Consider the following 72,089-nt stretch of genomic DNA (forward strand, 5'->3'; position numbering starts at 1 on the left):
AATTTGAATGAAAGGTCAGCTATAAAATGTGATCTTTTAGATTATTCAAACTGTTTCCTTCCTGCACCATTTTCCTCTTCATTTCTTTCACAGAAATCAATGTTAAATAAGTGGGTTTTTTCTTATTTCAAATAAATTTCTAATGTCAATAATTACACTGTCTCAGGTTTTGACTATCGACAGATATTAGAATTTGCGATCAAATGCGGCATTGCACGATACAAGTACAAGTAAAAATATCGGGTAAAAATGCTCCATGAGGGTAAGTACGTGTCCAATCAACATTGGGCATTTCTTTTCGGCATTTGTATTTATTCAGTGTGATGGAAATTTTGCCCATTCTAAAGTAATTGCTGCTTATTTTTTAAACCTTATTGGACAATATGCTTCCCGCACTGGGTAAAATACTGCCCCACATTGGATGGACACATAATTACCCTCGTGCTGGTTAAAATTTTACTCAATATTTTTTACAGCGTAGAATCATTTATAAACTTCGATAATTTTGCTGATTGATTAGCTTTCTGAAGCCGTGTTGTATTAAATGTATAGTAAAAATTCAATTTCACTTTGCCTTAGGATTTCTTTTCCGCTTTAAAACTATACCGTATTTTATATACGAGCAAAGACAGCTAACGAGAAAAAAATAAACTCTTTTTGTGGTAATAGACATGTATTCAATTTCTTCGTACATCATGGCTCTGAGAAAAATCGGTAAATTGCCAATTCGTCTACTGCAAACTCGTCCCCTCACCACATGGTCTACTTTTATTTCGTCTAATGCCATTCCGTCTATCAACATTTCTTCTAACAACCATTTGGTCCAATAACCATTTGGTCCAATCATCAGTTCGTCTAATCACCCTTTCGTCTCATAACCAGTTGGTCCAATATCCATTTAATTTTCATTCATTTTGCACAATTAACACTTAGTCCAATTAGACCAAATTATGGACTAAATGGCTATTGGACCAACTGGTTATCAGACGAAGTGGTGGGTGGACGAATTCGCAATTAGACCAGGTGGATAGTGGACGAACTGATGGTAGACCAAATTATAGTAGACGAGTTGGCAATTGGACGAAGTGGCATTAGACGAATTGAAAATAAAGCGAACCATAATATGTCATTTGGCTTATCAAATCTAACACATTTCTTGACCACCCTGTATCCATATAGAATACGAGCAAGCGCAGCGAGCGAGGAAAACACATGAAGCACCCTAAAATGAAAAAAAAAAATAAAACTTAGTCGACTTCAACTGGGCATGATACTGATCACCTCGCTCAACATGTTTAATGAAGCCATTTTGTAACATCCTGTAGCTCATTACATATGAGCGAGCGCAGCGAGGAAAAAGTATGAAATGTTTAGCTGAGTATATTGATCTAATACTTTTTACTTGGAATTATTTGATTTACAACCGTTTAGAATATTGCAGTGCGTACAAATTCCAATATTCGATTTGCGATAGACCGTTGTTCTACTTCTTTTTTTTTTTCTTTTTTTTTTTGGGGGGGGGGTACTTGAAATACCGAAGCAGTAGATTGGGGGTAGAGTAGTAGGGACCCCGAGTAGTACGCCATAGTCACCTCTGACCAGTCAGTGTTTTTTTTTTCATTCTCATCTGCTCTTTATTATTTCTGAAGTGTCAGTTCATTATAGATAAGCGGCCTCTGATTTTTCTCTTTAATTTGTCGACATAACGTTTGCTCACAATATTATATCAAAAGAAGGACCAATCTCTGAAATTATGAAAGTATGTTTGTACATCATTTTGATTAGATATTGTTTCATTCACTAAATAGGCAACTGGATCGTTGAGCGTTGGCGTAGATCACTGTGGCCAAGTGGATTTAGTCTCCGGACTTTGAAACAGAGGGTCGTGGGTTCGATTCCCAACCCAGCCTTGAAATACTCGTGGGCTGAAAAAAAGCTTCCCTGGCTGTTTAAAAGTGACTGAGTGGTTTGCATTTGAATTTTACTCACTTCATTCACTTGACATAAACATTTTGTTTTACAATATGTACAATGATAAAATAAAAAATATTTATAGCAGTATATCGCATAAATACAGTTCGCTTCCTCCATCTTCAGCGCATTGATTTCTTTGAAAGGTGAGTTTCACAATCCGTATTCCCATGAACAGACGTGTTTTTCACGACTGTTTCAGAAACGGATTTTGACTTCTCTCTTTTTTGTCACACCATGGGCACTGACGAAGAGTGTGACTTTACCTTTAATCTTTGTATTGAGAGCCATTCTCCTTTTAAAATCTACGATTCTATTTCTACGGCATTTACTAAACTATTTGTGATCATTTTATTCCATATGCCGAAGCAGACTATTTGAAATTCACATAGTAAAAGTACAGCATAATGCAATATAATGAAACATATACATGTTTATCTACTTATAAAATACAGATCAGAAATTAACTTGAATATATATAATTTATGATAGAGATATATCTTTCGTATACATCGGATTTTAAATAGCCTGAATGAAAGAAAGTATTTTAAAAAATGTGGTTGATGTTAGAAATCCCCTCTCATATTTATAATGGATTTGATGATCGTACAGAAATTATCAACTGTGTTTTCATTTTAAGGTTTCATTATGTATTTAAATTTATCTTCATCGCTAAGATCTTTAAACTGCTCAAATATTTCAGATTTCTATTTAAAAAATAGACCCCTTTCAATTACATGTACATTACATTCCATTATCGTGTGATATTCATCCTCAACTCCCCCCCCCCCCCCGAACTACACCATTGCACGTTTTTAAATAAAATTGTATTTTTTGGACGTCTATGTCTTCCAGTTTCGATGGGTAAATTATGGGAACTTTATCTAAATCGACAGATGTTTTTCGTATTTTTTTTTCAATTTTTAACAGTTGATAGATATTCTCTGTTTGTATAATTATGCTTAAAAAGTTTATATGTTCTCAATTTATTTTGTTCAACATCATTTGCTCGATCGTTACGTATGTCCAATAAGAACTGGCGATGGAAATTTGTGTTATCAATGGATACATTCAAACTTCTGCAAGCATTGCTAAGTGGTTGCTTATTTTGTTAATAGAGTACCGAAGTGATGACGTTTTAGATAACATATTGAGCTAGACCCCACTGGAAATAAGCTTTCGAGCTTTCGTGGGTCAAAATATGCAAGCCTGATGTTTTTAATGCTACTGTATATATGTTAAGGTGACTTGCCAAATAAAATCAATCAATCAATATTCTGGTAAAGCATGATACCCCCCCCCCCCCCCACTTTAAAATTGTGTAAGAATCTGTCCATAGGGGCCTGAGATATGACCTCATGAATACCTAATTAGCCACATAGAAGTCAATGTATTATTGGCCTGGTTCCTAACATTTAGAACCAGGACAATAATTCATTGACTTCAATGGGACTATTCCAACTAATTATGTATTCATGATGTCATGTCTTGGGGCCCCATAGACCAATTCCCACCATATTTTGGTTGTGGGGAGGGGGTCATCATGCTCTACCAAAATATGGTATAAAAAACGCTGAAATGCAAAAAGTGAAAATTGATGACGTCACACTTCGGTACTTTTTTTTCCTAAGACCATGGACCTAAAAAGTCAGAGTAGTATGTCATTGCTAAGACATTTCTCAACCATTGGGCACTCTGAATTTCATTTCTGAAATATAACTTTGAATTACCATAAACAAGATTGAACAGGTGTGAAAGTTAGGATGGTGAGGGGCCGGGTAAGGGATTTAATTTTTTTTTAAGCTGAGTGGCATAATGACAGGTGGCACGTGCCGCATGAACAATTGATTATCTTTCAATTGAAATAACGCGTATGGAAATGTACAAGTCTTTTTTTAATTAAGGCATACTTGCATGCGTAAATGCAAAATAATGTCGTTTCTGAAATAACTCTCTTGTTAATTCATAAAGTGATTGACAGCTATTTACATTAAAGAATGTGAGCTCTCGGGATCTGGCGAGAGAAAGGAGAGAGAGAGAAAGAGCGAGTGAAAAAAGGAAGTGGGTGATTTGACATGTCTTCCTCATGTTTTGGATTGAGCACAAATATTTCATTATTTCATCATTACAAAAACAGATCACCAATTCACGGTTTTTTAATGTAGGTAGGGGTTAACGATATGGCCATCAAGGCTATTTCTCACGTTTGTATTTGGCTACTGACAGGATGAAGAGACCCCCCCCCCCACCCGCAGTTCCATTGATGCTAATTTGAAAATTCAAGTATTTATTGTTTTGCCAGATGGCCCAACCCGAAAACGGTCAATATATAGTTAGAAATTTAATTTCACTCATTGTACGACATTTTAAACGATTATTTATATTTACCAAAATCATAAAACATAACATTCACCAGGTCCTTCCTAAAATTATATTGAAAAAATCCCCAATTTCAATAAACATGGCCCCTATTTTACTTAATTTTATATTTTCAATACCAGATTCACCTAGATGTGTTCAAATGAAACAAATTGATAAAGTGCTATATGATAGCACATTACATTTCATTAAAGTTCATTCCAGTTTCATTATGGAGAATAGTAAAATAAATTCTGGGGTAAAAATTAGAGAATTTCGACAATTAAATATAATACGTTAAAAAAATAGTAAAAAGGGTGGTGTTGTTGTTTTAATTTTCGAACAGATGAAAAGAAATGCAATAATAAAAAAAGATAAAACAAGTAGTGAAACATAATACATAATACATAGATCTAGATATCAAATCGGAGGATACCCATAATTTCGCAATGCTGATTTAACGTGATTGACTTTAAACATTTCAACAATATTTTATAATAATTATTTAACCTTTTTCATGTTTCAGAGTCAATCGGAAAGAATGAGTATTTTCTAATTTTTCAGAGACTCGAATTACACAAATATTATTTTTCACGAGGGCGCTTGTTAAATCCCATATACATTACAGGAATACGACAACGGGCATTTTAAACCGTAGCCCCGGGTCATCGCCACGAAGTGGAGAACACTTCGTATTCGGGCTGCCGCAGAAATAAGGCGTAACCCAGGTGGGCCCCGCCGCCTAGCATCGCGGCAGAGCCCACAGGTCTGGGTTAGCTGTACCGTAGCTGCGCACAAAATAAAAAGAAAATCTCTTAAACATAATTTTTAAAACAAAGAAATCTCTAGAAATTATGAAAGAATCATGTTGTTATACCAGGAGAAGCATTAAATTAAAATTATGACAAAATTAGTCTCGTGATCAAGCATAATCCATGCGAATATTTTAAGATCTACCTTGGATATCACTTTGCACATGAATAATTCAGAATTCAATTGCATAGGCCTAGTACATTGTCATTTCATTAGATCTATAACTTCTAACTATTCGTGGAGCCCGTTTCACTGTCTTATTTTTCTTCTAAGGAAAAAAAAACATTTTGAAAAATTTAAATCTAGAATTAAGGAAGTAGTCTAGATCTAGTTACAAGTAATTATCATAAAATCATTTGGACGATATTTGTCCATGTAACATATAAAACATCCCCTCCCCCCCAAAAAAAAAGACTCGCCAGACGTTTCGCTACATCTAGTCATAAAACAGAAAGGGTGTCCCGAATCACGAGGACCATTAATCATGAGGTTCGTTGTTCATAATTAAAGAAAAAAGAACGTCTTATACATAATCCGCCATCAGGAGTAATTCTACGGTACGGGTAAAAACTCACTTAGGATGTAGTTATACTGGAATATTTCTGGAGTGTCGGCATTCTCATAATTTCTCTCTTTGCAACATCATCTTCATGCTTCCATGATCGAAGCAACACGAATTCAGCACCAACACAAATGTCCATCGAAGATCCAGTAAAAAATATACTTCCAATAGCTCAACAAATATGTCTCTTGTCCGCTGATATCACAAAGATCAAGTGTAAAACGACCGTCCAGAGACCCCATCTACAAACCTCCCGTGAGGTTCGGATAACGTCTCGGCGAAGCTCTGCCGTGAGAGTGGTGTCTATAGCTCGCACAGAAAAGTGAAGAGCTTTGTGTCAAAGAAACCTCCAAGATAAATCCAAGAAAACTCAAAGAAAACTGTTCTAAACACATCTCCGTATTCCTTCCTGTTAAAATCCAAAAATATGATGATTTGCCAACTGCCTTGAGAATAATTTCTGAGGTATAACTATAAATTGCGGAGCAACGATTTTGTTGGACGTGCTAGATCTCTCCTCATCTCGGGGAAAAATTATTCCGATTGATTGATCACGTGATAGAAATATGACGTATGAATTTTGTAAACATTGATCACTCGGCGCCAATCTGCATGACAATTCCCCGATCGGCCGCTCAAAGTTGATTTTTGTTTCTTTCTTTGAAGGGGTAATCCTACGAGTCACTTCTTAGCTTTATTTTTATAGGCAACCACAGGCGGTGGAAGCGGGGGGCGGGAGGGGTAATTTCCCCCCCCCCCCCTAAAAATAGAAAGAGAGGAAAAAAGGAAAGGAAGCAAGAAAGAAAGAAAAAAAAAGGGGGGGAAAGAAATGAATAAAGAAAGAAAAGAGGAAACGAAAAGGATAAACGCTAACAAGTGTAGGCCTACTGAACAGCTGAAACAAAAAAAAACCTATATAGAATAGCGAAAAAATACAATTTTTACTAAGGAAAATAGTAAACAACGTTCAAACTTTTTTCTTGTACGATTTTGTTCAGAAAAAAAAACAATTGACAAGAAAAACAATTTTTTCGCACCAAAATGAAGAAGGTTTAGATTAAATCTCTCCATTATATAATTCAATAATTCATTACCCTTCATAATGCACTATTATAAGAAATATAACGAATAGCAGTGGAAATACTGGAAACACACAAATATTGAGGAAAAAATAGATAAGCATCTGAAAATGCGTGCAACAATAACTTTCGAAACTCGCTCTGCGCTAGACTAAGCTCGCATTTCCTCACTTTTCCTTAAAAACGCACATTTCCCACATTCAAATACAATTCGGTTTATTGCATACAAATTTCACAGAATATAAGAAAAAACACATGAAATGAATAAATAGACCTACTTGCGAATTAATGAAATATAATCGAATAAGAAATATCGAAATTATTATAGAGCACGATTAATATTATTGCATTTTATGTTTATATTGTACATCATCAGTGATAAATATTTTTTTCAAATTTTAATATATAGGGCCTATATCTAAAAGAAAAAAAACATCGTTATTGGTTGTTGCCTGGTCCTATTTCTTTAAACAAAAAAAATAGTGAGATCAACTTGGCAATTTTAGAATGTTGATTTCAGATAAATAAGTTTTTCTACAAAATACCCTCTGGAAACATCAGAATTCTGAAGCTGCCAGGGGCTTTGCTCCCCGGACCCCACCCGCCGCGGGCTTCGCGCTACGCGAAGATTTGGAATAAAAATGGAAAAAGGGAAGAAGAGAAAAATTAGAGCAAGATTTTAAAAAATGTGAATAAAATAAGGGGAGGAAAATCATAGAAAAATAAAAATCGGGTCCATAAAAATCAAAATTTTGCTCGCGCTTCGCGCTCGAATTCCCTGTACAAGAAGATAATATGCTCACGAGGATTACATGGAGCTTTGAATATCCCAAGTTTTAGGACATAATATCAAAGTTTTTTCAGCTCGCGCTTCGTGCTTGCATGAATTGTTTAAATAGATACCCATCCTAGCTGGTCAGGGTCACAAAAAGTGCTTAGAATCACATGTTTGGGGTCGGAATATCAATTTTTTTCAGCTCGCGCTTCGCAACCGCCTAAAATATTTTATAGTTAGATACCGTTCTTGTTCATGATTACTAAAGTGCTTAGAATGTCCAAATTTTGAGTCAAAATATCAAAAAATTTCATTTATTGTTTATATACATGTAGATACCCATCCTGTTCATGGTTTTAAAAAGATAGCTAGCATGTCCAATTTCGTGTCGGAATATCAAAAATTTTCAGCTAGCGCTACGCGCTCGCATAAAATGTTTATTTAGATACCCATCGTGTTCATGGTTCATGTTAATGGGGGGTGCCATTTTTCGAAAAGTACACAGGGGCACCAAAGTCAGGTCGGGCCCCCGGACGCAGAATCCTGGACACACGCCTGCCTTATCAGATATCTAATCTTATTTTAAGAAAAAAAACTAAGATGTACTTAAAACTTCATACTTAAGTGGGGGCTACCCCCTGAACAAAATATAAAAAAGGTCAGGTTTTAGCAGCCGACTGGGGAAAATATTTTTTCCGCCCCCCCCCCTAAATTTTGATGCCTCAGCCGCCAATGTAAACAACATGGATATATAATGATCCCATATATTAGTGCGAGCGTCAAGCGCGAGCAAAAATTTTCGGAAATTTCATGTATTTTATCCTGAAAATTGAACATTCTGGGCAATGTTTGTGATCCTGAACAAGATGCGTAAGTAATAAACAATTACTGCGAGCGGGAAGCACAAGCGGAAATTTTTAATAAACGTTCCGGCCTGATCGAAATGGGACCTATTAAGGAATGTTTGCAGTTAGCCATGAAGACGATACAACAATCAAATAATGCGAGCGCGAAGCGCGAGCAGAATATCTTTTATATTTTGATCTGAAACTGGATAATTTAAACAACTTTTAAATAAAGAACAAGCTGTGTATCTCAATAAGCATGCGTGTGCGTGTTTTAGATTTAGACCTAGAATCTGGGCCTTCTAAATAGATTTTTTAATCATGAAAATCAATAATGCGAGTGCGAGCTAAAAAAATGATATTCCGATCTGAAAAGAGGTCAATTTAAGCACTATTTCAAGCACTGTAGGAAACTTGTGAAGAGGATATTAAACGCACTTACTAAATGATGCGAGCACGAAGCGTGAGCTGATATCTTTTTTATTATAATTATTTTGACCTAGGACCGGGATTTTCTATGGACATTTGTCATCACATGAAAATGATGACTATTTTCCTATTCCTCTTCCTAGTGCGAGATGAAACTTGTCTTTATTCCATCCTGAAAAGGGACAATTTAATTATTAGGAATTCATGAAAATAATATCATCTTATTATCTAATAAGCCTAATGAGAGCACGAAATTTTAAGGCCTGAAAACTGGACATTTTAAGCACTTTTGTAATTATGAATAGGATACATGGGTTAATATATTTTCTATAAACTGCCATGAAAAGTGGATTTTATGTAGTTTATTATAGAATTAATATAGGAGTATACATAGCTCACCAATCAAAATGCGAGCGCACAGCGCTAGCTGATACGTTTTGACAATAAACATGAAAAGGGATATTTTGAGGACCTTTATGGAATACACAAAGAGAATAGGTATTTGACAAATCAAATAATGCTAGCGCGCAGTACAAGCTGAAAATGTTGATATTCAGACTATAAAACTGATATTTTACAAAGCACTGTTTAAAAATAAATTTGTAAATTAAACAAAATAATGAAAGATCGATTTCCGAGCTGAAATATGTTTTGTATATTGACTTCAAAACTTGATATTTTAAGCTCCATATCAGCCTATTGAGCAAGATATTTATCTTATCGAACAGGCAATGCGAGCGCGAAGATTTTTTTTCCCCCAAGTCTTCCCTCATTTTATCTTATTTACTCGTCTTCCTTTTATTTTTCCTCTTTTTTTAATCTTTTTTTTCTCTGACCCTTTTTCTTTTTCTTTTTTTTCGCTCCGCCGGTGGGGGAGGGGGCTGGGGCCCCCTTGATCCGCCTATGCATATGTCAGAAGGTTGTTACCAGGTTGTTCAGGATAAAAGATGAGGGTCGTTTTTCATAATCCACAAAGATGGTCATCAATTCTTAGGTTGGTTAGTCCTAATCCACAGAGATGATAACTCAAACGGGTCGCTTTTCATAAAAAGGAAAAGGGTTTATTAATCTTAAGGGTCGCCAATCATAATCAAATTAGATTGTCATTATTCAGAATGGAATGAGAGGGCCTTTCGTCAAAATAGGTGAAGTAAGGCATTAATCATAATGGGTGAAGAGGGTCGCTTGTCATAATGAGAGAAGTGGATCGCTAATCATATTTGGCGTTGAGACTCGCTAGTCATAATCAAATACGACAAGCGACCCTCCTACATGCCAGTTTATGACTAACGACCCTGCTAGAAAGTCCCCGTCGATAGTCGGCTCCCAAGAACGTGACTAATAAGTCTGCAGCAAAACCAAATAAAAAATCAAAGGTTTCGGCAACTCAAGAAACCCAACACCCTTATTATGACCATTGAAATTAAGGGTAAAGCATAAACGTTAGTCACAACATTGGCTAACAGATTGGGGGCTTGGGGCCACTTCACCAAAAAAGGGGAGAAAAATGGCAAAATGATTACGATATCAATTTCTGAACATCGTGTAAACATTGTCACATTAACTTTTCATTTTAAAAAGGAAAAAAAAATTATGCCAGCTTTCTCTCGATCCCCTAATTTGGTTAAAACAGCAACAACAATAGTGATAAATATTATAAAGTGATAATAATCATTATGATACATAATAAAAAATTATTATTAATAATGATTAAAAAAAATATATTCATGTATGATAATAACCAATAACTGCATGATAACAGGGGGAATGCCTAATAGGGGTCTACTAAAAAGAACATTTTAATATCGATCGAATACCATGACAAAATAGTTGATAAACTGTATGTAACTTGTTGTGATCTATAAAGTCATCATGCTACGTCACATTCAAAATTGGAATACACTTTCATTAGCTTTAGGAAGACACATGCAGTGTTCGCTAAAAAGTGTTGCTGCCCTCTACGGGATGTGGCAAGACAATTTACTAAAAGTTACTTTCGTCGCAGCTCTGTCATCGGGTGGTAAAAAAAATGTTAAAGAGGGGAGGGTGGAAATTTGGCGATCCCACGCGGAATAAGAGTGTCCTCCTTGAAAATCCAGTAGAAGTGCTTTTTTTTTTAATATTAATTTCAATGAATATGTAAGATTTTTTTTTAGAGAGCTATAATTTAAGTTTGAGTTTGAAAAGTATCACCTCACCGCCCCAAAAGGAAGGAAAGAGAGAGAGAAAGCCGAAAAGGCTTACCATAGAACATGTTTATCAACAACTGATGATCATTATTAGTTACATTTTACTAATTCAACTATTGTTTGTATCGGACTACTGTTATGTGTCAAAGACTTTTTAAGATCACTTTGTAAAACATGAAGAAAAAAACTGGGGGCGGAACCGGAGGCAGAGGGGCACCCCAAACAAAAATCCCGAAGGAAAATACCCCACTTTTCAATGAAAATTCCCCCTTTTTAAGAAATGTGCCTTATTTTCAAATTACTCTTTATGAGGGGAAAGCAAATAAAGAAAGAAGGAAGGAAGGAAGGAAGGAAGGAAGGAAGGAAGGAAGGAAGGAAGGAAGGAAGGAAGGAAGGAAGGAAGGAAGGAAGGAAGGAAGGAAGGAAGGAAGGAAGGAAGGAAGGAAGGAAGGAAGGAAGGAAGGAAGGAAGGAAGGAAGGAAGGAAGGAAGGAAGGAAGGAAGGAAGGAAGGAAGGAAGGAAGGAAGGAAGGAAGGAAAGAAGGAAGGAAGGACGGACGGAAAGAAAGAAAGAAAGGAGGGGAAAGTAAAGAAAAGGAAAGGAAAGAAAAGGAAAGAGAAAAAGAGAAAGAAAAGAAAGGAAGTGAGCAGGGAAAGGAAAGGAAAGCGGAAAAGGAGAAAAAACGAGAAGGAAAGAAAGGGAGGGAGAAAAAAGAAGAAAAGGAAAGGAAAGAGAAAAATAAAGAAAAATAAACTAAAGGAAGGGAAAGGGGGATATGGAAGAGGAAAAGGAAGAAAATGAAAATGAAAAAAATGGAAAGTAGAGGTGAAACCGGAAAGTGGAGAAGGAAGAAAAGGAGAAAAAAGGGGAAAAAAAGGGAAAACGAAGAGGAAAAGGAGAAGAGAAAGAGAGAGCAAGGGGAAAATAGAGAAGAGGAGAAAAAAGAAGGGAGAGGAGTTAGAAAATAAAAGGAAAAGGAAAAAAAGAAAGGAGGGAAAGGAAGGAAAGTCGAGAAGAGAAAAAAATGATAATGATAATGAATAAATAAATACATGTATATGAATAAATGCATGGGTGAATAAGAAATATAAATAAATAAATAAATATTTACATTCACACATAAATAAACAAATAAATACATAAACAAATAAATAAATTAACAAAATCAAGAATAGTTAATATCTTCCTCTCTTTGAACATTTCGTATTCATTTTATTTATTCTATATGTTGTATTGAAGATTTTCTGTCATGGAAGGCTTGAATACCTCTTTGTCGATTAATTTTTGGGGCCTACCTCTTCCATACATCCATCTACTTCTCATAGCTATCTTCGTTGGAACACAGCCCACTCCGGTTTTCCCTCTATGTAGTCTACATTGTAAGTTGTAACTATGACAATGTGTGAGAGACTAACAGGGGTCAAACGCCTCCCTTACTGTAAAGGGGTCCTTTTAAAGCCATAAATTTATGACACTTATGTTTGAATTTTTTTGTAGGCAACTTAGTACCCTTTTCATGCTTTTCGGTGAGAATCGTTTAACCTTTTTTATACAGAATTGGCACCCATGTTTGGTTAACAGTCAGAGAAATCAATGACAGTATGCCCATCTGTAGCTTTGGGGTTTTCAACTTTTAAAGGTCAAGTCCACCTCAGAAAAATGTTTATTTGGACCAATAGAGAAAAATCAGACAAGCATAATGCTGAAAATTTCATCAAAATCGGATGTAAAATAAGAAAGTTATGACTTTTAAAGTTTCGCTAATTTTGCACAAAATAGTTATTTGCACAATTTAGTCACATGCAAACGAGAGAATCGATGATGTACCTCACTCACTATTTCTTTTATTTTTTATTGTTCGAATTATACATTATTTCAATTTTTGCAGATTTGACAATGAGGACCAACTTGACTGAACCATAAAATGTTAAGCAATGGTAATTCAACATATTCAGGGAGAAATAAAACTTTGTTTCACAGGACAATGAGAAAATCAGAATATTTCATATCACGAAATACAAATGAAATAGTGAGTGAGTGATGTCCCTCATTAGCATACCGACCAGGATGTGCATATAACTGTTTTGCGAAATTAAGCGAAACTTTAAAATGTCATAACTTTCTTATTTTACATCCGATTTTGATGATATTTTCAGTGTTATGTTGGTTGGATTTTTCTCCTTTTATTCAAATCAACTTTATGTTGGGGTGGACTTGTCCTTTAAACAATCACATCTTAACTTTTAATTGGTCAAGTAATGCCTAATGATATTGAAAACAAAACAACATGAGATCAATTTGTCCCTAAAATGCCAGATATGATCAATTTTGAGAAGTAAGAGGATGTAATGTATTTCAATAATTTTGTTTTCTCTTACATGCAGATGTCCCGTTGAGCTCTAATAGTGCACTACAGCTTGTCACCACACACATTACTTTTTATGATGCACATTGTTTTTTAAATGATATACCTTGATAGTACAACAACCCTCCACTGTCACTGTTTTTTTGTTATCTTGTTGGAGCCAATACATTAAGTTATAAGATATTTGCATATGAGGTATACAGGTAACTCTACTTAAGTCGAATGTTTTGGGATCACAGATATCTCATCTCTGCAAGTTGGAGAAATTTGGTGTAGAAGAGAAATATAATACAAGTTTTTGAATAGTCTGGTATACAATAATTGTTTTGTTTAAGGCAAATATTTGACTTTAATATGGAAGTTTGACTTAGGCAGAGTTACCTGTAGATACATGTATCTCCCTATCCCACTCTATTCTCTTCTCTCCTTTTCTGTCAATTTCTCAAATTCACCTCGCTGGTACACAATTCCTATTGTTTTTCTTTCTGAATATTCATTAAAAAAAAAAATTGTATGTCTTACAATGATACGTTATGAGAAAATAATAATGAAATTAATGACATAATATATTCAACATATAAACAATGGAAACAGAACAAAAAAAGGTAATTACTTCATAATTCTTATGTATGTTTTGAATTTAGATGACTTTAATATTAATTATTCTTTTGCGATAGGCAGATTTTTGTTTATATTTCGTGGGTTATTTTATTCTTATTTTCTTACAAAGTATTCATTTATGTTACCATATACCATGAACACCCAGAACAGGAATATCCTGTGTCTATAGGCTTATGTTCTTCACAAGACAAAAAATCAGTCTATTTCAGTCAGGACATGCTCAGCGGAGACTTCCTCTGGCTTTGCGGCATGCCCTACCACCAGGAGGACTGAGAAAAATCATAAAATGTTGAAAAACTCCTCTGAAACAGCGGATTTTTCAGTCTAATCTACACCCACTCTGTATACTTTCCATTTTTTTCTCATACCACATGGTCTAATACTATTTCATCTTCAACCAATTTGTCTACTAACCACTTGGTGAAATAGCAATTTAGCCTATTCAACCCATTATTTGTCTTATATCCAGGAATAATAATAATGATAGCTGGATTTATAAAGCGCTTTTGCCTGAGGATACAAAGTGCTGCTATTATAACCCGGCTTTAGCTCGAGCTACCATCACCGACGCTCAGAGCATTCAAGGAAATAATCCTGCCGGGTACCCATTCACCTCACCTTGGTCAAGTGCAGCAGTGTGGATAAATTTCTTGCTGAAGGAAAACACGCCATGGCTAGGATTCGAACCCACGACCCTCTGTTGAAAGGCGAGAGTCAGAACCACTAGACCACGATGCGCCCAGAAAGGCTAGACCCATTTGGTCTAATATCCACTTGGTCTAATACCGCTTAGTCTATGTGATTAGATGAACTGGTATGAACAAAATTTCTGTTGGACAATATGAAAAACAATATACAGATGAAGTGGAAATTAGACCATCTGCGCTGGACAGACTAAGTGAACATTACACTGTTGGTGATGGTGTAAGAAGATCCAAGAATTAGACCATCTGCTAGTAGGCCATGTGGTCTATCTTTGTTCATGAGCTTATCAATGAAAATGCAGTATAGCAGCAGTATTGACTTTGTATTGACTTTCTTCAAATTTACCTTCTGAATATATACAATTTAATAATCAAGGTCACTAGGGCTAACCTGTGGTACCGAATGGCTGGAAACTGTTGGTGCTTCTTTCAATTTTTCAGAATTTTTTCAATTGAAAAAAAAAATGAAAGGGCTCTAAGGTAAAGTGGCCATACCATAAAAAATGACATTTAAGGCATGAACTGGGGATTGGCTATGTTTCTTTTGGTCATCTTGTCCAGACATCATACAATATGATTTTATGTAGTAAGTCAGTAGGAGCTCCTTTTGCCCGGAAACATGCCAATGCTTCTAAAATTTTATCTGATATTTACGAGAGAACACAAACTTGAAACAAAATATTCTTCGCATACAAGCACCAAGGAATGTACTTGATCCGATGACCTGAAATTTCATTCACATAATTGCATAAAAAAATTAAATTGAAAACTTGATGACAACGAATGAATCATTTGAATAGCTTTAAAGACTTATAGTGAGTACATACATTTGATTTCATTTACTGGATAATGTTTCATAAAGCTGTAGGTAAGTCATTAGCGGACTTTATAAATGACTGCTGATCCATTCTGAGGAGCAAAATTAACACCATTGCAAATTTGGTGCATATTATACAAATTATGCATGCAGCCGAGTACGTTAGTGGAAATGCAGAGCACGCGAGGTTTCTTTAGATAGGTGCCGCACTGTGCATGAGCCGCTGGCGGCGAGTGCCCAGTGTGCACCATCTGAAGAAACCGAGCTTTCTCTGCATTTACTTTTATGCACAGCAGAGCAAGTGCATTATTTGTTTGATAAAAAAACATAACAGAAACAAATTCTTAAGAAGTTACAGTACAGTTTTGTTGGACTTCTCCCGGGACTTCTACCGCACTGGTCTGCTTGAGCGTGCAATGTCAATTTTCGTTGCGCACCTTTTGCACTGCCGTACATGCACAAAGAAGTTGGATGTCATGTGATGCGTATTGGCCAATCGCGATGCTTGAAATAAAATACACCTATTTTATAAAATATATTCGTACCACAGGAAAGGATCACTAGTCATTCGTAAACTCATTTGTAACTTATGAACAGTTTTATGAAACATTATTCATAGCATTTACTACAAGAAAGGGTTACCAGTCATTCGTAATGTCACTTGTAGAGTAACTGATGAACTGCATTATGAAACACCTACTTGGTCTGTATTGAAGCGAAATAATACATGAATCTTAAATATGCTTATCTTGGGGGCTGCAGAACGGTTTTGAAATTGGGGGGCTGACCATGCAAAAAATCACAATCGCTTTCGCAGCTCTTGTATCTGTGTTTGCGATCTTCAGTGTGCCCAGTTCACTTTCAGCTTAGATTTCATAATTTAACAAAATCACATTTACGTTAATTCACTAGATCTAAATCTACAAGTACGATGGTATGGGGACATTTGGTTGTGAATTTAAAGAATTTATCATGGAATGATTGTTTGCTGTGACTATAATTTAGTATACAAAGTTGAATATGAGTTGTAGAAGTGTACCCTAAAAATATATTCCTGAAATCCTTATTATTTTCCTCTCATTAATACAGGCAAAGGAAATTACTTTTCCTGCGGAAAAAAATGCCAAATTAAGGCAACACTACCTCATATGAATAATACTCATGACTCCATAAAATAATAATGTCAATAAGATAATAAAATCGCGAAGAAGGACTTCGTCATGAATTGGTATCAAATCTACAATAATTTACAAAGGCTAATCAGTCTATTACCTGGCAATAGAAATGAACTTCAAAGTTTGTACAGGTATTTATCGATGATTAATCCTTGCAACACAGAATGTCTTGTCATGACTTGCTGGTTTTCTTGAAGATCATTCCCAAAGTGTTCTTTGAAACTTTTCCAGACTTCCTTGGCTTGGTGTCCTCGAACTCATCTTGAGTAACTCTTTGTTTATGAGCTCGAACTCTTGCTATCCACTCCTTGCCTTTCTCTCTCGTCTTCTTCTCCTGTTTCACCAACTGATCACCGAGTTCCACGCTCTTCATGTAAAAGCCTGTCTCTCGTTTGACCTGGGAGATCTCAGTACGGATTCGCTGCTGACGCACCTGTCGTTCGTATTCCAGACGCTCCGCTAGATGTGCCCACTGGAAGCGATGAAGATACTTCAGATTCCACAGCTCCTCATAATAGATGCTCCGTTTCCTTCCTCCAATTGGAGTGTTGTTGAATGTCAGGGCAATACTCTTAGCAATCTTTTTGTCCATGAATTCGATCCAGCCTTCAGTGAAACGCTTGCTTTTACTACCGCCTTTCTTTTTACGGGTCTTGCGGTTAAATTTGTCTGAAAGGAAAATAAGAACATTTTACAAGTTTTTACATTAAAATGATTGAAAATGTGCAGTTTCTATTTCAGCCACTGTATTCACTGAAATCCTCAAAATGGCTGCAATGTTAATTTGTAATAAATTAAAGAAACGAGATCAAAGACCAAGTTGGTTAGTACAAAGAGACAAAAAGTTAAGTTTCTTTCCAATGTGAATATCGAATTGATTTGTGGGGCGTTTCAAATTAAGCAAAACTCATGTTAAACAACTTTCTGATTTTACATCTGATTTTGATGAAATTTTCAGAACTGACCCTGTTTGATTACATTTCTCTAATTAAACGAGCTTGCTGTTGGGTGCAAAAGGGGGTATGATTGGTATTTGAAAATATTACCCTCTAACATTGACAAAAGGATGCAGCTGACATCTGAAATAAATTGCACTTTTAACATGTTTACATTTTACAAATTTATTCTTTTTCCAGGCAAAATTTTCAAAGAAAACAAAGATCCTGCTGAGTAATGATGATCATGCCATTGCTCTGGCATCTTTGTAACTGACAGACATATATTGCTCTGGAAATCACACTTTTATTGCTTGCTTCCTTTTGTCAAAGTTGCAGAATAGTGATTGCTCACTGCTATAAAAATCCATTATTCACGTTTAGCTCTAAAATATTGATTTGGCTATACATTAATACCTTCAGCTTGTAAGAACACGCGTCCAATTTCACCGTATCGCGAGAAGATCTTCTTGACTCTCTGTGGCCTCATTAGAGGGGGCACTCGGCTCAGGTAGACGATCCCAGGTTTGGATGCCTCCTTTGATAAGCTATCGCCTCCAGATACTTTCAGTGGTTTATCATCTTCATTCAAGCCTTCATCGGCACCTTCTTCAGAGATGTCATCCAGCTCTGGCTCCATTCCATCTCTATCCTGCTCCATCGTTTGGGGGGTTTCACTCTTCTCTCTCTGATTGATGCTGCTGAAGAAAGAGTTAAAGAAAATTTTACAAGTGACGGAAAGAGCCAGTGACCGAAGTATAGCTTTGTTACAATAGAACTTACCGGTACCTGTTGGAAGTTTCATCATTGAAAGTAACAACATCATGCTGCCCTCTATATGCGTCTCGTAGCTTAGCCACTAACAAAGAGGACAAGATGGCGACGTAAACATTGGCAAGTTACATCCCATCTTCTAATAATAAATTTCTGGGGTTTGTTAATGCATATTTTTTTACAATTTTTTTTCCAAGTGTGGTCTGCCTCTGGAGTACACTACCATCAACAGCGGTGTCGGCCCCGTCTATCGAGGTCTTTAAGAACCTGTTATTTGGGGTGCTATTGCGACCCCATTCTACCCCATTTTGGAGAGTACCCTCTGCCTAATAATAGCACGGACAAGTCCTGGGCTCCGGCCCACGAAAAAAGGGTAAAAAATAACTTATGCACTTACCTCGATTATATGGATGAAGGTCTATCGTGACACATAATCCTGACATCGAGGCACAAACTGGACCCTCAAAAAAGGAAAAGTTAGACCTCCATGTCGCGTTGGTTCTCGGTATCGATCGGCCATTTAGTTTTCAATTTTGAAAGAAGGAGAACGAACGAGACAGAACTTTTCCATTTTTTTGAGGGTCCAGTTTGTGCCTTGATGTCATAATTGTCAGGATTTTGTGTCACGATAGACCTTCATCCATATAATCGAGGTAAGTGCATCCTGACTTATGGATCCTGCTGAGTATCGTCGTAGAAGTAGAAGTGCATAATTTATTTTTTCCCCTTTTATTTGGATTGCTATTGCAACCCCATTCTACCCCATTTTGGAGAGCATGGGCCAATTGCACGAAAGGGTCTTTCCAAGGACCGTCTTTTGTGTCGCCCATTTTTATGATGCGCTGTATGCGGGATATTTCTGAAATGTATGATAAACAAATAAAATTTGTTAGCTAGCATTTAAATTAATTTGTATACAATTTCATGATATATCATATCATTTCATAAACAAAGATTTTGTTTACTTTAACGGATGAATAAAATATGTTTGCAGGTAATTTATTTTTAAAAATTCGTTTCACATGACGCATCATAATAAATGGGCTACACGAAAGACAGTTCTTGCAAAGACCCTTTCATGCAATCGGCCCCATATGTCTGCCTAGTATTACACAGACGAGTCCTGGGGCCCGTTTCTCAACACCTGGACAAGTTAGTCATATCTTTATCCACCAACCACGGAGTTAGTTCCAATCTTACTAAACCGTTTCACGAAAGGCTTCCTAACCAGAATACCTTGATATCGATACAATCGGTAAAAAGAGCAGACGAAACATAGCCTTAGTCACAAAATAGCATAATTTTTAAAAAGCAAAAATATGATAAAACTGCAATTATTGTGATGAATTTGGAAATACATCTAATCAAAAGAATAGCAGAGGCAAAATATGTACCATGCATACATGTACTTAAACCATGAAGACTGGAGCATTCAATTGCTGAGAAAATGAAATTATGAATAATTCATTTCATGACGAAAAAATCACATGTGGACGTTGAGATGGGTACCCCCGGGATAGTAAATTTTGATAGTTTACGGAAGTAAACTGCAATGGTTTCCTTTGTAAAATACGTTTATTTATGGTTCCAAACATCATCAAAATATAGTCTAACATAAATTTAAAAAATCTTTAAATACCGAAACACACGATTCGACAAATTATTTGCATAAATTAGAGATAGAATGTATCAAAATAAGGGTTTGAAAACAACGAATACGAGTCCAGTTATGGATGACCTGACGTGGACAGAATCTTTATCAATTCAATTATTTTACTATTTCAAAATGAATGGTTTTGCTGCATTTTACCAACATATTTAATAGTTTCTGTGCATTACAATTATTAATGAATGATCTATCACACCTGTTTTGCAATGTAATTTCAACTTCTATGATTGATTACGTAAGATCATAATTTTCCAATTTCAAGGCACTTTTGCATGTCATAGTCTACCCACGCATGATGCCGCTACGTCATTAAGAAAGAAGTTATGTCTTAAACTCTTATTATGACAGGTTTGGAGGTGTCATTTAGTCAGGTTGTTGTCCGCGATCTTGGCAAAGAGGGCTTCGTGAAACGGTTAGAAGGCAAGTAGGCCTAGCTCACTATCTCCGATTTAGTCAAGAAGTTAGACTTATGACGGTGTTGAGAAACGGGCCCCTGGTCTCCGGCCCACGAGTTCTCTGGCCTGGGTTACCAAACCCCACTCACACTAATACGAGGTTCGTATATATATACGAACCTCGTACACCGGACCGTGTTTGACCATAGATTTCGAAGTAGTCGGCAAACATTGCTTCATTGCTGAAGTAATATTTGCCGAAACTCCTTCTCGCTACGCACCGGGGCTCTTTCCGGTAAGTAGCAATACATAACAAAATTATACATATTGATATTTAACTCATTTCATTTAAAAAGAGCAAATTTCGCTTACCTCGGCCTAGACAGCTGGCAGCCGTCTGTTTCGAGGAGTTTTTTAACATTTTTTATTTTTTATTTCTCCTCATACACAGACGGCTCGCTATCGTGCAGCCACCATTAGGGGACTTACAATGCAAAATCCCCCCGTCGGGGCTCTTCAATTTTTGTCTTTAATGAATCAAACTTTTGAAAATTACCGCGACCGAAATGCAAATAAATATTCCCTCTTGGCATTAATTGCCAAAAAACGGGGAAAAGCAAGTTAAAAGGAACAAAAACAGTGACTTACCTCGGCTGTCGCGCAACTTCACTGCCCTGTATTATCCGAACTTAATACACATAAACATATGGCCATTGAGTCCCCTGTACAGATCGCGCTAGAACTTCGGTCTCTGTATTTGGTGTGTGAAGCCAACGGAGTTCAGCTGAACAACCAACATAACAGAGACCGAAGCTTTTGGTCTAACCTCGGCCTAGCAAGTGACTTCGTTTGTCTCTTCTACGGAAATACAAGGAAGCCCGTTGGTGGCGCTAATAAATTTCACAACCTTGATTCAGCTCCTCTGTAATTTAACTGTGTCTAAATTCTTTGAATGCGCAATTCTTATGATTAATTTACTAATTATGGGCACCAATAAATAAAATACCTTCAAAAACATAATTCAGGATTACTATTGGCGATGATAACACTTTTGTTGCAATTAATTTAAAACGATGACTAATATAATTTTTTTTTTTTTTAATACACATGCCTGGAACGAAACCAGCAGTACAAGCAGTATTAACGAACGTCACGGTATACCAAAGTCTATACAATGAAAAGATTGGACACTTCACGGACTTCGCGTAATGCCTTGCGTCGATTTGCGTGTAAAATAGTGTAGGTTCCTAATTTTTCCCTTGTCGTGTCTTTGATATGAATATAAATCGCGCGCCCTCTTTAGGCGAAAAATGATATCTACGCTGACCAAATTTTATCTCCGTGAAATCTTCACGAAAGATCAAGAAGACAAGAAAATATATCCTACATATTTTTTTAAGAAAAAACTTCAAGGAGAAGTCACGGAAGGATCTAAATGATTCGGTAAGTGTCATAGCAGAATGTGAAATACCAGATTATTGGTGATATTTTATGTGGGCAAAAGCTAGACCAAAAGCTTCAGTCTCTGTATTTTGGTTGTTCCGCTGAACTGCGTTGGCTCACTCACCATACATAGACTGAAGCGGAGGGGGCCCCTACCTACAGCCAACGTATAGTGAACTAGCGTTTTATAGATCGCGATTTAAAACTTTTTTTAGGCAAAATTGACATTTTCATGGTTTCCATTATCAGTGTAATATAGATAACTTAAGCTAATTGCATACCTTGGGCCGGAGTTATTGAAAAAAATCCTCTGGATGATTGAGAAATCTGTCATCTAAGACATTTTCACCTGACCTGACGGTTTTTCTTGCAAGTTGCCATCTTGAATGACGTCATTATCGTTATTAACTTTTTCATGTCTCGATTTATCGCGATTATAACTAGTATCGTTTATCTTCGTGTAGTGTATCGTATCGTATTATTTTATTCGTATATTGCCATGTATAACGTTAGGTGTGCTGATTGCTGGTGGTAATTTTATTTGATTCATTAATTCATTTTAGTAATTATGGCTGACTACTGGTGTTGTAATTGTGACCGTAATTTGAATAATCATCCTAATAAAAGAAGATCTTTGAATGCAAAATTGGATCACCGTGATTACACCACTGCTGACGCTGTCGAATCATTGGGAATTAAAGTGACACCAGATCAAAAATAAAAAAAATTCATTTGCGACAGATGTTGCAGAATAATTTCAAAATTATCTGAAAGCAATTCAAATGTAATTGAAAATAAATCCAAATTAAAGAAAATTAGTAGAATCAATGTTTACCTGGGGAGGAAAGTGAAAGTGACCAGCTATGCTTCGCCATTTCTTCGGAAGAAACGAAGAAGACTGAGCCTATATTTTGGTGAAAAATTCCTGCGCTTCCACAGAGATTCCAAGTTATGACAGCCCCTCCCCCATATTCACGAAAGTGTATATTTAAAGGATGTTTGATTCGTTTAAGGTCCATAGTTATCATCATATTTAAAAGTCATTGGAATCTTATATTAAAAAATTGAATTATTATAAACATATTCCCATTACGCAGTGGATATAAATTAACCTCTGCAATAAGCTAAACGTAGTGATTGTCAAGGCCAAATTAGATTAAGCGCGGGGCAGAGCGGCCGAGTGAGAAATTTTTCATCTTTAAAATGGAAAAACTTGGCCAATTTAAGCACCTTGACTGCATTTAAAGATAAATCCACATACTAAAAGTTATTGACCATTTGATAATTAAAGAATATTTTTTTTCTGTGTTGAAAAGTGTGGGGGGAGGGGATGCATACCCCCACCCCCCTCTGGATTTACGCTCGTGTCATGAAGAGTAGACATATCTCACCAATCAGTGGAGTGACTACGGGGGACATGGGGGCACCCCCCCCCCCCTCGGCTGGCAAAAATATTTAAAAAACGGGAAAAGGAGAAAAAGAGGGAGAAGGGAAGAGAAACGTAGCTTTTGAGATATGTACATGGATATGGATTCCTAAAATAGGCCTATTGTCCTTAAAATGTCCCTGTTTGGGGTCAATAAATACAAACATTTCAGCAGTTTTGCATTGTTTAGCGAGACGGGCACGTATCATAATTACAAAAAAATGCTTGTGTCCCTTTTTAGGTCTGAATATCAAAGATTTTCAGCTCGCGCTTGGCGCTCGCATTATTTTTTATCAGTAATATACATATCCGTTTAATGGCACTGCCCTTAAAATGCCTCTATTAGTATACTCATTTTGTTTTGCTGGTCCCCCCATGCCGTGACACACGGTACGCCACTGTATGGCCAATGCACTAATGTCAACGTAAGCACGGACTGGAAATGTTTTATATTTAGACCTTAAATGCGGCAAATGTAGTAGTCATTAAAAAAAATCAATGTCACTACATACAATAATTTTGAAAAATCCGAATACAAGGAAATATATTTGGTGTATATTTATGGACTTGGAAACGGGATGATTTAGAACCATTTAATCTCCTTAAACAGGATTATTTATCTCATCAAACAGACAACGCAAGCACCAGTAGGGACTAACATTTAAGCAAATTATGTTTCATAAATAGTTCTGAAATAAAAATACACGTAATATAATTTCATATATTATAACATACTTTGTATTTTTCTCTCTGTGTTTTTCTTTCTTTCACTGCGCCTCGGGCACCCTGCCGAGTGGATTTGGCGCATTACACATCCATTATTATTATCATTATAACATAGGTCGACAATAATTCTTCTTTAACCCCACTTTCTTTCTTCCTTTCTCTTTCTCTCCTTTTTTTTCTTGCCAGCCGATTGGGTGGATCTGAATTGGCGTTCACTCTGTGTAGCATTAATTGGTCTGATTGTCTTTAAAGTTTTGCGTTTTTAGAATAGTTAGACCTAAAGGTCCTACATGAGAGTATAAAGGTCAATATGGATCTAATATTACGAGTCGTCTTAAACAAGCAGTATAGCCTCTATTGTGGTGATAATAGCGACGCAAAGGAGACACTCCCCTTTCCTTCAAATTTGAATGGTTCGATGATAAAGCCTATAATTGGAGCCCTCAAATAACACTTTGAATAGATAGCTATTGCAGAATTTTAACATCATTTCTTAGAGTTTGTTCCCCCTTTTTTTTGGGGGGGGGGGGTGTTTGAAGGTTTCTTAATCAGACATTTAAATATGATAGGTATAAAGATGTTGGAAATGTCTTTTCAAAATTGACTCATATCCCCCTGAGACGACAATCATAGCAACTCTGTACAGCGATTTGAACGTATAGGCCTATACGAGAAGATCCAGGACTTGACTGTGTGGATTGCAATAATCGACGTTATACTTAATTTCAGTCAGTGTTCACATAGAAAAGATTTAAAAACATTGAAATAAACAAATGCATTCAATGTGGCCAGTCATCAGAATAGCCCAACACAAAATAAATAGTGTAAAATGAAAGAAGAATAGAAAGAATAAGGTGTAAATAAACGTAATAAATTGTGTATTTGATTTAACTGGGACTGTATGTCTGGTCAGTTGGAGTAGTGGTCTATGGGAACTTCTAACCTATAAAAATATTTTCTGTTAAAATCATTTTTTCACTCATTTTATGTTCAGTGTTAGACTAGTATGCAGATATAGCATCATATAAGTGTTTTAGTGCCATTTGATATTCAATTGAAACGATTATGTAGTATAAATAGGCCATATGTTTATACTGCTTGAATTTAAGTGATCCACAAACCTAGATCTGGGTCTAAACGATGAAAGCTGCATTTTGAATGTCAAAGTTAATACTACGGTAGTTATCATTTTCCCAATATTTTATAATAAAGTAGGCCTATTAAAAAATTAATAACCTTTGATTTCCATATCGGAAAGACGGTGAAAATCGCCGACTTTCCATGTCCAGTGGGGAGCTGGACCCACAGGTCTCTCCCGTCCTCCAAACACTGTAGCGCTTCCCGCTGGTCAGGCTTGAGAGTGAAGTGTTCCCCGAATATCCCCTTGGCTACAGCATCCATCATGCAGGCCTTTCGTTTATGCTGCTTGAACTAAAGTGATCGTTTGATTGTCGTCTGCTACTTGTGATCGTAGCGGTTTCGCTCGCATAAGGAGCAGATCGTATAATATCGAAAGCAATATCGATATCACATTCGTGATTGTTGACGCCCTCTCCGTTCGTTTGTAAATATTTCACAGTTTGGCTGCCATATTGACTATTTTGATCGTGTTCAACCCAATTAAACATCGGTAAAGTATAATTTTTCATGCCTTTTAATCTATATCGTTTAAAATATTGTCTTCACTAAATATCATGGTTTAAAAGTTTGATGGCTATACATCCTTAGATTGTAAATTCGATGTGTAAAATTACATCAAACTTTGGACTGTGAATTGACAAAAGGGTGGGAATGAGAAAACATGCGAGCCCACACGTATACCCTACCGTCGGTTAATGGGGATTACAGTAAAATGTCAGAAATTGTTGAATAAATCCCCAGAAACGACGGTTATTCCTGTCTAGGCAAAAGCCCACTATCTTTTTTACTTGTCGTGTGTGTCGCGTGCATATGACTGATATTCCTTCGCACGCGAGATGATATGAACCCATGGGTGACCAAACCCATAATACCGCGGGTACCTTGTTCTTGTATATTTCCTCCCTCCGGTCTTCGGAGATCGGCGGCAAGCCTCAAAGTTCAGGTCCTTTCTTGATGGTGCTGTCGACATAGGTACCGGCACCGTACCGTACACGATCTGATACGTTTGGGACTGAGCCTGAGGAGATCTCAAAAAATGTTGGAAAATTCATAAATACCGGCGTCAAGATGAGACAGAAAATGTAATTTTTTAATCAAAAATATAATTTATCAGTTATATCATATTAATTACGTACATTTACCTGAATATCAGCCCTGTATCTCGAGTAAAAATTCAAAATTCGTGGCGAAAATGTGTTCCCTCGATCCCCTCCTCTCGCTTGACTCGCTTAAATAATGTTAGCCGACTGTATTTAAGAGTTTTGGTATATTTGCCAAAATATAGCGACGATTTGTGGCGATGAAATATTTTCGTATGGTTTCCGTAAAAGAGCAGATTTGAATTGAATTGACTTGAGTGAAGTGAATATATAAATTTTGGGCAATACATTAAGAAAAAAAACCCACTGGAGTCTGGAGAAATGAAATGAGAGACGATCGATGGGGGGAGTACTGAAGTACAGATGGGGATGAGGGTGGGGGCCATTTATCTTTTTTACTAAATTTTACCTTAAACCTCATGGCCACCTCAATTTCTGGGGGGTGGGCTGGGGCGGCGGGGATGCTATAATGCACCCCTTAAGAAAAATTCTGGATCGGCGTCTGGGATTGGCCTATCTCCCCTATATCATGGCGATGAATTGGTTAATGATGAACGATGCACTTCCATTATTAAAGGACAAGTCCACCCCAACAAAAACTTGATTTGAATAAAAAGAGAAAAATTCAACAAGCATAACACTGTAAATTTCATCAAAATCGGATGTAAAATAAGAAAGTTATGACATTTTAAAGTTTCGCTTCATTTCACAAAAGAGTTATATGCACATCCCGGTCGGTATGCAAATGAGGGAACTGATGACATCACTCACTCACTATTTCTTTTGTATTTTATTATATGAATTATGAAATATTTTGATTTTCTCGTCATTGTCATGTGAAATGAAGTTTCATTCCTCCCTGAATACGTGGAATTCCATTATTTTAACATTTTGTGGTTCAGGCAAGGAGGTCCTAATCGTCAAATTCGTAAAAATTGAAATATTGTATAATTCAAACAATGAAAAACAAAAGAAATAGTGAGTGAGTGACATCATCGACTCTCTAATTTGGATGTAACTGGCTCGTTCATATAATTATTTTGTTAAAAATAAGCGAAACTTTGAAATGTCAGAACTTTCTTATTTTATATCCGATTTTGATGAAATTTTCAGCATTGTACTTGTCTGATTTTTCTCTATTGATTCAAATCAACATTTTGTAGGAGTGGACTTGACCTTTAATAACGAAATATAATAAAATAAAGCTGAAGAATTAGTTGTCCTAATCATAAAAATGGATATAACACGAAACCCCTATCCGATTTTGTTTATAGTGCAAGACATATCTAAATGTTATTTGAATTAAAAGGCCATGTACCCCTCCCCCCAATATATATATATATATCTATATATATATATATATATACATATATGTATGTATATATATATTTAAGTTTTGTATTTTGCGTTGATTTATCTACCGACAAACGTATCCGCATAATAATTTTCCAAAATGTCTAATAATGCTTATAAAATCCTTCGTTTTCTGGTCTGAAAATAGAATATTCGGCTCGCACTTCGCACTCGCGATGATAGCGAGATAATTATTCTCTTCATGAATTCCCCGAAAAAATCATTGAAATGCTCCCCCCCCCCCTCCCTTTAGGTCTGTAGGCCTATATCAAATATATATATTCATCGGTTTGGATGAGTAATTTTAATGTTAAGTTAGATACGTATGTAACGTATCATGTGATCACAAAAAGAACTGAGAATGTCCCGTTAAGGGGTCCACCTCGCATCATTATACTGTATATATTGACACCAATATCATCTTTTTAATACTCCTTTCAGTTCAGTATTAGCATAGATTCAATTGAAAATATGTTTCTTATTTAAAAACGTGATTAAAATGTCCAGTTTTCAGATGGGTTAACCAAAGATTTTCAGCTCGCCCTTTGCGTTAGCATTATCTATTATTTTATGGGTAGATACCCATCTTTTCATGGTTACAAATAGTAATTAAAATGACCAATTTGGAGGTCTAAATCTCCAAATTTCAGCTCGCGCTTCGCGCTCGTAATAATTGTTTATTGAGACACAAACATGTATCTTGTTCATTATTAAAACGTGATTAAACTGTAAAGTTCTGTTGAACTTCGAGGGGGTGTCAAATCGACCCCAAAATCGAGGGGCGCCAAATTGGTTTTAAAATTATAGGGAGAGAGCCAAATTGACATCAGACTTAGGAGCCAAAATTATCGTAAACTTAGAGAAGCTTTTATATTCTTTCATAGGCCTATCAATCCTGTTGGTATTTTTCCCCATTAATTTTGTTCTTTTTGATATTTTTTGTTTCTTTGTTTTGTTCTTTCTTCACGCACTTCATGAAGGTTCTGGACTTGTATAGGGACTGCACTACGAGTGCTGATTTTTAGTTCACATTTAAGCTAGAAAATCAGCACTCGTAGTGCAGTCACTATACAATCACTTTAAGTGCTAAAATAGCACTTCATTTTTTACAGTGTGGTAAAGCAAGCGAAGATGGATCTACCAAGAGAGTCGGCAAATGCTGGTTGAGGAATTTTGTTAAGCGATATCATAATCTAAGGATGGTGAAGCCCAGGAATTAAGCTCTCCATGGCCTCTTCAAAATTGTTGGCTAATTACACCACTGACCCCTCCCCCTCTCTCTAACACACACACACTCTCTCCATTATACTATACCCCATCAGATTCCCCTTCCTGGTGAGCATAATTGTCCGCTTACTGTTGCTACCCCCTCCCCCCTTTCACTCTATCTCTCTCAAACCCCCACAGATACCCACCCACCCACACAAACACTCCCCATTTTCCTATACCCCATCCCCTTCCTGGTGAGCATATTTGTCCGCTCACTGTTGCTACCCCCCCCCCTCTCTCTCTCTCTTTCTCTCAAACCCCCACAGATACCCAACCACACATACACACACCCATACAAACACTCCCCATGTTCTTATACCACATCCCCTTCCTGGTGAGCATATTTGTCCGCTTATTGCTGCTACCCCCCCCCCTCTCTCTCTCTCTCTCAAACCCCACACATACCCACACACACTAACACTCCCGAATTCCTATAACACATCTCCTTCATGGTGAGCGTGTCGTCCGCTTATCTGCTGCTAACCCCTCCCCCTCTCAAACACACACACCACCCTCGTACGCACACTCCCCATTACACCTTCTTGGTGAGCATGTCGTCTGTTTATCTGCTGCTACCCCCTCCACCCCCTCCCCTCCCTCCATCTCGCTCGCTCTCTCTCTCTCTCCCTCTCAAACACACACACGCGCACACACACTCCACTCAAACCTTCCTGGGGAGCATTTCATCTACATTTTTGTCCGACAAGTTGTCCAATCTGATAACTTTCCTTGATTTTGATTGGCTGAGAAGCACTGTTTCTATGGTAACTGTTGGATAAAATAGGACTTGTCTCATAAAAATATAAATTTGGGGAGCAATGTTAACAACATTCATCCATTCATTAAGTTTAAAAAATAATCAAAAAACAGAATAAGCATAGAATTTGCACTAATCTTTATAACGATTAAGATTTCTTTTGGTTCATGTAATTTATTCTTCTCAAATGATACATCGATTAATAAATAACATCAAGATAATTATCTTCTCACAGTAAACGGAATAAAAATTATGTACTTCACATATTTCTTGTTCTATTCATATATAGTACACACAATGTGATGATCACTAGTCTTTGGTTTTCATAATTATGGTCTTTTTCAATAATATACACTAGCAAGATCGCCACAATATAAAATCCATATACAATAGAGGGCCTATAAATAAAACAGTTCAAATGTTGACCTTGACGGTCTGCATTAATCTTTTACTAATTGAGTGATAAACGTTTTGTGTAAATTTTGAATATATTCTCGTTTTTACTAATTGAGTACAAATATACATTTTTCAAAAAGTGTGCGATGAAATCACTTTTAAGATCTTTTTCATCACGTTCATCTCATTTTTTTATAATTATCTCGGGCATTGGAGCATACAATAACTTATTATAGTGTGAAGATATCCAACAGTTCTTTGAAATGAAATGATTGTCATTTTTAAGCATGTGTAATAACTGAAACAATATAATTTGATAGGTATGTATAATCATTGTATATCATTTACCACACGTGAGTACCTATGAGATTTTAAGAGCCATCTACAAACTACTTCTAAAATATTCACTTTGGAATCTACAAATGAAAAAAAAAAATCTTAGAGGACAAAGATGTACCCTTATTGGGGGAAAAAATAACATTTACCAACACACATTGAGGTTACAGAAACAATATTCATCATGTTTGAAGTGACGTCATATCAAAACTATTTACAAGATGTTACCATCACTCAATAATATACAGTGGTAAAATGAGTGAGACGAAAACTTGATTATTACATAATACCAAAAGCCAGTTTCTTAAAAAATAAAACGAAAATGTGGAAATGAGTAAGTCAGAATCTATCGAGAGCAAATTAGGTGTCAAAATCTACTCGGTCGTTTAAAAAAAAGTGACATAGAATCATTAATATAAGAAGATAACCAAAAATGTCTATAAGAACCCTAAAGAATGATTAATTATGATAGGTCTGATGATAAAAAAAATCAACATCAAACAGATTGACGATTTTTATTTGAACGTCTCATTAAATAAACGTACCAAGCAAGTTCGTTCGACATGGACTAATAGACGGACGGCTCACTGATCATTTCGCCCGCATTTGCTGTCAAATGCTAATTATAGGCAAGTATTTATTTATATCAATTTGGCAAAAGTGGATATTCTGGCAATGTAATTTTAAGTCACCTGGCAAGATTAATGTTATGTTACAACTCATCTTTATCGTCATCTTCTTCGCAAAATGATGCCTTGTATGCCACGTGTGATAAAAAACTGTATTATACATGTATATTTATTTTTTACAATGTTATGTTTCTTAAGCTAGCACGTAAATAATGAAGATCTTCTAATATTCTCCTCTTCAAAAGCGATATGTATTCTGTGACATCAAAGAGTACAACTGGTTTTTTGGAGAGAGAATCTCAAATAAAATCAGTTAAAGAAATCTATTTTACAAATATGGCAACAATACTCAACGATGCCATTTAGATACAGGTGATCCTGGAGATCTTAATAGCTTAAGTGAATTATTATTTATCACTTTTAAAGAAAAAAGAAAACGTCTAGTATATTTAATAAGCAGTTATACATTAGGCTATCAACATATAAAATTCACCTCAACTAGAGAGGCGAGAGCACTACGGGTGCTAAATATAGCACTCTGAGTGTTAATAGAGAACCACACCGCCAGGTGTTGATATGACACCGACCCAGTGTGAGATTACTTCTGTGTATCAAACGTGTAGACCATTTCTTTCCATCCTCAAGAAGGCTGCGGGAAATCATTGTCCTTGTTCAAGTTCAAATCAAAAAAGAAAACGGGTGCTGATCCCCTCCGACTTTTTAAAATGTTTTGAAATGACACTAACGTGTGTTACTGCATGATGATGTTATTAATGAATGTACAATGGTTGGCGTTGTAATGTATATCCGTGTTTATCCAACACCAAATTCATCGAAGTGTTCGTCTCTTATTATCATCAATGAACAATAATTGAAATGACCAGCGATGCTGCTTATTTATTGCAGCAATTGATTATTGTCACAATGACAAATATAATACGTTGTCACTCATAGTTGCTCTTTCATCATCCGAGTTCCGAAAAATGTAACATTTGTTACATGGTCACAGCTGATACCTAACTCCCAAGGCTAGGTGCTTAAGAGACCGAGACAGGTGAGCATGCAAGGTGAGTACGAATTCAAGATGTACTTGGTGACTACGATGTTGTCCTGGTGTTTCGAAAGACTCGAAACCTTGCGAGAAATCGGAAGGGATCGTCGTTGCGGGTCTCTTTGTGGTAACAACGCAATCACTTTCAATCTCGTCATTCTTGTCTCTGTCAAGTTTGTCACATGATTCGAACCTTGCAAGAATATCTTTTTCAAGTTCTAATGATCAATGTCAAGCAATCAGTATTTATCCTTGATGCATGATTCTTACTGGCAACTTTCTCAATATTTTGCTGGAAGGAATATCCGCAATCATCTATGAGTTTCATTGACGTTTTGTGGATAATGAAATTATATACAATGATATAACAATCTTTGGAATCGCCGCATACATGAAATCTGGCGAGGAGGTAAAACTAAGTCAAAATGATGAATTTTTTTTCTTTCTTTACATAATATTGCAGGGTATACAGATTGATACATCTCATTCCGATTCTGCTTTGCTGACGGAGACCGGTACTGCAACGGCGGACGGTGGAGAAGGGTTGACACCGCTGAACAACACATGGTGAGGGGATGTTGAATCATTGCCGGGCATCTCCCCTGGACTTCCGGCGTGGTGGGTCACGGCGCCACCATTGGTATTGGCGCTGAGGTTTAGAGGGTTGATGGCGGAGTTGACCGGTCCGTTGTGCAGGAGGATGGTTTGTCCGGGTTGGTGGGTGAGGTGTAGGGTCTGCTCGCTGTTGCTACCGAGACCGTGGGAGAGATGCGTCGGTGGGGTTCCAAGATGAGCGGCGTAGGAGCCAGGGTGGTGGTGGTGCGGGTGATGGAGGGATTGGGCTGTTGAGATAGTCCCACTGTGATGTACCAACCCAGGGATGTAGGAGGTCACAGGGTTACTGATCGCTGGAGGAGGGGATAGGCCAACACGGTACTGAGGTTCCACCTTAAACAGAAAGTTTACAAAAAAAAATCTTTAAAAGATGAAGCAGTATAAAGATCAACAAAGGATTCTAGATGTATAACATCTTATCTTAAGATCTTTTACCAGAGTTATCTAAAAGGCTTCACCAACTAGTTCTTTCCTTGCCGTTTATCACGAGCAATCTAAAAAAATGTAAAGAGCATACTAATGCCTAAAATTATCAGATACTCTGCCCAAACGGATTTGATTTAGTCGATTCAGCAGGAAAAGGTATAGAATCAAGATATGATTTTGAATAATTATCTGATGAACAAAGTGATATAAATAAATGATAAAACTCCGATATGGACAATCCAAGTGTTTTATGAGAGGATTTTTCTGATGTTTAATTCGTTGCAAAAACATATTTGAAATCAATTGCAAATTTCTGATGCTGATTTACATTGGAAGTAAAGTAGACCATCAATCAAGAGCACAATTGAATTCAATTACAATATTGCTTTAGGACCCAAAATTGACTTGCAATAACTGCAAGTCAATTGGAACACCCCAGTAGTTTGTTTCATCTGCAGTCAGACACCGGTGCTTCTCAGCCAAACAAATCCAAGGAAAATAGTCAGATGATCACAGCTCCTACTATGGTAAGATTTAATGTCGGATAAAGCAGGACTTGTCAGATATTTTCAGAGACCGTAAGAACTGCGCTTCTCAGTCGATCACCGAAAGTTGTCAGATCTGTCAACTTGTCGACCTGAGGAGCATCTCATGAAAGGACTTGTCAGATGTTTTTAATCCTCTTTTACCAGACATAGGAACTGTGCTCAGCCAATCATATTCAAGAAAATTTGTCAGTTCTGTTTTATCCAACAGGAATTTTGCTTCTCTTCCAATCAAAGACAAGGAGGATTGTCAGATCCGACACTTTGTCGACCTGACAACTTATTGGACGACAAACGCCTGCCTGCGTCATGGAGTTACTTACTTTGATAGGGTGACTGGTGTATGGAGTGGAAGTGGGCAGTGGTGAGGATTGCTTGCCGGTGGGTGACGATGCCTTGATGTTAACATCGTTTGGTGATGACTGCCCGCCTCCGTTGCGTGCATTGTTCTGTTGGCTTCCTTTGTTAGGGTTCTTTGGCTTCCTCTTTCGTGTCTGAATACCATCCTTTTTCATCGCTAGAGGGCGGTTTACCTACAGATGAAATAATAATAATAACAACATCGACAATTATAATTATAATAATGATAATAATAATAATATTAATAATAATAATATTAATAATAATAATAGCGATAACCACAGAAACACGACATGATTGACATAAATACATTAGTATAGTCCTTATCCGACAGGCGTTCTCTTATTAATCAAAGCGCAAAGGGACATGACAGAAATCCATTTTGTACTGATAAATAATTCTCTTGATTTTCCTAAGTGATATATGCCTATTTTTGTAAGGAATACATTCCATGGCTGGTGAACTATATTATTCCTGTCATTTTTTTAAAATATCTATTGAGGATTTCGATTCGTCATCTCTGATGATCTAAGTGATGTGCATCTTCTAGACTTAATTCCCTTCTTTTCAAAACAAAGATTATTATTATTTGGTTTACAGAAATATCAAGAGAAAAAAATCTTCTTACAGTTTCAAGTATGATATGTTATGAAGATGAAATGAATAGCAATTATCTTTGATATACAGGTAAATGGTTTATAAAGGAAGAAAAAATTCTATCAAAATTTTAAGTTTACCCAAGGTAGAGTCTATTCATGACAATTTTGTATAATAGTAAACTTTTGAGATAAGGCCGAAACGTTTTCCTTTACAATGGTTTGTTCTGCTCTTTTTTATTGATGTCTATTGAATAAACCATTAAATGAAATGAAATAACGTCAATCCCGATTCGCAATGCAAATCTTTAAACTTAGAAAAATAGTAATTAAAAAAAAAGTTTGTCTGTCGTCTAAACTTCCATCTCCCTGGTTAAAAATAATAAAAAGACCATAATATTGTGTAACATGGTCCGGTCAAACAATGTCCTTTTACAATGACCCCAGAGCTGGCAAGGTCACTCATCTATTTGGTGCTAATCAAAAAGACCTAAGGAAACCGGAGGATGTCCACTACGGTCACTTTTCACTGATATTACGAAACAAATTGTCTATTATCATCCTCAACAAGCGATAAGTCGAGATAGTAAGGGATATTTCGTTTGTTTTGGAAGTCAGTTGTACTTTTAATGAGGTAAACCTGCAGTTCAACATCAAAAAGTATATCGTATTGACATGATCAAGGGCAACATTAGTCTCATCTCATTTTCCTCTGTAATATGGATATTCGATCTTAAAATAATCATTACCTTATTATATTTCAATCACTTTCATTATACCAACAAAATAAGTTAGTAATACTTGCTTACGTAACGCATAACAACTCTTTATCCGAAGTACCTAATAAGCGCTCTACACGAAATGCAGCAAATAACAAAGCTGTTGTTATATGCATTCAGTGTTAATTCCTGCCAGGTACCATTTACCTCACCTGGGTTGGGTGCAGCACAAATGGATCAATGTATTGCTGAAGGAGATTCATCAGAGCTGGGATTTAAACCCATGACCCTCTGTAAGTGGCTCATCTTCAAAATAACGGCTAAATATCAAAGATTGGAGCAAAAAGGGTGAGAGATTAATATACTTACACCGTGTAATTTGAAGTACAATCCACAAGCATTGCAAACCGGTTCACCGTCTTTATTCCTACGCCATAATGTTGTAGTGCTGGTGTGGCAGTTAGCACATGTGATTCCCTCTCGTCTTGAGCCAGACTGCTGAAAATTATTGGAGAAAAAAAATGAGTGAAAAATGACCGGAGATAACAAAAAGAAATAATAATAAAAAAGAAACAAATCAACACCCCCCTCCCCCCGAAAAAAACATCGAGTATGTTGGTATTGGATATTTATTTCTTGAATATTATTATCTCCAGGCGTATTGACTGTTTAGTATATAAGCAACTAGGGGCAGATATAAGGGTTTGTGGTTATACCCCCCCCCAAAAAAAAAAAAAATTATAATAATAATAACAATAATAATAATAATAAAATGAAATAAAATGAAAAATAAAATAAATAATAAATAAAATTAAAAAAAATTACGAGTAAGAATAGGAGAAAAGGACATGAAAATTGTGAAATATATGTTAATCTTTATGTTTATTATGTTTATATTCTCAGTTAATTACAGTGTTTTCCATGTTAATTAATATCTACTCATTACTTGTTGATGTTGATTTTCTATACATTGCTTACCAGTCTCCTTGGGTTTTTGATGAGAGGTCGGTTGTACCCATTCATCTTATGGTAGAGGCCGCATGCATTACACAGGTAGTGGCCCGTACCATCACGGCGCCACAGTGGGGTTGAGATGGCGCCGCAGTTCACGCACTCACGACCCACTGCAAATTGATAAAACGATGAACAAAAAGTTAATTACATGAAACAATAATCATGATTCAATAAAGGGATATATCTTTCATGATGAATATTACATATTTCAGTGAGATATAATCCCCAACTTCATTTACATCGTCGTGGAAGTATTGTTGTAGAAGTAGGAGGTCTGAAGTATTTTTTTACCTATAGATCATGATAATATAAGTGGTTGATTGCTGCAACATCAAATCTGTTTTAAATGTTATATATATTTTTTCTAATTCATGTTTTATATTTCTCATTTGACAGAGTTTGACATTTGTTTTACAAACAAAAACAACACTAATGCATGATATAAATTTACAAGTAACATAATTACACACTGCAAAAACTCCGGTGTTGATTTAACACTAGCCCGGAATCTATATAATTATGTCCACACCACAGAAGTATTGAAACAACACCAGTTTGGAATCAAATCGATGCTGTTTTGATATTAATTGGTGTTGTATAAAGACCTATCTGGTGTTAGACCAAAACGAAACTGGTGTAGTTTAACACTTCTCTGCAGGTGTGAAAATATATAGATTCCGGGTTGTGTTAAATCAACACCGGAGTTTTTGCAGTATGTAATTATGTTACTTGTAAATTTATATCATGCATTAGTATTGTTTTTGTTTGTAAAACAAATGTTTTTGCAGTGCACCATCAGTCATGCAAGGTATAAAGTTAAAGCTTGATTTAAATCCAAGAAATAAAATGAGACCTTTATACATCTCCAAATAGATTTAAGAGAAAAGGGACTAAAATTGTATTTTGACTATTACTTACGTCCATATTCATTAGGCCAGACGGCTGTATATCCTTCCATATTCTTCATCATCTGAGCTTCTGCTTCTGCACATTGAAAAAAATAAAAAATAAATGTTTTGTTTAGCCAACAATATCAATTCAATTTAAAAAAGAGAGCAATATTTAGGAATAGTTTGTGACCCTACAAACAATTGTAGGGTCACGATTTTTTTTTTCTTTTTTCATTTTTTCTCTTGTATGTTTCATTTGTTTCTCGTCTCCCTCTCTTCTATCCTACAACATTCACATAGTCGTAATGATCGTTTTTGTATCTGGTCTGGTTCGGGTTTCTTATCTCTTCTCTTCCCATTTTACTCTTCTTCCTTTAAACTTGTATTGTCTTTTTCTCTTGCACAGCATACTTTAATTCCTTCCGTTTCCCTCTTCTTGCACAGCAACAGGAGCAGGAGCATGGCGGCGTGCATGTCTATTCTTAGCGTATCTAGTGTAATTCTTCCCGGCTCCGACGGCTGATATGTCTGACTTTCCATTCAGCTCGTTATGCAACGATGACCTGTTGTCTCTTTCATCACAACACGGCGCTACGTTAGAAAACCCCTATTATGATGCTTATATAAAAAACTACCTGAATAATAATACTGCTGATCTTAACTCAAACTTTGACCCAAATGACCCATGCGGGCAGCTTAATACTTCACAGTATTTTACAGAACAAAACTTTAAATCTTTCATTAATTCTAGCAGTCTTGAAGAAGATATTTTTCTTCTCCATCTTAATATTCGTAGTGCCAAGAAAAATTTCGACAAATTAAAATTATTTCTTGATAATAATCAGTTTCCCAAACACTCAATCATTGGATTAACTGAAACGTGGTTTTCGGAAAATCCTTGTTCTCTTTTTGAACTCTCTGATTTTAATCTAGTTGTTAATAACAGAACTCTTAGACCCGGTGGTGGTGTTGCACTTTATATACCCCAACAATACGAATATAATCTTGTAAATAATATGACTTTATCCAGTGAATCTTTAGAATCACTCTTTGTAGAAATCATCAACCCAAAAGGAAAAAATCTGATACTGGGAGTTTTATACCGACCTCCAAATTCAAATACTCAACATTTTCTGGAAACCCTCAATGAGTTTTTAATCAATCCATTTCTTAAAAATAAAGAATGTTTTTTTATGGGGGACTTCAACATCAAGTTAATAAATTGTAACACTAACAATACCTCACAAGAGTTCCTCGAAATGTTCTTGACTAATTCTTTCTTACCACTAATTACTAAACCAACGAGAGTAACTAGCACTTCTGCAACTATTATAGATAATATTTTTAGTAATGTAACTTACCCTACCCCCACAGCTGGTATAGTCCTTAGTGATATTTCTGATCACTTTTCAATTTTTGCGAAGTTGTCTAAAAATAAACTTTTTAAGAATGAATCATATAATACTTCCTATCGTAAAATAACCGATGATAGCATTTCCCATTTAATTAATGATTTAGACAATACAGACTGGTCGACCATTTTTGACTCCACAGACGTTGATGTAGCTTACGATTCTTTTATAACCAAATTAACGTCTTCTTTAGATACCCATGTTCCTCTTATTACCAACCGAAAATCAAATTATAAAAAGATCCCAATACATCCCTGGATTACTAAATCTCTCTTACGATCTATTAACCGTAAAAATAACCTTTATTACAAATATATCTCTAAACCAAGCGAAAACTCTCGCTCTAAGTACACTTGTTATAAAAACACCCTTACCACATTATTACGTATTGCCAAAAGGGAATACTACACTTCTAAATTAAACATCTACAAAAATGATATGAAAAATACATGGAAGATTATCAATAATGTACTGAACAAAAAGAAAAAAAGCTCTACAATCACAAAAATAAAATCAAACAATACTATCACAGACGACACTGATATAATCACAAGAGAGTTCAATTCGTATTTTTCAAATGTTGGCAACAACTTGGCTAAAAATATTCCTCGAACTAACAAATCTTTTTCCGATTTCCTCGACGACCCTAACCCCAATTCCATGTTTTTTAATCCTACTAATTCGATGGAAATATTAAATATAGTTAGCAATCTACAGAATAAGAAAAGCCCGGGGTACGATGGTATACCTAACTTTCTACTAAAAAAAATTATTGCAGCCATCGTTGACCCATTAGTACATATCTTTAACACATCTCTTAGCACTGGACGGGTCCCCAATAACATGAAAATCTCCAAAGTCATCCCACTGTTCAAAAAGGGTGATAGCCAACTCGTTTCCAACTATCGTCCGATATCCTTACTAACCTCACTTTCTAAAATTCTAGAAAAACTTGTCCATACCAGAACAAGTGCTTTTTTCAAATTACACACATTTTTTTCAAACTTCCAATTTGGATTCCGTGAAAACCATAGTACTTCCCATGCAATTTTATCATTTATTAATAAAGTCACCACTTCCATCGATAATAGTTGTCATACTGTCGGTATTTTCCTGGACTTCTCCAAGGCCTTCGACACTATAAACCATGAAATTCTTCTTCATAAACTACGTCATTATGGAGTTAGAGGGAAGGCCTTGGAGTGGTTCAGGAGCTACCTCACTGATAGGACCCAATTTGTATCAGTAAATAATAACATTTCATCTACTCTTCCAATTACTTGCGGTGTCCCCCAGGGTAGCCTACTAGGCCCACTTCTTTTTATTACTTATATCAATGATATAAAAAATACATCAGATTTACTTTCATTTATACTTTTTGCTGACGACTCCAATATTTTCTTTTCCCATGATGATATTAACCAACTCGTTAGAATCATAAATTCTGAACTAACAAATGTTACAGATTGGATCAAGGCCAACAAACTTTCGCTTAATCACCAGAAAACAAACTACATGCTTTTTAGTAATAAAATCAATACTCTACCAGACAGTATTTTCTTTGATAATTTCGTTCTTAATAATGTTTCCACTACCAGATTCTTGGGTGTCCTTATCGACAACAAATTATCCTGGAAGCCTCATATCGATAGTACATGTAAAACAATTTCTAGAAATATTGGAATTATTAATAAACTCAAACATTTTCTCCCTTCTCGAACTTTGTTAACACTATACTACACACTTATTCTACCATATATTAATTACGGAATAATTGCCTGGGGATGTGCAATACAAACACAACTAAATAGAATATTACTTCTCCAGAAAAAAGCTCTAAGAATAATTTTTCAAACACACTTTAGATCACATACTGATATCTTATTTTTTGAAAATAACATCCTCAAAGTAAGTGACATATATCTCTTCGAACTAAGTCAATTTATGTTCAAATTAAGCAAGGACGATCTCCCCACTATTTTCTCAAATATGTTCCATAAAAATGCATCCGTACACTGTTACCCAACAAGGCAACGACAATATTATCATCTCCCATTAACAAGAACTCTATTTGCAAAGAATTCATTTGTCTTTTCCGGGCCTGCCTACTGGAACTCTCTGCCTCAAGATTTTAAAGAATCCCCTAATATAAATATTTTTAAACGCAAACTGAAAAAAATGTTAATATTGCAATACTCGTTGCAAGCAGATCATGCTGAATAACTGAATATTATTTGTTATTACTGTTTTCTTCTTAAAATTGCAACTAGCCAAAGTACCTGCTCCTGCTGCCCGCTTTCTTTCTATGTTATGTACCCTGCACTTCTCTGTCCCTCCCCTCTTCTCCCCCTCACATTCCCCCTCTCTCCCTAATGCTATTTTTTTTTAATGTAACTAAGTTTATTTAGGGGCTTGCCTTTTGTACAAGCTTAGCTTTTTTCGGCAAGACCCTCCGTTTTACTTTAAAATACAATTGTCATACAAGGTAATTTTATTTATTGAATTGTGTTCCTTAAATCTAAGATTATGTTATGTATATTTTATTACGTCTTGCATTATTTTCGACCTTGTTTTGTTATACTTATCATGCTTATGTTGTGAAACGGAAATCAATAAATCAAATCAAATCAAATCAATTAGAAACTTGGTTCGTTAATATATATTTATGCTAATTTACTTTATTCTAGGGGCTTGTGCCATGGTATTTTGATGGGAGGGGACAAGGTCGGGGCGGGGGGGGGGGGGAACACATAAAGATGACGTTATTTTCTACTTGAATGACTAACAGGTGTAGAATAGAGTGGCACGACTCACATCCCTTTTTTACATCTTTCCTGCTTCCCTCTTATTTTTTTCTGTTTTCTCCTTATATATAATTTCAAAAAAAAATTAAATTACCTTACTGAGGTAATTTCATCCTATAATGAAGCAATTATTACATTCAGTATAACAAATCCATATTATACAAAATAAATGAATATTTGAATAAATGGATGAATAAATAAACAAAATAAATAAAACATAAATGAATAAATAATAAACAATAATAAATAAATGAATGAAATGATAGATGAATGAATAGATTAATATACATCCCTTACTTAAACCGAATCGGCTTATAAAGTATCAAATTATTTCCTGTCAAAATATTACATGCATTGACTGAAACTTTTATACTTGTATTCCCATATGAAAACTAAAAAAATGTGAATGCGACCATAATCTTCAATATCTTATCTATACATCTTAAAACGTAGGAATATTTGTAATAATAAACTTCTGTTTTCATATCACATTATTCATGTTATTAACAAAACCGGGAACAAAAATTGATAATCCAGGATGAGATATCCAAAATCGTCAGATAATGTAGCCAAAATTGAACATTTATTTCGTCTTTTTTTAAGTGAGCAGTATCCTTGGAGGAACTATATACTCGAAAAAATTGGTGTATGTTTTTTTTAATTTCATATCGTTTATGTTATACATGTGAAAAAAGTATATATACATGTATGTATTCCCATTAAGAATTTCGGGAATGTAACCATATTCTTTCCAAAAAAATATCATTCCATTATTCGAAAATCCACTTTTCACAAAAGGTGAATTATTACAGCCATGCAATGCCTGTGGTCTGTCACTTTTCGAAGCAATTATGTCTAAAAGCTTTTTAAGAACTTTGCAAACTTCACTCATGAAATCTTCACTCATACAAATTTCACTCATCACACAGTTTAGACGAACTGCCCGGTAAAGAACTAATTTTACGACATCATATACCTGTATACTGTTTTTCGTATACAGTCGTAAATTTTGATGCCATATAGAAATCGCAGTCGCCGTATCTTACTGTTATGTATTTTACGTTTTGTATACAGGCCTATAAGTGATTTGTTTGTTTGTTTTATTTTTATCAATATACCATCAGCTTTTAGTCATTTTCATAATTGTACCAACAGCCATTTGTTTTCATTTAGCAATTGAAATAAGTTTGATCAATTTCAATTCAGTTTAATTTATTCATTTTCCCATCAATATAAAAACAATTATATACCAGAATGAAAGTTGCATGTATAAGAGAAAAACGGAAACTCCTGAAAAGTTTATAAAAACTTGTGAGTTGAAGCTTCCAGTAAAGTAAGGTAAAATACATACTAAGAAAATTAAATGAAAAATATTCGACAGCTTCCACAATACATACAACAGTACAAGGGGGACGGGGGTGGTAAATGAAGAATTTGGCATGAAAAAATTACTTTGAATATTCACTTATGTACACGATTTTTTTAACTTGGTTAATAGCTTAACACTTGATATCGTCAGAAAAAATGTTCCATATACGAGGAACAGTATGCCTTAATGAATTAAGTAGAATTTGTGTGTTAACTTTGAGATAGTGACATTTATTAAGGCTTATTATTTTCACGGGTCTTCTGATCATGGATCCTATTAGTTTTAATAGGGTTGATGTTGACAGGGAGAAAAGCAAATTTTAAAACATACATCGTGTACATACTGCAAACAAATTTTGACAAATATTTCAGAGGGTTTGATCTCTTTTGGTATATTTTCCACATACTTTTTGGTGAACGGCATATTGAATTTCGAGCAATTCTCGTATGTATGAAGTAAACACCTCATTAATCCATTATAGCAAAATATTGTCACTTGGGGCGATACAATGATCTTGTAAACCTCCTTAACATGCCACCGAATTCAACACGATATTTGTAAGTCCATTTACGCGATGATCCATATGACATTCACCATTCTTTTTGCCGTTTGAAGTACTCTGTTTGCATCCAAGTTGAGTGGAAAAATATAAACGCATGTCACTCAAAAACTCCAGAATGTTTTGCCACTAAAGACAGCGCAATGAAGTCTGTGTAGTCTACCCGTAATCCTGCATCGAGTCGCTCAGCGCTCGAGCGAGGTGTGGTCTACCATCCCAGCCGTAACTGCCGGGGGCAAGGCGACGACCATGCGACTGGGTAAGACCACCAGAGAAACCAGGGAAGTTGCCAAAAACGAAAAGCCTTGGAACTAAAAATGTGACATTGCATTGATATATCATCTAGCCGGCGAATGGCAATGGTATAATGTTTTTATTATCAAAGTGCCCTAAGCTTGCAGCTCATGATACTCTTAAATTATTAGTCGTGATTGCGACCAAAGCGGGCCAAAGAAGTTCTCTTTATCTTTGATCCGAATAAAGACCATCGAGATACTGAAGTGGATTGGACATGGTCTTGAAGGTCCAATATCTCAATTTGACATTGAAATATTTTGATGGGACCTTTTATTTTCTCCAAAAAAGACATGGAATTTTAAAACGAAGAAAATTCGAAGGCTGTATCTACAAGAGTATGTGTAAATTCGAAGTCATGAGAATGTCAACCCCCACACCCCAAAAATTATCCTTGTCTTCGAAGTCATTATCACCACCGCAATTATCATCATCAACATCTACATCATCACGATCGTCGTTGTCATTGTTACCATCACTCTATCCTTCTTCCTCTTTTATCTCCATTCCCTGCTCCTTTCTCCTCATCTTCCATCTCATCATCATCTTCTTCTTCTCTTCCTTCTTCTTCTTCTCCTCCTTCATTTTCGTCTTTTCTCTTTTTTCTTTCTTTCTGTCTGTCTGTCTGTCTTTCTTTCTTTATTATTTTATTACTTTATTTTCATCTTTGTCCTGTCCGCAAAAAACTCAGTTTAGATTAATCTAAAATGCTTCAAAATCACTCCCAATAGTAAATTTCTACCAAAAGAAAACACTATCTACTCATTAAATCTTATATGATCACGAAATCAGTCCTTCTCTTTTATTTCCTTAATTCAAAATATAACCGTTTTTTTTTTCTTTCTATCTTTTAAAAATGATCACGACGGTGTTTGAGGACGAGTCAATAGTAACATCCATTTTAAACACGTATCTCTAATCTGGAATGTAAACTAGAAAAGTAAACCAAGTTGAAATTTGGCCAAAAGGTAAATAGACAACTTTGGCTACCTGTAATTACACTATCAAAAATTAACCCATAAGGTCGACATATTCGCTGATTCCTATACAAGAAACTTCGCATCATTTTTGTCTGCGTTGCACGCAAGGTTGCGCGAATCGATCCCCAAACAACGCCCCTTATCACCCGCTATCGCGACGCTTTGATAAAAAACCATTACTAGGTAAATCTTATAAATTAGTTATGACAGAAGGAATGATTAATTATTTATCGTTTGAATGTGAGCTCAATGATATTGGTCTACAGTTTGATGTAATTATCTACAATCCAAAGACCCATATCAAGACTCATTGATCTAAATTTAATTGCAAATGTGACACTGAATAAAAATTCTGACAAGACAGCGAACAAAACGCAAATGATATTATTTTATATTTTCATATTTTTTTACACAAGATTAAAATTTCCTTTCAATTATAAAGAGAAAGTTGAACTTGGTAAAATGTCTACACCAAAACATTACAAAAAATAACAAGGATTTAGGGTACAGCATACTCAATTTCTAATACTCTAGCATTCAATAAAAATTATGATGATTGAACACAAATCGCCCCTGACTCTCTAAATTATTTCAAAAGAATGGGGGGATAACAATAAGACAATATGCACTTCACGACCTGGGTTGCATTTCAAAATCGCGCAATGAGAAAGCCATGTCAAAGGTCATCCTACAAGATACCCTCCAATAAAAACAAGGGATTGATTTCATGAAACCACAAACTCGGAAAACACAGGAAACAGAGTTCAAAATTGGCAACATTGTTTGAGGGGCTTCGTTTAAAACCTCTGACTTCCCCGTCATCAATCATGTCTCCCATTCTTCACCCAGGCGGCCTTGTATCTTTAAGAAACTGACAGGAATCTCATTTAATTAATCATGTCATACCAGCGAACCATGTAATTCATCATTTCATCTAACTGAACTTCGTCACGTCATCACCATACCAATCGTCCAGCTCGTTCTATGTTCGTTTTATACCTAGTTCCCACATTCACGACTTGCGCCACGATTCAAATAGCGGTCTTAATCGTGGAGCAATCCTAGTTATCTTATCAGATCGTATCAGATCAGTCGTGGCAATCGTATTGATCGTAGAAGAATTTTGAATGCTTCTCAAAGTTTTGCGATCAGTTACGATTGGTCAATCGTGGCTTTCGTAAAGGATCGCACGACAGTGTGAACGATTTATTAACAAAAAACTCACCCCAAACCTCTTTCCTCATCATGCAATCAATGATCATGCACAGCAGTATACGACACAAGGACAAGGACGCAATCACAGCAACCAAATATAAAGCTAGATTGCATTATTTTATCATATATTTACTGACTGGCGAACGAAGGGCGTGAGTCGCCTGAAGATTTTGAATAGCATTTATCAGAAGTATCGTTCGTAATTGTAGATTTTCACGTGAATTACATTCAACAAGAAGTGAGCTTATTAAATTAAGTAATATTTTTTGCATGATAATCCATGATTTTAATATTTTTATGATAACTGACCAGAAACTGTTTTTTATTTCGTTTCTGTTTATTCTACCCCTCCAAAAAATAACCATTAGATATTTACCTCGCAATAGATTAAATTTTGGCGAGTATTTTGCTTCTTGAAAAGTATTCTTTCGATTTAGAAACCAAAACCCAAGAAGAGAAGTTATCTTATTGGAAAGAGTAATTTGATATGAACGATTTAAAAAAAGGTTTCATCAAAATCGGTTATGAAATAAGCAAGTTAAGGGAGTTTGAAAACTCTTGTTGTACTTTCTATGGGGATCCTCAAATATGCAAACGTGCTTCAAAATGGCTGATTTTGTGGACAACTCTCCATTTGTTTTATACACAAATTTTCAGATTTTCCTCATTATCTTTCAAATTGCACCTTGCCTCCTTCTGAGCACAGCATGTGTCATGGGAAATATGATTCACACCACATATGTCAAGGTCAGGAGGAGATAAGGTGAAATATGTAAAATAAAGGGAAAATCTGAAAAATTGTGTAAAAAAAAATGGAGAATTGTCCACAAAATCAGCCATTTTGAAGCACGTTTTCCAATTTTTGGATCCCCATAGAAAGAACAACAAGACTTTTTAAACGTCCATAACTTTCTTATTTCATAACCGATTTTGATGAAACTTTTTTTAGATTGTTTCTCTCATGTTACTCTTTCCAAGAAGATTGCTTCTCTTCTTGGGTTTTGGTAACCTTTCAGTTAGCCAAGGTCATGAATGCCACATCCAGCGGAATATCTTCTGGAGGGTGTATTTTACCTTTAAAATTGACCTAGTTGTCGAAATGTAAACCATTCACTAGTTGGTTAGTTTGGATTGAATGTCTATACGCAGTGGTGGTGCTAATGTAATTTAGATTTTTTTGGGGAGGGGGGGGGGGTAAAGATGACACAACAGCGATGTCATTATTTAATGTGAATAACAGGGACACTCATAGAGCTATCTTTTCATATACTCTTCTTTATCAATTCTTATTTTCTTTTTTGTTGTTGACTGTATACTTGAAAAATTATTGGGGGTGGCCGCCCCAACCCTCCGTCGCTCCGCCCCTGTGTATGTGTGTGTGAAAAGCGGCATCTGAGGGTATTTTGTCCCTCTTGAGATAAGCTACATTTACTTATAGACTTAATGAATCACTCATTACCGATTGTCGGTCGCTCTTGTGCAAAGACAAATAACCAAAATAATTCCTCCTCAAACCACTCATATTTCTACGTTTTTTCTCTCTCTTAACTAACCTCTCTCTAACAAAAATGACACGGTATCCTTGATTCTTACTTTTCACCTAGATTGTTTAAAATACGCATCAGCCTTCTTTCTAATTATATATTTCATCCTTCCAACCCGTAATCCTCTTTCGTCTATCTGTCCGTCTGTCTTAATCTCTCTCTCTCTCTCTCTCTCTCTTGTCTCTCTCCATTTTTTTTGTCAATACAGAGAAAATCTATACAAGTTATTAACATGATTGAATCAAGGTACCGTTATCATTCAAACTTTTGAATGATATATGGCGACATTTGTAAACCGGATTCGAATTTAACACATGCACGGAGGGGATGTAAATGCTAACATTTTATTAAAACAAATGACATAAGACCTTCGTGAGAATTGCGATGAACTAAAAAAGACAAAGGTAGTTATAACATAGACCTATAGGTCTATGGTTATAACAACACGCTCCACTCCAGTTTGAAGTATAGGTCTTTGGTTGAAGGGGTGGAGAAGGGGGAGATTGGCTTCGTGGTATTGTACGATGGTGAATGGATACTTGAGTTGTGATTAGATGATAATTAGACGGCTTCTCCGTCTTCTATTAAACGTGTATTAATCAAGTACTCTGTACATGCTGTAACAGGTTGCTAAGCGAACAGTTCTGTGGCTAATAGTTCTCACGCCATGGCTGAGTGCGCCTGCAAAGTTTACAGCTGGGTGCACAAAATGGCATTATCATTTTTCATTTAAAATATAGAAAAAATTAATTTTGTGAGTTCCTATCATAATTATTCCATCAAATGTCGTTCTAAAAACAATTAATTAAACTGGTGGGGTAATCTTAGGAAGAAACCATGAATTTTGCAGGTAACTAACATCTGAATAATGTATAGAAATTGAAAGATATTTTCATATTAAAAATCAAAATAAACTGATTAATGATTAATTTTTAGAAGAAATAAGGTACTTAAGAGAAATATTGGGGAATCTTCGATCAACGAAAATTCACGGAATATTTTTTTTTTCTATCAATAATGAAAGAAACTTAAAAATAAAACATTAGAATAATGAAGAAAATAACGGGAAAGGATGGTGATAGTGCTAAAACCATGCACATTCATACTTCATAATTGTTTCATCAAGCATTTTAAACAATTACGTTCGATCTACACTAACATGTTTAATGAATGTTTTAACAATGATAATGACAAGTACTCTTATAACAATGATAAAGATGGTAATAATAGAAATCATTTAATCCATCTTTCGTTTAACGTTTCACACATCGAGCGATCACCATACCCTGAATATCGAATTCTGACTATAAAACATTAATTATTGTTCTTTCTTTACTTGAATTTAATGAATGATTAAAAACCCAATTAAAATGAAATGAACACAATTAAGGAAACCATCCAAGGGAACTGTGCCGTGACCCGGGATAATAATTTCTAAGAAAACGATGTTTTTTTAAAGAAAACATCGATCGTGGGATAAAGATAAGTTACATGAAATTAAGTTAAGTAATTTGATAATCGCATAATAAAACAAAGGGGCCGGGGGGCATGTACAACCGCGTATATACTTTTATAAGTTTTTTTCTCTGATATTTGTGAGTCACACCTCATCTGGTACGATACAGTGTCTTTGAATGATATTCCATGATTTGCATAATGTATAAGAGTTTAAGTAATTTCATCGAATTATTCTTTACAATTAGTTACTTTGTGAACTGTATTGTATGAATTTAATTTGAGAGGAAAATAATAAAACATCTTGGGGAAAAAAGGCTAACATCCATGATACAATATAAGCCTACCTATATATACCATGTCTTCGGGAAAAAAAATAAAAAAAATAAAAGTTGGGATCAAAGATACATTGGCGTGATTTTCTTTATATAGACTGTGCACAGCTGACAGATTTATATGGTTCCAGGTGAAAATCAAGTTATCTCGATTTATATTGGGGTAAATTAGGTATGTACACGCGATATCGCTACCAGAAGTAGCAGTAGCACACGACCGAAGATAGAGTATCATACCCGAATAAGATATGGGACATGTATATCGCTGTATGTTTAGCCGTTCATATCTTTAGGGCACGTTAAAGTTATATAGCCTTCACAAAGATTATGGGTTGAAATCGTACTTAAACTTGAGATCTAATCGCAATACCTCATTGCAGACATAACAGCTTCGGTTTTTTTTAATCGCCCAAAAGTTTTATCACCCGTATCAGTAATAACACGCGATTGTGACAGTATTAATAGGCGGTGATTCCCCCGGAAAAGATATTCAACTATATTGTCATCAAGGCTATAACAATAATAGTTTTCTTATCCTTAACTTTTATTTTGACGGGCATATCGAATCAGATCATACTCGCGATTGAGTATGTACTTCAAGGGAAAGCGCGCCTCACAGTCTTAGAAATATGCCGGGGTAATATGAAAACATCATGTGGTAAATTTCCCGCAGATTTTCGCATTTAAGAAAGTTCATATATAAACTATAATGTAAAAGGTTTTTTAATCATGATATTCCGGTGTGTATTAAACATCAGCCATTTACACTTATATTTCATCTATTTTCATGTAAGATTGTATATAATATTTCACTGTGAAAAATCGTTATCTTGATAAATTGATACATATCATGAAAAATCAAGCAAACCATTCATCTTCCTCAATGCATACAACGAAAACATGACCGTCACCAATCTTTTCCAAGGGGGGTGCTTTTGGGGCAAAAAAAGAGGAAAAATTATCAATTCCGATGTCAGGCAATGCTGCTAGTGGCCCTATGAACAATTTTTTTAACAGGGTGTGAAAAAAAAGAAGATGGAGAAGGGTTTCATTACCAAACCGAAGGTCATTTTGGTCACGAGAAATTTTACAAGCAAAAAAAAAGTGGTCTAGAGGGGGTACCTACCATCTGCACCCCCCCCCCCCCCCGGTGACGGCCATGACGAAAATATTATTAATAATTACAATGATTAAATATGATAATGGTGCTCATTGCACCGATAATGATAATGAAAAATGAACATACACACTAAGAAATAGGGGGTTCAAATTTGAATCCTATAGGGGTCGGTACAATAGCAGCACCCAAGGTGTGCTAATGGGTGCAATTTTGCTTATTTGTGCACCTTTAAGGGTGCAATTAGCATATTAAGCACCCTATAGGGTGCAGAAGTGAACCATGTAATAAAGGCTGAAATTTGAACTTTTTAATATCAAGAATCATGCACCTCAAAGGGTTCAAATTTGCACTGCTAAAGGTGCAAACGAGCATTTCTTGGTGCAAATAACGATAAAGGTTCTTTTTGCACCTTTTGCCACTTAGGGTGCAAGATTAGATAAAAAAAAGTTTGGTCCAAGTGTTCCATTTAGGGTTCAAAAATTTCTTAGTGTGTAGCGAGAAAAGAAATAATTTGCCAAGTTCACTTTGAGGTATACAATACCAATAAAGATCCATTGATTATAATATTAAACGTTCACAATTAAGTACAAGGAAAGGGGTGTCATAATTAAGCCTATCAGAAGAAGAAAACTTCAGTAATTTACGTAATTAAATAAAAGACTTACATAAATATGTCTCAATATACATTGTCTTCGATGAAAAATAGGCCTTTACTTTGGGCATGGACCTATGCTTTGGGAGAGCACGGAATCCAAAAATATGCACGAAGTTAATAGCGGAGAATATGCTACGTTGAGCCCGATAGAGACGGGTAAAATATCAGCTGACACCGTCTAGAAAAATATGTTGATCTGAGTTCAAATTCTTTATTCATTCTATGAAACATTAATACATAACTTAGAAATAATGAGTGTCTTTGGAAATGGGGAATTCGATTAAAGAATTTTATTTTCATGTTTGATTTATTTTTTATCCACTCTTTTAACCTGTCCGTCAGCCGACTTTCCAATCAATCTAGTGAGTTTGACATGTGTCTTTCACTTCGACCACACGTGGTTAAGATAAATTCTAATTACGTAATCCTAAGCAGGGGTGAAAGTGTGCCCCGATGGTCCCCATCACCGGACACCCCCTAATCCCAGTGGTAGCGTGCTTAAACCAACAAACCAACCCACACCAAGGTTCTGGAGCTACTCCAAAATCCCCCTAAAAATTCTGATGTGATCGCTCATTTATTTCTTTCTTTTTCCCCTATAATATATTGTACTCCTTATACAATGTACCACATTTTCCCTGATTTAATTGATTCTTATTATCAAAGTAATATAGGCATACTCCAGGCTAGAAATTATATGTGATATGCTATGATAATTTTCAACCTGGGGACTATCCCGTAATTATTCGGGATTTTTTGTTTTTTAAAAAAACCTTTCGTGCTTTTTTTTCTGTTGAATTTTAATATTTCATGTCAAGAATTGTTTTACGATTATCCCTTGTAAATTGTAATGTATGTTAACTTTGTATGTACCTTGTTTTTGTTCTGGCACTTATGTTGAATGGAATAAATGCTATCAAATCACCAAAAAAATGCTATCAGTATGATTGTTTGTCGCCAAAGTATGAAATGGTTTTATTTTGTTTCGTCATGAAATAAAGCAATGGATGATGGAAGGAAGGAAGGAAGGAGAGAAAGAATGGATGGATAGATGGATGGATGAATGAATGAATGAATGAATGAATGAAATCAATGAATGAAGTAATGAATGGATAAATAAAGTATAAAGTAATGAATGAATTAATTGATGAATAATAAATAAATAAATAAATTAATTAATTAATTTAATTAATATTCAATACTTTTTTAATTACTTCTTTTTATAACTTTTATTTCACTGTAACAAATAAAGGTGTTTGTTTGACAAGTTGGACAGGTTCACAATTATTTCACACCTATTACAATATTTCATACTACGGATTCAAAAGCTATACCTGGTATATGTCGTGGTAATTCCCGCGAGTAACAAGAATCACAAACTTTAAATTGTGTTTTGTTGTTTTAATACAAAACTAGATAAAATAATCTAACATGCACCTGTTTGGTAAGGGCCTATGTAAAATTACAAACACTGAACGGTTTTGTCGGATAATTCCTGCCGTGTCTGTCCGGCTAGATGCCAGAGATATACCGCGCTAAACAAGAACAGTGTTTTCTTCATTGGCAAGATGAAAAAGATGCCGCTTTGAGAGCTGTTAATTGTGCCACAAATATTTTTGATCAACCGTTTCACTAAAAAACTAAGAAGTATTTTTTCTTAACCTTTTACGAAAATAAGGTGATGAAAGAAGGAAGAAATACGAAAATTAAAATATTGAAAATCGTAAGAACGGAGAATATTATTATCCCCCAAATAACAAGTGTGGGTGAAATAAATACAAAAATGTATTGTGTGACGATACAAGAGATAAATAAACCCTCCATCATATTTCATCACAATGATAAGATAAATATTCAACATAAAACAATGAAAATGATCACTTTTTTTTTCTTTACAGGCATATCATGAATGTGTATCGGATTAAGATTCCGGTGTAAGAGCGTGGTAAGAGTGGTGTTAGCATATCTCATATCCCTTGTCCTATAAGTGCAAATGTTTGTGTCTTTTTCCGTTTCTCTTCTGATAAGGCGAAAGAGGGATCATTGATTTCTTCTTTTATCACGCAGGAAATAGTCATGGATGTCCTTAACGTGTTACCACACCTAAACATGAGTTCAATGATAACGATGGGTAGATAATAAATGCTGCTCATATTGCTTGTTCTTTCCTATGAATAGGCTTTCCATCCAAAACGGTATCTTTGTAATATTCCATATTTATTTCCACGTTTATTCATTTGGAACTTTTCAACTCGCAATTTATTTTTAGAAAAAGTCAGATTTGACGGAAATGTTGAACGCCTTCCTACGAGCAATAGACATTGGCTGAAAACTCAGCACTTTTTTTTTACCAGCTCTTGTGCCGGCTCTTGTGTCATGTATACACCTCTATGTTTTATATTCGGATCAGACTATTAATTAATGCTCCTTTCAGTCAAAGTGATTGAATTTGTGTGACACTTTTAGACTAAAAACAAGGAAATCTCATCTTGATACCTGAAACTGGAATGGATAGCCTAAATGTACTCTTTTTAAATGATAATAAACCCCAAGTATCATCCTGCATGTGACAAATAGGCCTATATTATCAGCTGTGTGTACATAATTATAATAGGCGCATTATGATGCCTTGGGGTATTATGTATCATAACCTGATACTATACACTCTATAAAAAAAAGGGTTTACCCAATATTGGGTAAAATGGGAACATTTTGGTTGGGTAAAAAGATATACCCAATATTTTGTAAATTTTACGCAATGTTGCGTTAAAATAGCCCAATGTGGGGTAAAAAAATACCCAACAAACATACATGTTCCCTTTCTACCCAATATTGGGTTAAATTTTACTCAGTCTTTTTAGAATGTAGTGATACTGAAATAAGATTGGTGCTGATCAGAAATGTTGCTTCTTCAAGTCTCTGGAAGTGTCGACGATGAACTTTGGATCTGATATAGAACTTCTAGGCATACAAATTTATTTCTAATATCTAAAATAATCGAACCAAAAAACTTGAAATTTCAATCTTGATCCAGATACGAGTCTGACTGGTCATTATTCACAGCCGATCTAAATTTCAAAAATTTCAAAATCATGAATTTCGGAGTGAACTTCTAGTTTCTGTTCTCTTTGTCTCAAACTTTCTCTGCATAGCTCTTCAAAAACAATTGACGTTAGTAAATAATTACACGCTAGATGACCAACCCTCATTTATTTTCTTCGTTACTCCACAAGCATTTGTGTATGTTTAGGTGGTGAAGACATTGCATTAAAGTGCCACCGACATTATTTTCGCGTGATCACCCCCCAAAGAAAAATTTATTTGCATTGCTAACACCGCACGCACGCCTTTCAGACCCTCAGCAGAAGTTGTGGCAGTGGCATATGATTTTCAGAGCACATGACGTAACAATGATAACAAATATACAGCAGTGGAGGTAGCTGTTGGACGAGGTATTATCTCCTCAAAACATAAATCCATGGGGAAGATTGTTATGCTTTCTAAATCAGTGACGATCGAACAGCTTCGTACACAAACGATGTGGGAGTGGGTGTGCGGCAGCATCCGGAAAAAAGCTACTCTTGAAAGCAGATTGAAAGGATGGTTTGGAAATAAAAGAAGGAAAGAGATGTCCCTTTGTTCTGACAAGAGAGAACAATATACCACTCCCAATCTTTCTTCACACACTCATTCATTTCTAGTTAATAGTTCTCAACTTTCCTTATAATTGCTGGTTTTAGTTTATGATAATTATTCAGCTATGCGTAGGGCGTTGCCTTCAGCTATAAACTTTGACGATATTACACTCTTAAAATATAATGTTGGGCAACATACTGTCCACACAACAATAAAAAATTGGTTTAAAAAATTATCAAAATCTGGGTAGTTTTCAACCAATACTGTGTAGTTTTCACCCAAAGCACACATTATTGGTTTAAAACTACCCAGAAGTGGATAAAGTTTTAACCAATTATTGTGTAGACAGTATGTTGTCCAACATTTTTAAGAGTGTTCTCTAGAAACAATTAGAAAATCAACAATAAAATTATCACAACAAAACAGATACTCTTTATGAAATACCTCCCACCCCGATAAAAAAACGTTTTATTCCTAAATGAAATACGCCACCCCCCAAAAAAAATCAATCAATCAAGTCATTAAAAAGTGTGAATACATCGAAGTAACCACACTAATTGAGGACGAAAATAGCAAAACTTCCACTTACATTCGCATGTAATATTTTATGTGTCATATAATCATTTTATCACTCTATTCTTGTGAATGATGTGTAGACAAAATTATGAAAAAAGGTAACCAATAAAGTTATCAGGTTTGACATGATGATGTACATTATACCAACATACATGTAATTCCTCAAACCAAAACTTGAGTACCATGTATAAAACTGTCGAAGTGTGTGAAGGATTTACGAGCTATTCTTGACCAATTATCAATCACTTCAATTCGAATGAATGAGTTTAATAGACTGGGCTGACCAGTGGTGCAAGTAATTAGATCTTTCCTGCCCTGAGGATAATTTACTCTGACGGAAGATGGACAGCTCGTGGAGGACATCGGGGGTCCAGATTGTATAACAGATGCAATCAAACACAACTATATATAATAATCAAGCGAACTGGGGAGCGTTTTGTGAAAAGACCGAATATTTCATCTGACAAAGTACACTTTTAGAACATTTATTATTTCGTTTCTTTACTTTTCATTTTTGTTGACTTCAATTTTGCTTCTATTATTTTTTGCATAATTTTCATATTTTGTTGTATTAAAGGGGAATCCAGCCTTGGCCATAAAATGTTGTGTTGGGAAGGAGAAAAGTAAGTTAAACTGAATGGTGAAAGTTTGAAAGAAATCGGTCAGGCAATAAGAAAGTTATAGCTGCTTTAAAATTGAGATCACTAATTGTATGTAGATTTCAAATTGGCAACTGGGTAAGTAAATTATGACAAGGGGCAAGGACAACTTTCCCATAGGCCATGTACTTTATTATCAGGGATTTGTGGTTTTCTCCTAAGTACCCATTCCCCTGGGGCAGTAATCTAAATATAACCCAGATAGTATATTGTTTTATGTCCTCATGAAAGAAAAATACAATTTGAAATAAAACTTTTGGGGAAAATGACATTTTAGCCATAATATGTATTGGAGTACATGGAAGAGTAGTCCTTGCCTTACATCACTATGTCAACCCATATGCGGCCAATTTGAAGTCTCCATTGGTATAGTGATTACCAATATTTACAACTTTTAAAAATGTATAACTTTCTTGTTGTTTGTCCAATATTGTTCAAACTTTCACCTATCAACTTGTCTGAATTTTCTTTTCCTTATAAAAACAAGTTTTTATTTGGGTTGGATTCCCCTTTAATATGTTTTCGTTGTTTTTTTTTTCTTGTAAATTATTTTGTATTCTTTTGCATTGTTCACGGCCTTGCTGAGAACAGGCTTTTTAATATTGATTAAACAAATAAAATACAAAACACTTGTCATCTTAATGAACTGTGCAATCTTACATGAATTGTGTAAAATCAGAGAAAATTTGTAGTTGTTGTATGAAACCTTACAAATTTACTGTAATAAAAACCATTTTCGCCTTTTTAAAACAGACCTGTGCTTTTGAATTGCGGAAAATAGAAATTTACAGAATGATTCTGTTATTTTTTTTCTTTAAAGTTTTTTTTCTGTAAAGCTTTCTGTTTTTAACAGTGTATGTCTCAATCGACAATTACCATAGGAATTCATGACCTTTTTAATAGCCAAAATTCAGAAGAGGCTCAAAAAGACAAATTAAGGTCGTACAGTTACAAGAGTGTTCCTGTGAAATTCATTCAAAAGAAAAATCATAACATGTCCAATATTTAATATGCAACTAAAAATCATTACAGTTAAATTTTCATTTTACGAGAGAGTGATAAAAAAAGGTCCGGCTGAGAGGAGTATGGGACGCCATTTGTCAATGTTGTTTATTTTAGGTGACTCCTAATTAAGGTTTTATTGTGACGAGAAAGAATGTCGCAGTCCTGTCGATGTCGACGAGGTAGTCATTTACGCTGTCATTGACAAGAAACACGCAGTGATCAGGTTTCTCGCCGTTCATGACGAATGAGCAGAATTGTAGACAGGCAAGAAAAATGCAGTAGGAAAACAGAGTAATTGATGACGTACCAACACGAAGATGCTACAACATTTTAGTGGATACTTGGGTATCGGACAAAATAGGAGAGAAGGAACGAGAGGGGGAGTGGGGACGGAGAGAGAGGGGAGGGGGAGAAAGGGAATTTCATATCAAATTATTGCAAAAAAATAGGTAGGCCTTTACACATAGGCCTATTGCAAAAAAATACATAACATTTTTAGGTTATCTAGACTGTAGTCTTTAGCATTTCCCCCTTCAATTTCTTATGTTGATTTAAACCCTTGCCTTCTTGGCTAATTTACCCATCTCCCTATCCCATTGGCTGGAACGTCAAGCGTTGTTTACAGAGAATCTAATAAATCAACTTGACTCCAAAATACGGGTCCACTGCGACCGCCGTACTTCGCTTTGAGTTTTACATGCTTGTTAAATAACCCTGATGAAAATAAATCACGTTTTACCATCTTTCTTCTTCCGAATCATGCCTACTTTTCCAAATTCTAAACAGAAATGCGACTAAATTGACTGTCGTATTGAGGTGAAGACAGAAAAACGAGGCACTTTCAGTCTCCGAACGTTGTTCACTCTCTTTCTTTGGATGTAAACAAACAAAGCGATCGAAACGTAGTCTAAACGGAGCGTTTCTTACAAGTGTATCCGTCAAAAGCGCACGAGTAACGACGCGCCTGTAGCCTTGCTACAATCAGACTATATTTTGAAAGAAGAAAATAGCCCTCTTTTTTAAATTATGAGCTTTATTCGATTTTCAGTCACAGATATAAGCATACGTTTCTTTAGTCGGATGTAATAATTATGCCTGCATCAATTAGGTTGGGATGAAACTATAGAAAACAGATGAAACTTCAAAGTCTTAACGATAAAATGACATCAATATTATCTTCCTTCTTTGTAGGGGGTGGGATCAATAAATACCTAACAGGCAAGGTTAAAACTAGTGTTATGTCAATTTCACGTGTTTAATTTTGATTTTTCTGTCTTTTTTTTATTTAGTCCAGTGAAAGCAATGAATTACACCACAAAAAGGCTTTTAAATGGCGCAAATATCATCACTCAATTATACAAAGTAAAAGCAATTTGTATATAATTTTTCGTCCTTTCTTTCGAATGTTTTCCTCTTAGATAAAGGACTTATTTTCATTTGGCAAAACAACTACGAATATACAAAATTACGAGCTATTTATGAATAAACATCAAAGATGTTTGAAAGTAGAGACTATTATAGTTTAGAGACGTGTGTTTGATGGCGTATTAGTCAACATTTCAAATAAACGAATAGTGAACTTTCAAGCAGGGGGCACCATGTCTCAAACCGCTGTATACATTATTAGGGATCGCAATTCGACTTGATTTATTGCTCAAAGACGTTACCCTTCTTTGGCTTACCGTAGTTTTGAAGAAGGAAAAAAAAATTAAACAGCCGATTCGTCTATTGCCAACTCGTCCACTCATCACATGGTCTACCTTCATTTAGTCTAATGCCATTCCGTCCAACAACCATTTAGTCCAATAACCATTTGTTCCAATAATCACTTCGTCTGATCACCAGTTTGTCTATGACCATTTCGTCTAATTACCAGTTGGTCTAATACCCATTTTCTTTTCATTCATTTCGCCCAATTAATACTTATCCAATTATACCAAACGGTTTATGGACTACATCATGGCTATTGGACCAACTGGTTACTAGACGAAATGGTGAGTGGACGAAATGGCAATAAGACCATGAGGATAGTGGACGAACAGATGGTAGACCAAATGATAATAGACGAGTTGGCAATTAGACGATTTGGCATTAGACCAATTGGAAATCAACCGAAAAAAGTGTTAGAAATCTGTATCAATCTACATCCACTTCGCCGGGTACTGATATGGCGACGATGGCGGCGTGGTGGTGGAGATGGTGGTGGAAGTGAGTTTTATTAGCATGAATAGCAGTATAATTATAAGTATAAGCAGCAGCAGCAGCAACAGTGGCACTTGTTGTTTTATATAATAACAGCCCTGTCGTACAGATGGGGATTAGGAGGCTGCCCCCTCCCCCCCCCCCCCAAAAAAAAAAAAGCTTCACGACGAAGAAAAAGAAGAGAAAGAGAAGAAAAGGGAAGAAAAGAAAACAAATAGTGGAATATTATATTTTTGTGAAAAATCATATTTTCTATTTTCATAAATGCCCAAATTTCCTACATACGCAATGAAGAAAAAGCTGTAGTAGTATAGTAGTTAGTAGTAGTATAGTAGTAGTAGTAGTAGTAGTAGTAGTAGTAGTAGTAGTAGTAGTAGTAGTAGTAGTAGTATTAGTAGTAGTAGTAGTGGAAGTATAGTAGTAGTAGTAGTAGTAGTATAGTAGTAGTAGTAGTAGTAGTAGTAGTAGTAGTAGTAGTAGTAGTAGTAGTAATAGTAATAGAAGAAGAAAAAAATAGTAGTGGTAGTAGCAGCGGCAGCAGTAGTAGTGGTAGTAGTAGTAGTAGTACACTAGTAGTGGTAGTAGTAGTAGTAGTAGTAGTAGTAGTAGTAGTAGTAGTAGTCAGCAGTAGTAGTGGTAATAGTAGTAGTAGTAGTAGTAGTAGTAGTAGTAGTAGTAGTAGTAGTAGTAGTAGTAGTAGTAGTAGTAGTAGTAGTAGTAGTAGTAGTAGTAGTAGTAGTAGTCAGCAGTAGTAGTGGTAATAGTAGTAGTAGTAGTAATAGTAGTAGTAGTAGTAGTAGTAGTAGTAGTAGTAGTAGTAGTAGTAGTAGTAGTAGTAGTAGTAGTAGTAGTAGTAGAAGTAGTAGTAGTAGTAGTAGTAGTAGTAGTAGTAGTAGTAGTAGTAGTAGTAGTACTACATTATATCAATGGTTGAAGCAGGTTGATCCATGTACAGATGTACATGCCTACAACGTACAGGCCGACGATAAAAAGTCCTAAAACTCTCCTAAAAACTGCTATCATGTTAACTGTAACTGTAATATACTTATATAACAAAAAAACAACTAATTTTAATAATTTAATAATTGTAATTGAAATTTCATTCGACAAGTTTCTCTTAACATTATCTTTGTAATAAAAAATTTCTTGAAAATTTAAGAAATACAAAATACTGAAATTCCTCTCTGAAAAAAAAAGTTCAAGAAGGAAAATGTATTATTTTGTTCTCACCTAACTACAGCGGCGTAACAGGGGTCGGTGGCCAGGGGGGGCAAGAGCCAAAAATTTCCCGGTCATATCATGGTATGAACAGGCGTAATGGTGTAAAGAGGCGACTATTTTGAGAAGGCCAGAATTTATCTTTAAAAAAGTTGCGAGCGAGCGAAGCGAGCGAGCAAAATTTTTGACCTTTTTAATACAAAAATCAAATTTTGTGATATATTTTGACATAATATCCAGAGAATAATATATTTCACTCTTCTCTCTTTAGATTCCTTTTTTGTCACGGTGGTCTGTACGCCACTGTGAACAGGATTCTTTGCGGCAGTAGCGTGAATAGTAAAAAAAAACAACAACAACAATGAGGGGCGCAGTATAGCACATGTGCTAAAAAGCTGCTTTATATATAAGTCACGAGCGAGCGAAGCGAGCGAGAAAAAATCAACTTTTCATGAGACTAACTTTGAGCTATTTTTGACATTATATTCAGTAATTAAAATCATATCCTACAATTTTCCTTTGCTTTTCTTTCTTCCTTTTTTGTTGTTCTTGTCTGTAGAACTTTTTGGGGCCATGGCCCAACTCTTCCATACGCAGTGCTGTGCGTTTGGGGTCCGGGGCGGAGCCCCCGGAACTTCTTGATATCAAAGCCATTTAAACCTCGCAGATTTCCGCAATTTCAATCAAATCGAGGTCATATACAGAATACAGCTTTTACACAACACATTTATTCAACCCAGTTGCGTAATGAAGCAAATATTTTGACGAGGCAAAACATAGCAATGTGGGAAAATTGTGTAAAAAGTCGCCAGCGTGCAAAGCGAGCAGGAAAAAAAATTGCATATTGAAATTAAATTCTAATTATGTGATAGATTTTTTCCATTATATTCAGCAAATAACGCATTTCATTGTTTCCATTCATTTCATTATTCGTTGTCTCCTATAAAATTTCTTTTATTTCCTCTTGGGTGTGGAACCACGACCCCCCCCCCCTTCCCCACGCCTGTATGCCAGTGATTGAACGTGACTGAACGGGGGGGGGGCGTTATACAGCCATTTGTAGGTTATAAATGAAGAGCCCCTACTGCGTGGGGTCTGGGGCAAAGCCCTGCGGTAGCTTATTTACATAAAATTTAGCAAGCTTATAGCACAATGTTGTATGCAGTCCATTTTTCTTCCCGCTCATTAATTTCAATCATCGGCAGTCCGGTCGTGTTATTATTTTTTTTTTCTTGTCCCTTTTATTTGTTTTCCAATTTAGTTTTTGACTAATTACATTCTACCTTCGTTTCCCGCTATTGTTTGCCCTTTTGTCATCTTTTAATTTCTTTCCCACCGTGCTATCGCATTTCATAGGCCTATTTCTCAATGATTTGTCCTTTCTCAAATGTTCTTTTGTACATTTTCCCGCTTTCATTCCTTTTCCATTAAAAAAAGTTTTTTCTTCGTTTTCTTTTCACTTTTCTCTTTCCCTTTCCCTTTCCTCCTTTTCTTTTCCCTTTCCTTCCCCTTTCCCTTTCTTTCTCCCTCCTTTTTTTTTTCTTTTTCCCGTTTTTCTTTTATTTTCCCGGTGAAATCCGCCAGGGGGGGCAACTTGCCCCCCCTGCCCCCCCGCCTGTTACGCCACTGCCTAACTATTATTGCATATGGAAAATCAACTCCACTAATTTCTGAAACTCAAGCCCCGTGTCTTTAGTCACGTTTTCCATGCAATTTATATTAATTCAGACGTGTCTTTTAAAAAAATGATTAACATTTCATTTTCTCATTCTTCTACCGCAAAGGCAGTCATTCTGTTCTTCAATGGGTCGTATGGAACACCTCATTGAGGAAAAAAACCATCAAAATAACCCTTTTTTATGTTTGGTTGCGTGTTTGTTAGACGAGGACTTCACCCTCATCTTGCTTGCTCTAATGACCCTCTCTCTTGGTAGTAGACTGATACGGAGTTCCATTCAATTCATACGTCATCAACACATTAACATCGTCGCGAATATCACTTTGAGAAAGTTTGGAAGTTGTCAGAAGTTTTCTGGGAGTTACATTAGTTCATTAACCTTTTTATTTCGCGAGCTACATTACAATGCCATACTTATGCATGGTCGTCGAAGATTTCATGATGATCATGAATAATTTATTTCGAATTCACTCCACTGTTTCATTGTTAATTACAAGTGTTTATTTGACAATGATCATGGACGATATAGGCACGGGCGTACAGAAGGGGGATCCCCCCCCCAAAAAAAAAAGAAGATAATAATAACAATATTTTTTTAAAGAAAAGAAAAGGAAAAGGGTGAAATATGATATCGTTTTCTAAATAAATTGTAAAAACTATCACAAAAATAAAGGCATTCGTATTAAGAGGGTCTAATTTTTTTGCTTACTCGCGATTTTTTTCTCGAAACTTTGCTCCATATACCATTCTTGTCCGCCCTGAAAATTTTCGGCTAATAACGCCCCTGGGTATATAGCCTATAGGCCTCCTGATAAAACCAAAACTAATATTTATCCTATTTGATATATAATGTGGCTGTTCATCATTAATCATTTTTCTTCGGTTTTTTTCCTTTGGTTCTTCTTAAATACCCGTCGCATTCTATCCTTGAGATTCCCAAACCCCTCTCATCCCTTATCCATCCTATCTATTCTGTCTTGTCTCCCTTCGACACCTCGCCCTTTCTCCTCTGACGATGTACGCAAGAGGACCCGGCTGCCAACTCTGACGGGCCATACCACACAGGAGCACGGCTTTAATCGCCATCAAACTTTATTTGTAATATTTGATCGAGACTTGTCGTTTTGCAACTTCAAATTGTCTACAATGTTGGGACTGTCGTGCGGTCGTCGAGAAATTACCGTGTTATTGAAGATGATAAAGTCACTTTATTTGTCTTAATCACGACGTCGAACAGATTCAAGCTGTTACTTTATTTTACTATAAATTACAGCGTTTTCGTTGCCACGGTAGCATACTTCTTAGTCTCCTTGCGAGATAATAGTATTTTGTTTTATCACAAATTTAATTTCAGTTTATTCCCATCTCAAAAGATACATAGAAATGAAAATGATGAAAGAATATGAATAGCTGCAATGTTAATATGACAATGGAGAGCTTTGCAGAAATTCTGTATTTTTTTTAATTTCTCCCCTCATTGCCGTCGTAATTTTCTTCGATATGTCCACACAGAAAAGTCTGACATAACGACTATTCCGCGAGCAACGTGTCGTGTACTCGTGTAATAGTTTGACATGTATCTGGCTAGTTCATGTCACCACCTATATACCCACAATGATTAAAACGTCATTTCAGGAGAAAAAAAACCTTTCAGACAAAAAGGGCTTTTAGAACACAGTCAAGCGCTCTCTTGTTTACAGGATTTGGCGACTGCAGTTATACGATGAGGTGACCGAACACACCGAGATTCGGCGAGCCCCCCCCCCCCCCCTCTTCACAACTTTCCCCGATACTTCCCTTCTCCCATCCCCTCCCCTTCTCCCAACCCTCCTCCTCCTCTGCCCTCTCCCTTGTTTTACCTTCCCTCTTTACCGCCACTTCACTTCTTAGGCATACATATCTTTACCATCATTTCGGGCATGCCTCCCCATCCCATCATTTTCTACACCCTGCCCTCTATATATAGGCGCGTTGTGGCCCTGTGGATAAGTCTTCGGACTTTGAAACAGGGGGGTCGAGGGTTCAAATCACAGCCATGGCGTAGTTTCCTTCAGCAAGTAATTCATCCACATTGTGCTGCACTCAACCCAGGTGAGGTGAATGGGTACCTGGCAGGAATTTATTTCTTTAAATGCGTGTGCGCTGTAATCTGAGTAATTACGGCTGCCAAGCTACAGCTGGGTAATAATATCCAAGTCCTTTGGAAGCGCATAGAGACATTATTCATAATGTGATATGCGCTATACAAGAACTGTATATTATTATTATTATAATTTAGGCCTTTTCCCATACAGAAAATTCAATCCTTGATTATTTCTCCTGCGCTGTCTGAGATGTACAGGTCCTGAATTCCCTCATATTATCAAGACGAAAAACGGGGTTATAACACCATGGACCTACTAGCAAATGATAACACAATCACGCACCTGTATAACAAATGCTCTTATTTGTCCGTATATACTGAACTCTACCCAGGAGTATCGGCTAAGGGGCGCATGTGAGTCAGTACAAAGCTCATAATATATTGTGCAGGATAGCGCATAGGTTATCCCGGCAAGATTCAACATAATCATTGTCACTCGAATTAAAAGAAATATTTGAAAAAATTAAATAGTTCATATTTGTATATATATTTATACCGCCCATTGTTCTCATTTTGTTCTCTCGTAATAAATAAGATAATTCGGGTCCGACTTCTGATTTAAATCGTCATTATCGTTGGTATGTGTCGCTTTAAACAATCATCCCTGATAATGATCGAAAATAACCGACTCAAGACAAACAACCGTTCGATTGCTGTAGAACTGAACTCCTTCCCGCGCTTCAACTGGAATCCCTGGACCAGTTTTTTGAAGGGTATAAATGACCGTCATCACAAATCTTGGGGTCTGCATGTCAAATATTTGCAGTGGTTTTAAGAACCCGCCTCTTCAGCGAACATTTAGCATTGTCTTAATGACTCCGTAACCATTCAAGGGATACTCAAATAAACCCACTTAATATGAAGGAATTTTTTTTATACGCGATGTTCGCGGAGAATCGGCGGATGTTGGTAAAAACTGAGACGTTTGATTTTTTTTATTTCATATCTCGTTTAGGGCCTAGACTATTTCAAATAAATTGGTGCGAATATGAAATAATTTGATGTTTTAATAACATCTTTATTCATTCGTGTAGGTCCTACTGTTTGTAGATTTTATGACATAATTAATGATGCTTTGAATAAGAATCAGTCAATTGTCGCTGAAATGAAAGAAAAGAAACGGTTGATCTATTTTTTGAGGAATGTTATAAACAGTTCATTTATTAATTCCACACAGTAAAATATCAATTAAAAAAGTTAAATCTTAATTCTATTTTGGACTAGTATGAATATGCCTCTGAAATAGGGTATAGATTTTCTTTTTTTAATTCATCGTTACTCTGTACTAAATTTGAAAGCTGAGCGGTATGATTTTTTTCATGTGAAACAGGCTTTTCAATCTATTTGATGACGCTATAAGTCCAGAAATATTTTCAAGTGTATACTAATCTTGCAACTAAATACAAAGGCCGGAGAAATTAAAATAAAGATTCAAGATAAGTTCTTGTCATGTTATAATAAGCAGCCTTATATGTTTTCGGACAATAACTTCATTATGAATATACGTTATATTGGGTTTTTATTCATAGACAATAATATTTGAAAATATATGGACAAAAGATGGGAAATTCGTCAAAATGTATCTATATATTTCGGTTATTATTTTTCATAACTTTTTTTTTTCATATTACAGTGTCACGTCTCATTAGCATGTTAGAGCAAAATCAGTTTTCAAAGTTAAATTATACTTAATCTAGTTCACGTCTTAGCTCATGTGACCAAACTAAATTATTGAAGATTCGACCCTTGGCCTGCAGGTGGAGAGGATGTCTATCCAAGAACCACATGACCACTAAAAGATCCACAATGCAACAGTGACAACTGCAAAACCGACCCAGATCGACCAATTTTTTTATTATTAGTATTTTTTTATATACACTCTTAAAATAGTTGGGCAAAAAATGCCTAACTTTTAACCAACTATGGGCAACATATACTGTCCACACAACTATTGGTTAAAATCAGCCCAAAGTGGATAATAAAACCTAATAATTGGGTAACAAATTTGATTGCCCAGAATATATATATATTTTATTACCAACATACATTACCGAATACAGTGGACAGTATGTTGCCCAACATACATGTACGTTATTTCTAATGACTTGCAATCGTTGGTTTAGGAATGGTTTCGTTTGGTCTGGCTCTGTATAATAATGTTAATACATATAGAAATATTAATCCTCTCTATAATTTAGCAAGTTTCTGTTCTGAGCCAAACCCAGGGTCTCCAGAATCGGTGGCAATTCCGGTGTATAACACCCCAAATCTCTACATCGATTCGTCGCCAGCTTCCAAAGAGGAGAGGTATTTTACGAGCGGTTTATGAGGAAGGTACTCCTGGATTTAATGATTGTTTGAACAGGATTCTAAACAAGCTATGAACTATATTTTACAAGGATATGCCATGTATTTACATGAGGAAGTTTATTTCACGTATAAACGTGGTATTATACTACCACGTTGACTTGTAAGAGGCAGAACTGGGATTACGTTATATGGTTCTTTGCATCGGAATGGGGGGGGGGGGGTGAGGGGAGCATGTTAAGTGCCGGACTTCGGTGTAGAAGAAATTAAGAAGGTACAAACCTTCAGATTGGTATCAAAGATCAATAAAAGGAGAAACACACCAAATGAATAAAATATAGGGACATCCCGGTCAAAACGACGATCAGAATATATTGCTTTTATTCTTACTGATTGCATTTATTAGCACTCTTGTCTTTGCACCGTTAATAATGCCATACCGGAAGCACATTTACATTACACCTTTCGGTTTAAAAGGTGTAAAGTTTCCAGGCGCCTACCATGACTATAATGGTGCTACAAGACCGAGGTGCAAATATGCACCTGTAAAAGGGTGCTTAGAGATAAAGGAAATACAAAACAACAATAAGGAAATAGCGGATGAGGGGAAGAGGGAGGAGAAGGAGGAAGAGAATACATAACACGTATAACTAAGAAGAATTATATAATAACATCGTAGTTCTTGTATAGCGCATATCACATTATGTCATAACGTCCCTATGCGCTTCAAAAGGACTTGGATATGAATTGAAGGAAGGGCTTACAAAAATTATTATCAACGAGAAAAAATTAAACGAATTAACTTCTCATAATGGTCGCGAGACATCTCATGAAAGACTTTGTCACGAACAATCTTCAGGAAATTAGATAGAAGTGACAAGAAAGGATCCAATGCCACAATCATGACCACCCCATATTCATGCTATTTTAAATTAAAAAAATCGAAAGAAAACGGCGAAACTGTGCATTCAACGACAACCAATATTGCTCTGACAAGCCTCTGCAAATATTTTTTATTCTTGTCTTTGAAATCTATTTTCATATGTTTTTCTCATCATCTTAACGTAGAATAATAAGTTGTGTGCAACCATTAGTCACCGTCAAGAGAAGTGGGTATATATTTATCTAACTAAAATAATGCGGCGCTCATCAAAAAGGTTTTACGGGTTGTCATCTAAAAACAACCCCTTTATTCTAAAATTTGTCCAAGTTTATTCATTAATCTCTAGCTAATCCCTTGTCCATGTACAATCATAAATACCCTTTTAATCTCTTGTAACTGTACAGGATCGTTTACACGAGATGACAAAGCTTACAAAGGCTAGCTAAGAGTCCGCTCGCGAGCCCTTTCATAATAAGACAATTCATTGATTCATAAGAATTGATTTTTCAGCAGTTCGCGCCCGAGTGTTTTTTCTTTGTAGTGCAGTGATTATTCCCCGGCTCAAGTGCGGCGACAAACATCGTGGGATATTTGCTCTGGGAACTCGATACTCTGACTCTAAAGAAACAAACCAATTTCAAGATCAAATCTAGCCAAAAAATAAAAGAAAAAATGATGGGAAGTGGGAGAAGTGGATGCAAGAATGGTGCCAGTATCGAGGACTACAAAGCCCGCCGCCCATGTACGGGTACACGTGCCGAGATTTCTGTTTGAGTTCGTGCGCTTTTGTACGCCGCTAAAACAAAAACTTATTTCAAGTTCTCGAACTTTATTTCAAATACTGATAAATATGTAAAAGCAATTTATCAATTTTAATGGCTTCTGCAATTGGCGAATGGAATATTTTAATCCCAATTTATTATCGCTTGAAGCATTCCATGTTGTTACATCTAATAATTTCGTACATTATTACAACAACGCTGAACGCGAACCAAGAGCAGAACTATTATCAAACAATTTCATGTCTGCAAACTGCATAAAACAAAAGATAATAATAATGCGATTAGCATTCGCAGACAGGCTATCATAGCCTTATCACAATAACTTCAAATGGCAATAAAATCAGAGTACGATTTAGCAGTATGATAAATTGTGATAAAATAGATGATAGTCAACATTTTATCTTGTTAACCGTTTACTGCTAATTTAATGGTATTAGCGTTGATAAGGTATAGCAGCGCGCTGACAGATTGGTTTAAAAATGGCTTTACACATAGAGCCATGTGACATATTATTTTATAGTTTACTCTCGTTTAAACTATGAAATCTTTCTCTTAGCATATAAGGATTTGGTCATTCACGGATTTGACCATTTCCTGATTTTCGTCAGATCCATTTCCCTTTAACCTGTAAGAAAATGGGAGGATCTATATGCAGCAGGTCGTTGTTTCATGTGATCAAAGTAAGACCATGTAGCTTCTCCCAAATACATTTGAAATATTATTACCGTATAACCAATATTATTTTCATACAAAGGTATACATATTTACTTAATATCCAAGTGATATCAGTTGGCATTTATTAGAGCAGTCGAATGAGTAAATAATTCCTAAACGTCGATGGAAAACTATAATGCTAAAAAAAATACAGTATTAAAAATCCCACATACATGATATCAATTGCCAAGGTCTGAAAATATGTTTAAAATGTTAGATTACATGTAACATTCTATTTTTTTTCCATGGGGAAGAGAATAAGCTATTAACAGGTTATCACGCTAAATCCAGTTAACATCGTGTTGAATATACCTTATTAAAAGTATCACTCGAACATTTTGAAAATGTGGAAATCTTCTAGGCCTTTTTGAATGGAGATTGAACAGGTTTCACACGCGCCGCATTTCCATGATGATAAAATGATTTGTTCATCTTGAATAGCATTTGCATGATATCTTCAATTCGAATAAATTAATTTTCATATTTTTTCAAGACAAACTTAGTTTATTGGCGAGACAAACATAACAACGTATGTCCAATAGATCTAAATTAATTGTTTTTCGCTTTTCACCTTTATTGCCATGGTATCAATGGGGGTTCAACTTCTTACAACAACTTTAAGGACAAGATCACCACAAAAAAAACTTGAACTACATTTGAATAAAAGAGAAATTCCAACAAGCATAACAGTGAAATTTTCATCAAAATCGGATGTGAAATAATAAAGTTATGACATTTTAAAGTTTCGGTTAATTTCACAAAAACAGTTATATGCACATCCTGGCCGGTATGCAAATGAGGGACCTGATGACATCCACTCACTATTTCTTTGTATTTTATTATATGATATATGAAATATTCTAATTTTTTCCTCATTCTCTGTGAAATAAAGTTTTCTTCTTCCCTGAACACGCGGAATTACCATTGTTTTAACATTTTATGGTTAGTCAAGTTGGTCCTTATTGTCAGATCTGTAAAAAAAACTAAATACTGTATAATTCAAATGATAAAAAAGAAGAAATAGTGAGTGAGGAACACCATCGATTCTGTCATTTGCATGTCACTGAGTTGTGCAAATAACTGTTTTGTGAAAAATAAGCGATACATTACAATATCATTACTTTCTCATTTTCTATCCGATTTTGATGAAATTTAATTTTTGTTTGATTTTTCTCTATTTATTCAAATCAACATTTTTCTTGGGTGGACCAGGGACGTGAGAGATAGATAATTCCCTTTAAAACTAAAAAAATCAATGACAAGTTATGAGAAAACGAGAAGGACTTAAAAATATCAGCGTATTTACTACTTTGTGGTGGATATTAATTGAAATCTTGAAAATGTGAATATTTACTGAACCCCTCCCCTAAAAAAACATACAATACTAATCAGTAAAATCTTTCAATGAAATTAGAAACTGGAAGAACCTCGTGGTAGTTTTTCTCAGTCCGACAAAAAGGCTTGGAATTATGTATGGTGGTATATAAAAATCGGGTTGCCCCTTTCCATCGTTTGAAAAGTGATACCTTTCCCATTGCCATGGTAACCGATAAGGCATACTTGGCGAGCATCCCGTGTTTTCAGTTCCACTAGTCATAATACCAACTCAACTATCTTCTTGGAGGAAGAGAAGAAGTGTATATATATGAAAACAAAACGATTTTCGCTCTCCAGTTTCATTCTTTATTATCATGATTATAAAGCTCAACACGAGACGTGTATCACTGGAAGAGGGCATAGAAGGGCGAGAGAATAGGGGAAGAGAAAAAGAGAAGAGTGACAGACGGACTGGGCAAAGTGTGAGGAGATAATAAAAAAAATATATTATATACAGTAGTTGATTTAGGAGAAACGGTGAAAATTCAGGTGAAAGCAAAGAAAAATGAACAAGGACAATTTATGTTCATAATCAGGTTTCATAATCAGGTTTATCAGACAATGACATGGTAGTGAAATATGGTGAAACCTGAAAAGAGATATTTGAAGAACACGTCGTTCCCTCAAGAGTACCGAAACTTCTTCATTTTCAACTAAATTCTAGTATGAAAGAGTGCATTATCATCTGATGCCCGAAATTATTAAAAATTTCCACAAAATTCTAAAAAATTGTAATATAAAAAATAATAATATTAATTAATTTTCTGTTCGTCTCTGTATCATATACTTACAGATTTATTCAAGACACATTTTAACAAAATGTAATTTTTGCTTCATTATGTTGTCTTTTCACTCTTTTTAAAACGCGTATTATTCTTATAATAAATTTTTAGAATTCCCTCCTAACTTCTGTCGAGTTCAGGGGTGGTATTCTGAGATCCATTTTATCTCAGATAAAATAAAATATTTTATCTCCGTTAAAATCAGTGAGATAAAATACCCTTAAAATCTCTCCGAATTGGTATTCTGAGAACAATTTTATCTCCATTTTATCTCTGTAAGACACACCTATTTTTTAATCAATATCCAATTAGAAACGCGCTTTTATAGCTCTCTCATATTACTCAACCAATGGAAATCCATTCCGCTAGGAGGTGTGGCGAAAGAGTGAGATTGCGTCAATTTATTGACTTCAATACGCTTGCACTATACGCCTGCGCGTCTGTACAGAGATTTCTTTTTAACAAAAATGGCAATACTCTCATCTTTTTTTCGAAGTCTATATCGCATCTTTTCAAGCATCATTTCAAAGACAATATTAGTAAAGAAAAGTCTTATGAAATACTTCCTGATTGTACAAGAATAACTTTAAGGTGTTGTTCTCAATGAATATATCATTTTTCTTAATTTTCAGGCCAACATTTGGAGTTAATTCACCTAGAAATATTGACGAAATCAACGTCGCGAAGATAAAATAGCCCTTACCCTCTTTTAAGTTTATTTCATTTTTTCTTCAAAGTAACTTGGGCGCAAGCACATCACCCGCGTTGCAATGGCCAGATACGCGATGGGTATGGCTACGCAGCCACTGCTCTGTTGCGTATCATCATAGATACGCAAGATAAAATTTATATGCAAAATAAAATTAAAAATTTTATCTGAGAGATAAAATGTCATCTCAGAATACCAATTTCATTTTAAGAGATAAAATAAAATATTTTAAAGATAAAATGACCTCAGAATACCGCCCCTGGGCACTGGGCAGGGAATAACTCCTAATTTTATTCAGTGTTCATTTTAATCATCTTGATCCTGGGTTGTTTAATTTCTTTCCAATCATCCTATATAGTTTTCTTACTCTTTATTCTTTCCAAAATTCTACGGCTACCACCTCCCTCAA

At 35.5% G+C, this 72,089-nt stretch overlaps 2 protein-coding genes across 8 annotated transcripts; both read right to left on the minus strand.

The window, feature by feature from the left end:
* Positions 1–14,006: 14,006 nt before the first annotated feature.
* Positions 14,007–26,528, minus strand: LOC129261467 (activator of basal transcription 1-like). 4 transcript variants are annotated; one of them, XM_064100974.1, is made up of 3 exons: positions 26,354–26,528; positions 18,056–18,336; positions 14,007–17,372 (listed from the first exon to the last, which is right to left on the minus strand). In XM_064100974.1, exons 2-3 carry the CDS (start codon positions 18,297–18,299, stop codon positions 16,876–16,878), a joined length of 741 nt encoding a protein of 246 aa, XP_063957044.1. In that variant the 5' UTR covers positions 18,300–18,336; positions 26,354–26,528; the 3' UTR covers positions 14,007–16,875. The 4 variants fall into 4 exon arrangements, with proteins under 4 accessions (XP_063957044.1, XP_054755504.2, XP_063957070.1 ...); XM_054899529.2 differs by having other exon boundaries at positions 18,056–18,339; positions 26,354–26,466; XM_064101000.1 differs by having other exon boundaries at positions 26,348–26,466.
* A 3,316-nt stretch (positions 26,529–29,844) lies between these two features.
* LOC129261474 (transcription factor GATA-4-like) lies at positions 29,845–37,359 on the minus strand. 4 transcript variants are annotated; one of them, XR_010293908.1, is made up of 6 exons: positions 37,296–37,359; positions 36,342–36,487; positions 35,733–35,858; positions 34,012–34,221; positions 31,792–33,050; positions 29,845–31,718 (listed from the first exon to the last, which is right to left on the minus strand). XR_010293908.1 is itself a non-coding variant. In XM_054899546.2 (5 exons), the coding sequence occupies exons 1-5, from the start codon at positions 37,345–37,347 to the stop codon at positions 32,586–32,588; spliced, it is 999 nt and encodes a 332-aa protein (XP_054755521.2). In that variant the 5' UTR covers positions 37,348–37,359; the 3' UTR covers positions 29,845–32,585. The 4 variants fall into 4 exon arrangements, 2 of the variants coding, with proteins under 2 accessions (XP_054755521.2, XP_054755512.2); XR_010293905.1 differs by having other exon boundaries at positions 35,733–35,861; XM_054899546.2 differs by having other exon boundaries at positions 29,845–33,050.
* Positions 37,360–72,089: the final 34,730 nt, after the last annotated feature.

This window comes from Lytechinus pictus, chromosome 1, assembly GCF_037042905.1.
Source record: "Lytechinus pictus isolate F3 Inbred chromosome 1, Lp3.0, whole genome shotgun sequence".
NCBI classification, from domain to species: Eukaryota; Metazoa; Echinodermata; class Echinoidea; order Temnopleuroida; family Toxopneustidae; genus Lytechinus; species Lytechinus pictus.

Excerpts from the sequence above, each read along its gene's own strand:
- LOC129261467 (XM_064100974.1), bottom strand. The coding sequence starts at position 18,299 with ATGGAGCAGGATAGAGATGGAATGGAGCCAGAGCTGGATGACATCTCT. Across the intron at positions 17,373-18,055 it reads CGTGTTCTTACAAGCTGAAG|ACAAATTTAACCGCAAGACC; the intron begins GTATTAATGTAT and ends TTTTCCTTTCAG.
- LOC129261474 (XM_054899537.2), bottom strand. The coding sequence starts at position 37,347 with ATGATGAAGAATATGGAAGGATATACAGCCGTCTGGCCTAATGAATAT. Across the intron at positions 36,488-37,295 it reads CTGGCCTAATGAATATGGAC|TGGGTCGTGAGTGCGTGAAC; the intron begins GTAAGTAATAGT and ends ATCAATTTGCAG. Across the intron at positions 35,862-36,341 it reads TCAAAAACCCAAGGAGACTG|CAGTCTGGCTCAAGACGAGA; the intron begins GTAAGCAATGTA and ends AATAATTTTCAG.